Genomic DNA, 60,948 nt, shown 5'->3' with positions numbered 1-60,948 from the left:
TTTTAAACCGGTCCGCAGTGCAAAAAAGGTTGCCGACCCCTGATCAACAGGGACCCAAGGCGTGAACTTGATGTTCATCTTGGCGGTGGAATTCTGCACTTTTTTAACGAGCCAATATATCTATGGGTACCTTTGGACAGGACAAGACCCTTGACTAACCGTAGGCTACCAACGCGGCCCACAGTTAGGGTTTGCCCAATACTAAGAACACCGTACGACCAAACAATAAACTGGCTGGCCAACATCGGCACCAAAAGCTAGACCAAAATACTGTAAAATCTTGGCTGGTTTAACTTACTTTCCTTAATTTTAAAACTGTTTTAAAAACCTATGTTACGTTGGACCACAGGAAGTCTTGCAATCCATCATACACCATTGAAAAATTGCTGGCAGTTTTATGTCCATTCTCTTCCATTCGCAATGTATAAATTAAAAATCAAATTTCGCTGCCGTTCCAATAAAACTCGCTACAAAAATGATTTCTTTTAAAACACCTACACCTAAGAGAAACAAAACTTGTAGACCACCAAGAGGTTCCCAAAACAAATCACAATTTATTTCAAAGAATATTCGTTTTGTTCTGTTCTGCGAGAGACATGATCTCCCGCGATCTCACACCCACGCCTGCGGCGTCACTCCTAGTTTCTCCGTTGTAATAATAATAACCGATGTGGTGGTCAGCGCCATGCGTCCTTTTTAGGTCAGGTCTGCGACTTGTAGACGGTCGACTCCATTTTGCGCCAGCGACCGCCGCACAGGCAGAAACCGATGAAGCGCTGATCCCACACTTTGAGGGTAACGCGAGGCAAGTTGTTGTACATTGTCGTGATGCCGCAACTTAAAAAAATGGCGGTATGACTATCTTTTATCGAATTGAAAACACACGAAATTAGTACGCAGAAAACGGCATGCGATTTACTTTTAGACTCAACAAACTAGCTTGTCTGTATTCAGGAACGATTGTAAAACTTTGTCCTGTTTTCATTTTTTGAATAATTGTGATTCCTCTTTTATAAAATTGCAGCACTAGTGTTTTTTAGAACAATTTCACAACTTTTCTCTTGCTGAAACTTCGGCAGTTGATTTCGAAACGATTCGCAATTTTGAAAGGAATAATTGTGACAGAGTCTTTTTTGTTGGGTTGTACAAAAATAACCAGTGATGAAAACTATATTTATGGCTAGTGTTTATTTTTTGTACATAGTATGGCGTAACTGAAAAATGGAGAGCTTACGAGCTTTTTTGACGAAAATATTCGAAAATTACCAAATAAAATAACGACATAAGGCGATTGACAACGCTGGACGGTCACATTCACTTTATGCCAACTCTTGCTCTTGCTGAAGATTTGACAGTTTACTTCGAAACGGTTCGGTATATGTGAGTCATACGTGTGACAAGTTCTTTTCGGGGTGGGGGTTGTGCAAAAGCAACCAGTGACGACAAACTATAATTACGAAGCTCGACTTCAAATTTTCTTTTACCGTACAAAAAGACTCCCAACTGTAGTTGCGGTCCAAAGCAGCACTAGCACTAGCGCTAGCAGCAGCAGCAGCACTAGCACAAGGCAAAACTTACCGGGTGCACTCCTTCATGTCCTGGTTTGGGTTCCTTCCCATGTAGACGCGCCGGAGAGCGTCCATCTTGCCGAAACTCGCCGTGCTGGTGACGTAGTCGATCTTTTGCTGTCGGTCGCTGTTCAGAAAAACGTCGGGCTGCGATCGACCGAACGTGAACCTGCGGTCAAATAAGTGGACGTAAGTTGGTAACACTGGGAAACTGTCCTGTGGGTCGTTTTCACTTCTGCCTTGGCGGACCTAGTGGCAAGCCCCGTGTATATCAACCTCTCAAAATACGGCTAATAGATTAAATTTAGATATGCGGCCAACATTTTCTGACGTAGCAAAGCGCATATATGAAAACAAACAGAATACTGCAGTGGTAAATATTTAAATTTCTTGGAAACCGCACCCTTGTTGGCCAAGCAACCAATAAATTTTTTTACAAACTAGGCGCCATATCTTGGCAATCTATTTTTACGAGTTCAAATGGCATAGATCAATTTTTTTGCGTCACAGACATTCTTTTAATAAAAAAAGACTAAATCTAACCAAACCTTGAAAACTTCTCTTACATTTAAACATACCAGTAAAACTTTCAGTAAAGTCAAATCAAAACAAAAAAAACATAAAATAGTACATTCAAAAAGTGTTTCCTAACATAAAAACTGTTATATTTCCGTGCTTTCGCGGACCCACTGGAATGTTATTGAATTTTAGACCCCTTATGGAATATTACAGACATCTTGTGCGGGTCCGTAGCACTGGTTAAGAATATACAGTTTTTCCAAATCTAACGATTTTGTTACAGTTGTTTTCAAACTTGGTTGCCGATATGTAAGGTATTGGATTCTGGTGGTATTTAAGAGGTTAAATATTGACATTCCCAATCTGCGTGCTATTAGAGAAATATCTAAGCCAACAATAAGCGGTACATATGGGCATTAGGCAACAATAAAAATATATGTCGAGGGTCGGATTTCGGATTTTTTTGGGGGTGGGCATCAAAATATTATTTTTTTTGCCTGATTAAACTTGCGTAAATGGGCTTGAAACTAGTCTTAATATACCGAAAATTATGTGTCAAAGCGTACGTAAAAATAAATAATTGCGTTAATTTGGTTTACATAGGTTGGCAATTAACGTTTTGTAATTTATATGGGGACGTGACACCTTCAGAAACCAAAAAATTGCACATAGCTCGATTGAATAGCATTTATCAACATGACTCTACTAGAGCCTAAGGCAGTGGTCCTCAACCGGTTTCTCATTTTTAACGCTCAAAAGTGCCGAAAGATATGTTAAATTCTTTAGGATAACAATTTTTGCTCTTTTGGTAAGCTTCTTAATAGAATCTTTTGGGGACGATACAAGTGTCAATAATTAAAAAGGTTTTATCAACCTTGTTGCACATTTAATGTGCTGTTTCAATCTGGTTACAGTTAACCACTCAGCACAAATACAAGCAAGGGTGCCGCGAACTGTTTATAATTTCTTTAGGCTGCCACAAGCCAAAAAGGTTGCGAAACAATGACCTAAGGGCTGTACAGAATCACGTTAAAACTCGGGCGAAGCGCAAATATCTTACTGGGGGTTTAACCTGTTAAACTCCAAAAATTTTTGTGGGCGAAATATACTGTTATGCTTTAAACATTCCAAATGACCTAAAAAACAAACAAATTGGCGCGAATGGCGATTTTTGCATTTACACATTTAGTTAAAACATGCCAAAAACATAGTTTCGGGGAGGGGGTATGGCCACGTGCCTCTGGGTCAGCCACCCCTGTATGCCGACTCAGCGGAATACATCAGGAATCTTAGGCACTTTAGCTAACATATTGTTAACAACGGTTTATTCCTTTACTTTGTATCCTTGTTGTACAATGACATGTGATTGAGGATTCCGTTTGGTGACGACACGACCTGAAGTGGAGGAATGATGACCTGACCTGACAGCAAACTGCACTCGTTCATTACGCCGGCGTCCGGGTCAGATTTCTCGTTGCCTGTCAACAAGGAAAGTTGAAACATCGATAAAGATAATACATTTTTATGTGAACATGTTGCACGGACGAGGACACTAAACAGTAAACACTCCAGTCTAGAAGTCTAATAACTTTATAAAATCGGCACTTTTATCACGTTTAAATATTGTAATTCGTTTTTAGGCCAGCAAATGTAGGTTAAAAAGGCCTAAACTTAGACTAATTGCAACAGAAGGGCTTTTAAATGGTTTTATTGATTATTACGTGCAAGGTGCCAGGAAGGCGAAAAGAGGCCCCGAAAAATTATCGTGCCTGAACGTCATAATGACGTCACCCATATTCGTTATGGGTAACTAATTGTAAAATGTTTTTAAGCCATTATTTCGTTCGTTTTGATTTTATTTACCACATTTTAAAGAATGAAAATATCATATTTCCTAAATTTGTTTTCGTGTTTTCATAATAAACCAAGAAAATCGAGCAATTTCGTTTTTGCACAAATAAACTATCGGGGAAATAATAAACGTCCAATTGGAATTGTAAATACACGAGCGGTAGGGCAATCTCACTAAATACACACAGTAGGGCAAACTCACTGGCCTTCCAGAGCGCGGTGACCAACTTAAACGAGTGAGATAAGACGTCGTCCAGGCCGGAGTCAAGCAGGGTGAAGACAGGCGAGCAGGCCGACTTGAGCAATCCCCACACCCGTATTAGGACGAGCATTTCCCGCAGAATCGAGAGCCAGGCCCGATCCCGGTAAAGCGAGGCGCCTGGTCGATTGGGCTGCTTGTTATACAACTGCATTTAAAATATTGGGCATTTCAGCAATAATTTGACAAGTTGCTGTTAACTGTAATGATATCTTCTATAAAGCACAAAAAATCTAGAGTAACGTTTTTAAAGTTTTAAACCGCTGAACCAGCAGATACCAGCTCGAATATTTACACTTCAACATTCGGGTTTTTATAAAAAGGGTATATTTTGAATCTCCAGTATACACACACCAAAAAAAGGTTTATGTAAGGATTTAGATGTGTAAAAAATACACGCAAAAAAATGTTTTCTCATTCAAACTGATGAAAAATAAATATTTTTACGATAGAGCTGGAATATAACACACGGAGAAAATGGCAGAGGTTTAATAATACAGCGAAGAATTCGCATAACTCAAGAGCGTACTATATTTCTACCGAAAGACACAAAAACTGTTTTTGTTAAACACGCAACGACCGGGTTAAAGTTGCCTAAATAGTTGGGGGTTGCGCCAGCGGCTTTTAAACTGGGGCGCTGGCACCCTAAGGGGGCGGGCGTGAAGGGTTTGCGAGAGGGTGCGAAGGAGTGTACGTAAACTTTTCGTTTATTTAATATTAAATTAGGCCATCAAGCTACGCATTCAGAGAACTCACCGTTAAGGGCGCTGATGCGAGTATATAGAGTGTGACGTCAGCCACCCATTGGATGAGCTGCTGCATGGACTGGAGCGTCTGCGGGTCGGTGTCCACGTTTATTAGCAACTTGTCCACGTTCGCTTCCGTTGAAGAACTGCGTTCCGACGATTGCAAATATGTAAAGCAGACTTGGTTTTCTAATTTAAATTTAGAGGAAAATGCGAGTAATTCTAATTCTAGTCTAATTAGAATTTTACCAAAAATGCTACTTTGTCCAACGGCATTTTTAATCTCTCAGTCGAAACCAAAGAGTTTAAATTAAAACTTTTTACTTGTTTTGATGAGTATTACAACCTAAGCCAAAACCTCACCAGCTGACCGATTGAAGGCGAGTGGCAGGATCGGTATCTTCGGTTGTTACTTGTTGATGGGGTCGAAGAAGCGAACGGAACACCTGGCAAGTGAATGCACTGTGCTGTTCATTTTTGGTAGCTCGTAAACTATAAAGCGCCTGTATACCTCGTTTGGCCGCCTTATTTGTCTTATTTAACAGATACAATTCAGGGTGTGTAATATGCTATAAAGTGCGGTTGTGCGACTGAACAAAATTCGCCAGGAGTGCCAATTACAGCTAAAAAAGTATACTTGCCCAGGTTAGCTGTTTGGGGTTTGTAACATCAATCAATTAATGTTACTTTGTCAATTACAATTATTGAAGAAATATAGTGAAATAGAAATTCAATTACGATAAACTTGTACATTTAGAATGGTTAGGACAACATCGTCACGCGGTCAAACACTTCACTATACGTTGCGTGATCACTCATCAGTGTACGTTGTGTGATACAGGCTTGTGATAATGTTATCTATTTATTTGTAAAGTGGTCACAAATGTAGGATCTACGGTTGATTTAATATGTCGCTAATCCCGTTGTAACTTAATGATGATTTTAATTTGACGGTGTTTTAAGATATTTTAGAGACGAGTCAGTTGTTTACCTTTAAGAAAAAACAATGTGGCAAATATCGATTTTTAAAAACTCTCTCATGGAAACTCTATATAAATTATAAAATCGTTAAACTGACAAACAATTTTAACCTACCAATACCACGGCGTCGAAAAGCAATTTGAGGTGGCAGTCCATTGCAGCCGAGTTGTTGGAAATGTGGTATATGTTGATCTTCACCGATTGCAAGCGGGACTGCAGTATCTGTCCAAATAACAATCAGGCCGTGAAAAGACAGGGCAAATGTGAGTTTTTTTTTCTTGAAACGAAGAATATTTGAAGATAAAACATAGAATGTTAGACATATCAGACCAGAGCGACTGACTAAAATGTTTAGTACCACTACCACTAAAAATTAGGTGATAATAAATTCCTTTAGATAATCGGCTTGTTTTAGTATACAAGAGTAAAAGTATACTTTTGGGTGTCATAGTTGTGTCTATACTGATTTAAAAAAAAATTGTCTACATTTGTCCACTTATTTCATTACAAAAAGGTTCAAAAATTAGTGTAGTACAACCAACATGTGACACACGTAGCACTAACAGTACGCGAAGGTTTTACGGTAGTACGCCAGCAGTATTAGGTCTTAAACGAAGTTTGATGAAATCACCACAATTAAAATATGTAATTTTAAGCAAAATAATTTATTTTAAAATAATACCAAGGTGGTGTGAAAGTAAAAGGCACTAAATTTAGTACGTTACAAAAAAGTTGAAAACCAGTGGACTAAACTCAACTTCCGACTTTCAAACTTTTTATGGAAAATGTGTTTTCAACACAATATGCCGTGGTCGATACTCGGTGGTAAAGTAGGTACACAATTACACGACTGGTAAAGCACGCAGTTTTTTAAGTAAAAGAAAAAGACAAAACCCAATCGGACTGGACTCGTCGTTCGCCTATTGAGCACGACAAAAGTAACTGTACAGCTAATGGAATTCAAAAGCTAATTTTCGTTAATGTCTAAGCGAATAGTATGGGACTAAAAGAAAAGTTTAAGATAAACAAGGGTTGCTATCTTCACTAATTAAAACGTTTGTCTATGGACGAAAGTTTTTCGTAATATTTAGAGGATAACTACATTGAAAAGCATTTTAAACGGTTAAATAAACGGTTAATAGCAGAATAATATAAACTTAAGCTTACAATAAAGTTAGACGATTATAGATTTATAGATTTCGTTTATCTTAGGCTTTTTGTGGAGGGTGGTTAAACAGGCCTCATGCATATATTCAAAAGCATCACAAAGATCTTACGCAAATTAAACCACCTTCCTACCTGTTGCAAATGGCCGGGCTGTTGTTTTGCGTCGGTGGTGAGCTGCTCGATCAAAGCGTCGGCGGTGTTGGTTTGCACGTGAAGGAGAATGTCCCACCTGGCCAAAAAAGCGTCATTTTCCGAATTAGAAATAGGATGACCACACCAAGTGTTTAATTGCAATACCACTAACCTAATTTTCGATTAAAAGGAACTGTCTGACCTGACGGCATGCTTTCTGTACAACAATCACACCGCCAAAAAGGGTGAAATTATAGCTATGACAGAATTGTGAACATAGGATAAAATGATACTTGCTTTAGCGTTACGAAAAAAACAATTGTTGTAAACTTATTATCTCAACACTAAACATTCATACCAGACTGAAATCGCTGCCTAAAACGTTATGCATTTACCAAACACGATGACTATTTTGCTAGGGGTAGCAGATATTGGATCGAACATTTCTGATCATCTCTACTTGAATTTTTTGGTAATATTTTAGTCAAATGATTGCGATTGTTTTTGTGTAAAAACGACAATTACTTTTTCAATGAATTAAAGGATTTTCATAAAATTGCAATTGCTAACTATATACGCGCTTAATGCTGCTACACATCAAACAAAACGCCAGAAGCACGGTAAATATTGGCAAAAGGCAATTACCACTCCTGGCCGGTGATAAGGCAGTACATGAGCAGGTGGGCAAGCTGCTTGGTGGCCTGGGGCGAGTCGGCCTTTCGTCCTGTCAACCAGGGTGGCATTTTTCCGCTGCTATCTAGAAGCAAAACTTTTTGAAAATGACTAGAATTAGCCTGAATTTATGAAAAACATGCGTTTGTTTGAAGTAAATTCGACAGTGAAAAGGTGGAATAGAAATACGCGATAAATTTAATCGTTGATCTAGTATGTGATGTAATTTTAATAGGGCTGTTAAACTCTCGATACTATTTCTCAGTTACGTTGATTTATGAAATTCGCCGCCGATGACAACTACTAAACGCGCGATCATTTTTTTTCAGTATAGTCAGCACGTGCGTACATTGTACACGACTAAAACGTCGAAGCGCATCGTCGGCTCACAAATATAAGGGTAACTAATACGTTTATGCGGAACACGTCCTTATTGGCGACCAACTTGTAACGTAGTCAAGGATAAAGGCTTCATTATTTGAGTGGAATATAAAGATCACATAGATTCGGGACCTGTTAAACCGAAAAGTAGAAACTGAAATTATTTTATAAAAATGTGTATTATCGTTCGTTTGAAATATGTACGTTATGTAAAGCAAGGGGTCGTAAGATAATAGACATTTGATGCCAAGTGCTCTTAAGGCAGTGCTTCCCAATAGGTCGCGAAGCATTTCTAAATGTTACAGTTTTCTATTAGATCTGGAAATCTTGCATTATCATTATGTAACATTTATGCAACAATGTAACAAAAACGAAACAATTAGATGTGTCGTGTCGCATTAACTGTTTCAGTATGTACGCCAGTAGATGCGGGTTTTCTGTAAATGTTAATCATTGTGGGTCGCACAATAAAACTTGCATGAAAAGTGGGTCGCGAACTGAAATAGTTTGGGAAGCATTGTTCTAGGGTCAATGTTTTGCTAAACAACCAACTACCAAAGCGCTCGCTCTTGTCACCAGCAAACGACACGCGATTCCTACCATCGCGTACATATTAAATGCTTTCAATATATCTATCCCTCAACTACATATGGCAAATGCGGATAACCGAGCTACAGTTGGGCGACAATACATAACACATGGGGGCCTTCTCACCAAGGCGCACGACATTGTGGAGAACGTGGCGTTTCTCACACAGGAAGGCTCCACAACCTTCGAGCGCTTTCCGTTGCTTTTATCTTGGGCTGAGGTCGATTCCGGAAGTTGGCTGGTCGCAAGAGCCTTCAAAAATATTCTGGAACAAATAGTTTTGCTTAGAGGTGTAAATTACCTGGGCTGACGGGTTTGTACGAAGACATACGTTGACGTTGTAGGGGCAAAGATAAAATCAGTTGCATGACAAAGATTTTGTTTATTTCGTTATGATATTATGGAAAACAAAGGTTGGCAGACACATCATTACGTAAGTACACAACAATGGTTTGGTGAGCTAAGGCAATCCTTTAAACGTGGGATCAGAAGAAAATCGAACGTTTAATCGGTTTGGATGAAGTGACGAAATTTTAACGTCTAGTAAAGTTTGTTAGGAAAACTATAAAATTATACGTGAAAGACAACCGAGAGTGAACTATTGCGAAAATTGCTATACGATTGAAAATTATGTGGGTGACTTTTCTGATAAAAAAACAAGCCAAGTTACAGCTCAAACGTGTCGGAAATGTGACGCACCTGTGCAGAAGTTGTACACTGTTGTCAGCCAGGGCGACCGCGATGCACAAGCCGCAGTAGAACTTGTTGCCGAGCGCCAGCTGGTTCTCAGATGAGGACGTGTCAGTGGCGAGGGCGGGAATCGAAAAGTTCATGACCTGGGGATTTGAATAAAAACAAAAATGCGACGAAGAACGACCGTTGGGCGACTGATTCCGTTTGTTGTGTAAAACGGCAGCCTGGGGACAGGGTACTTCAACTGAATGGTAGTCATTCGCTTTGATTACTTTTTTTAATTGTATACAATACAAGCTATTTAAGAAACTCGCGCTATAATTTGTCAACGAATTGGTACGAAAAAAGTTGTTATGCCTGTTATCCTAGGCATTTTTAGTTTGCACGGCTTGGCTACAACAAAATAAACGTCCACAATACAAAGTGATGCACTCACTTTAATTTCGGCATTGCTAAGTTGAAAATCAGAAGCTTAACATGTGTTTTCTATTGTTCGTGTAATGGTATCGGTCAGTGTGTTGCGCAAATGAGCAATTAAAAAAAAAAGAAGTACGAAGGTAAAAAAATTGAAGTTTCGGACGTGAATTGTCTTCTGCAGCCCACACAACCACAACACTATTTTGAATATCAAAAATATACCTCCAGTACCCAATGGGCAATTTACCAAAGTTTAACATATGTGGTGAAATGGGGCATCCCGACCCTTTGGGCACTTTACGTTGGACAATTTAGGTACTTTGCGCACAGCTTTTCGTTCAAAGTGAAAGGGGACCACATATGTGTCGATACATGACCCAACAAGACTGCCTCAAAACCGACATCATAAATGACTTCACCAACCCGAGCTAGCATTTCGGAGTGAGTGACGAACTGCCAGGTGCGAATGGTTTCCGTGTTGCTGCTCGGTGGATCGGGCATTTGTGCGAAGATCCGGTGCACTTGGGTATCCTCTTTACGCATCAGCCAGCTCTCGAACATCGACCCCGTAGGTCCGGATATGCAGATCTAAGTAAAGTTAGGGAATTGTGACCTTTACAGCAAGAGAAATAGGGATATGGACACGGATTGATGTAAGTTAAGTAAACAAATTTGTTTGGAGTCACAAACTGATATTATAGCTATATTAAACATACAAGATGGAGCACAATGTTTTGGTGATACTTAAATGTCGTGTTGTCAAACATTTTGGTCATGGAAGCGGTGCCAAGCCATAACCTTAGCAGCACTTTAGGGTTCGTGTACAAAAGTAGTTTACGACATTCCTGGGTGTTATACAGTTTACACTGAGATCTAGCTAACACTTTTTGCAAGTCGAATATGCCGTTTTAGACAACATTGCAATCTGCGTCCTTTACTATTGTATAAATTCTACTAAAAATACAACCAAACAAAACTTCGATATTAACAAAGAAGTTCACGAAACAACGGAGCTCGTCGACCTACCAGCACTTGGTACTTGTCCTGGTGTTGGTTTTCGCGTGAGAAGAACTTGGCGTGCGAGATGTGAGTGAGAGTGGACGAATCGTCGCTGGCCGCCTTCGGAGGCAAGCTGGGTAAGGCACTGGACTACAGAGGCAAAGTAGACTGTCACAATTGGTTACTCAGCCACATAGGGATGTCCTCTACTTGGTATTTTAGGGCAATACCGACACCAGATCTTAATTGCAAAAAATACCGCAATCCGTTTCGATACAAAATTACGTCGGTACTATTGTCAAATATGCAAAATTTGTCAAATTGCAGTGGTACTAGTTTCAAGTGTTTTTGATCGAATTTTGTTTTTGCGTTAGGTTTCCTATGTATTTCCAATTGTAATGTTATATTTTGTATTCAATGTACCCTTCTTAGTGGGAAATTCGCTCCATCACAAAACATGGCTGTAATGAACAAATTTCGGCGTCGAATCAGTACGATACCACCACAGTATCGGACGAGCACCGGTACTAACACTTTTCATCGGATGTCGGTTTCTGTTCGCTGTTATCCGAAAATCCTCGCGCAACTAACAGACGTCGAGCACACGGTTAAACAATTTTAAGTCCTGTTGCTTTGGCGGTGGTAATTTTTGTAACATTACAAAAATAAATATATCACCCGGTGTCATTTATGATAAATATTTTTGGCCACAATAAATTTAATGAAAGACCGGTGTTTCATCCCAATTAAAAAAATATATATGAAAGTGCAATTTTCTTGGTTAAAATCAACCGTAATTTGCACAGTTGCTTAATAGAAACCATACTACATGGGCGATTAAGAGAATTCGGATGTGAATTGCTGAATCTACAATAAGACAATCCGAAATTAGAGCAACAATCGGGAGATAAATTGGCAATTAAAGAATGTCTCACCCGGCCAATATTAATATTTTCGGACAAACATCAGGTATTTATGTAACGTTTAAAATTAAAACATAAACAGCAAGCAAAGCAATTGAGGGGACATTAGCAAAAATCACGAAATGGTGTTTACCATTGTAAATGAGACAAATTGCGCAGAAAATGTAAAAATATAAAAAAAAATCATAACAAGTTCCCAATATTTGCCTCCATTTTAGCAAGTTTTTTTTTAAAGGAATTCGCACAAATCAAAAACTCGCACAAATTAATTAGTTCACGCCACCCACCTTAACTGCGAGCTTGTTTTCGTCTGGGGCGAAATTTAACTCGATTTCGTGAAACTGAATTAGGTGCTGGATATCTCCGTCAGAAGTCAATACGACGATTTTGCCTAAACCTAAAAAAACACAACAACGGATCAAACAACATTGTAATAAATGGCGTGATTTATGGCGTACAAGATTCGCCTGTTAAATGAAACCGCTTAACAGATTAAAATATGTTACAAAGAAATTCTTAATTTCGCTAAAAAAGTACTAAAATGCAATCATTTTGTTTGGCTGTTAAATGATAAATACAGTTCGCTGCTAAAAGCATCATCAGTATCTTAATTCGAATAAAAAAATATATAAAATATATTTATCATAACATCCGAACAAACTGATTTTCGGTTTACTAAGTTCCGTATTTAGTATATTCTTTATCATTGATGTGCAACAAGAATCGTATGTTTTCACCATTCGGATTCAGGCAGATTTTGTTATTCGAAAGAAAATTCTGATCAACTGCAATATACGACACGTGTAACGCCTGACGCCAACCTTCAATGGACATGTTTCTGTTAACAACAAACCATGACGAAAAATTGCAGCAAAACGACAATCTGTTGGCGCTGCTTGTTACTTGTAAAAGTGATGTCGGCCAACTGCTGGTGGCTGGGAACTCGAAGACGGGCGTGGGCGTCCAATGATTCGTCGCCAGACAGCAAAAGTCGAACCGCCACCAGACCGCTGCCAGTTACAAGAATGTATCTGCAAAATGCATAAGCGGAACTCATATTAAGGGTGTACGAGGCTTCCAAGTTAGACTAAGTCATGGGTTACTAAACTGGTGTGCGTGAGCTAGTTTTAGGGGGTCCATGAGGTCCTAATTGAAACATTAGTGTATTTTTAAGAAGTAAAAAATTCATCAAAAAAAAAGTTTATGCACCGACTATATTTAGACTCGATTGCACTTTAACATTTTTTGGACCGAAATCAGCAGACTTATAAAGTCTATTTGTATTGTGACGTTAATTTAGGCCGTCCTTTTTGAATTTTTTCCCACGTGAAGCAAAAAAAGATAATTTATAGGACCGCGGTGAAAAAAGTTTAAGAACCCCTGGATTAAGCACTTAATTTAGTTGTCTGAAAACGATTTTAGTTGTAAGCAAGGCGTGTTGGCTAATTGAAAAGGTAGGCTGAGGTGAGACTTGCACTCTCGACCTCGACCACTCCGGGGCCGTCGACCAAACGACTGAGATACGCATGATCAACGAAAAAAGAGGTTCGGAAACAACCATGGCAGCACTGCCCGCCCTATCACGTGGTCGTACTGCAACAATGTATTTAGGGGAACCTTTGTTTTTGGTAATAAACTGAAAACTCAGCTGTAGGGATAACAATGTTTTATAATCTTACTCGACCGCAGTTAAAAGGCCACTTAGTTGATGATAAATTTTAACAACACAAAAAATACATAATGGTTTATGGAACTTTTTCAGACAATCATAACATTACTTTACTTAGTTTCTCACCCATCAATCGGTTTTCCCCCGTAGCGGACAACCGACGGTCGGAATCCAACCCTTGCGAAGTTTTTCGTGGCGGAAGGCATCTCCAGATTTTCGACGTGGAATATTACCTATATTTGTAAATTAAATTTTTAGTTACTATGTTAGGATTAACAGTTTATTTCAAGTCTCTATTAAATTTCTTACATATTCACTCGGAAAACAAACCATACTGTCCGCAATTCCACCCAAATAAAATAAATTAAGACAACTTTTTTGAAGAAACCTAAGTTGACAGTAAAAAAAAACGCGTCTTTAGAGCATAATGGTTGGAGGTTGCAGTAAGACGTAATACATCAAAGATGTTGAAAACGAATAAAGAGTTATCCGAAACGTTCAAAATGTTACCCACTTCTCTATGGGGTTTGATATTCTTATTACATCTTTAGAAAGTTACGAAAACCGTTGTCAAGGTACTAAGAAAACAACAAGACAGCAGACACATACAAGATTCACCAAAATTGAGCTCACTTACCCTGACGCCCTGGTGTAGCCAGCCCACAGCCAGGATCTCTTCGCCGCCGAGGTCGATGGGTTTGCTTTTCGACGCCCACACGTTCACCACCGAGTTGGGCATGTGCCAAAGGCGGCAAACGCCGTGCGAGTCGCCTGTTAGGAAGCGGGCACCTGGAAACCGTACCAAGGCTTATTTTTAATACGGGAATGGGCAAGGTTTACAAAGTTAGGTCTTTTGAGCACACGTTTATGCAGAACTCAGTAATAGCAATAAAGTACAAGTTTCAAAGTCTTCATTGTTAAAAGATTAGAAATTGAAAATCGTTTGATTTATGGATTGCAATAGTCAACGTTTGTGAGTATTAAGCAACCCTTATTGCAAAAGTATTTATTTTTCCAAAGCAGCCCAATAACAATGGCGCTGTTCCGTTACTTCTCAGTCGATCCTTTATCCAGGACGAAAACCAATAAAAGGCGAAAACGCGAAATGAAGTTTGTGATTTATCGTTTTTGCCTATTGAGGTACCGAGCGGCGCGGAAAGCACTGGAAATATAAGTTCGAAGAGTAGGAACTTTGCAGGCTATTAGACAAGTAAAATGCATAAACTGAAAAAATGAAATTTTATTTCCGCACCTGTTAAATCAGTTGTTCCCAACTGGGGACCGGTTTTTGTGCTCTAGGGCTACGAAAATAACATATTTTGTAATATTAGGATATTATTTTCTCTATAGCTTAGCATTTAATAAAATTGTTTGAAAAAATGTTTATACCTGTGTGATCCCATTCGATGCAGCTTATTTCTCCACCCTTGTATTGCGTGCTGAAAACATCCCAGGGTTGGTTCGGATTGATAACGTTAAGAAACTGCTTCACAAAACCTGAAAAACAAGTTCGACGTCAACTTTATGGAGAACGGTTTGAATAATTAAGGCAAGAAAGTAAACAATGATCCTTAAGACAAGTATTTTAAACTCAAAGGTAATGTCGCGCAGAAACGATTATTTGAACAATAATTAAAAGGGTTACAATACTATATAGCAGGGGCATCAAGCGTTTTCCATTAATATTTGTGTGTGTTAGATTTTAGACCAAATATTTAACTTAGGGATCTTAACAATACTAATTTTTTAAGATAGATTGCTGTCTTGCGCAACTCTGCGACAGAAAAATTACTGGGAAGATGAAGAAAAAAGAAAATCTAAAGCTGTCTCACCGTTTATGTGTTTTTCGACTGTGAAAGCGAACAGGTTGCTGGATGACCAGGCACATACGACCACGCCGCGGTGGCCCAAGCGAACGGGATGCGAGTCGGCGGGCCAGTCCACCCGGCAAACTTGCTCCATCACCAAATTGCAGGTTATTTCCTATTATTTAATTACGCCCTAGATACGCGCCTAACCTACTAAGCGCAAAACACGTTTGTAATACAGGAGATTAAATGGCGCACAGTAACGACATTAGAGGCGACAAGTTATTTAATAAAACGAACAATTCGACAGGTAGCAACGAATTTGATGAGCTTCTCTTCTTACAAAACCAAAATCAGTAACGAAAGCTTTTGTCAGTTTTTCGAAGAGGTACCACAGCAAGAGTACTTTAAGGTATTTCAAGACAAATTGAAGCACAGGGCGTCTTTAAAAATGATTAACAAACTGCTGGGAAATTTCACTCCTGTGACACCCAATATAATTCACAATCCAAAAATAAAGCAACAAAAAAGAAAACAAACGCTTTTAACCACAAAATGTTGTTGAAAGAAGAGCACTATGTAAAATATATTAAACAACTAGTTGCATACTTTTTGCGAATGAATGTGAAAAATATCAGTGAGAAAGGTGCAAACAACATTCAAACTGTGTACATTTTTCAAGCCAAGCACACACAGTAACACTTCGAGATGCTTCGAAGGCCATTACACGATGCATAGGTGAAATATAGTTATGAAAGGAACTCTTCAGCACAAAAACTAAGCAGCACTCTTCAACTAACACATATTACAACGCTCTATACTCTTCACGATCGATTTAATTTTGAAGTGTCGCTTCAAGCAAATTACCATAAATATACGATTTGAAAAAGTGGTTCCCAACTGTTTCGGCCGCTACAACAAAAATAGATTGTGGCAGATTTACAAATATTATCGCAAAGTGATTTAATATAATGATGTGACAGTAAACAAATTAAAACAACACACAACAACTGTGCAAACTTGCACAGTGTTGAAAAGTATTTCTGATCTTACTACACTTTAATTTGATACTTTACAACTGTATCAAGAACCTTACTGAAAGATTAAAATTTAGAATTTTAAAAATCTAAAAGTTTCGGCGCACTTGAGCCAAACTACACTTCACGGTGCCGCGGCACCCAACTGGAAACCACTATAAAATCAGGTAAGAAAACATCCCTTAGGAACTTGATCATTTAAAATATACATTTAGGGTTTCTTAGCGACTAAACTAAACAGATGACCAAAGCACAAATAGACAGAAGTACATAGAGCAAAAATCCACTTATTACAAAAAAAGTACGTTAAAATGTGCAAATCAAACTGAAAAAAATCGTAGGTTTTGCAGTGGTCCACATGGAACGTTTTGTAACTCTTAAAGACTGGATGTCACATAATTTGCATATAAATCTTAAGTGCAAGAACTAGTCAGTAAGCGTTCATGTAGTTTTAGCAGTACACTCTACACAATTCAAATAACATTCTCACTACACTGTTTTTGACGCACTTTTTTGACGCACAAACAGGTTTAGTTGCATTTTTCGCTAAAAAAACATATGTTCATAATAAAATTGGGAGATGAAGTTACATTCCTGAAAAATGTTGTCTCAGGCAAGCTATTCAGTAACACGGCTAATTCTTTGCTATACTAGACGTAGGATTATCGAGAAACCATGGCATGAGAAAAAACGCAATACCAAGTAAATATGAAACCTTTTTAAATGGTGACTACAATTAAAGTCAATAGTAACGTAACCGTGGAGCTACACCAAAAAAGCACAACAGACTAACAGTTACAAGAAACCTTGCAACCACCATAAGCGAAACAAAAAAAACTCACAATCATAATAATAGTAATTATTTCTAACACGACTCGTTTTAGATTATCAGTATCACAAACAAATATACTCCAAAACTCAACATAACTGATTAACAATACGAAACATCCTAATGTACGCAACTAAATTAAAACAAGTAATTTCTGTATAGGGACACCCAGTGCATAGGCGAAACCCAGTCGTGAAGTTGACCTACTATTTCCCGCAACTCATCTGTCTCGGGAGTTAGGGGAACCACCGTCCCCTGCGGGGGGTATTGAGCGGTCACACCCACTTCGACAACCGGGGATTTTCTTTGTAGGGGCAGCTTTTCGGTGATGGTCAGCTGAAACCAGGGATCCCACACAGAGCGGATCTTCATACCGGAGCCGTAGTAGACGAAATACCAGCCGGAGTATTGTGTGTTGTCGATACCTGTTTTTTATTTCAAAAGGATTGTGTTGCACAGTGGTGAAAAACGGGGCCATTGCAGGGACTTGTTAAGATATGTGTGATTAACCAAGATCTAAAACGTACTTCCCAGACCTACGGATTTCACTATAGAATGGACATGAGATATCGAATGGTTTATTCGTATTTTACAACGTTTGCAATATCGACCTTGAGAGGTAAAACACTTCCAAACCTAGCACTTAATAGCAACGTTCATTTTGTCACTAAAAAATGGGACTTTTATGGGAGTCTTTCTTTTTACTTGAATCACATTTATTAAATGCAACCAAATTTCACAAAATAGGTACCTGAATCAAGTTGGAACGGACTTGCTCTGGCGTCACTCAGGTCGCCCTTTATTGACCAATCAGACAGCCGCACGTCACGATGTTCTGACGACAACGGGCCAATGGTGAGCGACATTTGAGAGGGTCCCGAGATGGCAAGTTTGTAGAGACGACGACTAACCCGGACTGTGGAGTTTTCTATGGATAAAAAATTGGTTGGGTTAGAAAGCTATCAGGTTTTCATATAATTTAGCCTGGATAACTTTTCAGTTCAAGGTAATACGAAACCTGTACTTTTCCACCAAAAAGTCGAAAACTACATTTACGAAAGTAAGCGTGATTTATCAGAAAAATCACAACTTCAGCATAAAAACTGCAGTATTTAATTGTTTGTTCAATATGTTACAATTAACAGCATTTCTCAAAAAAACAAAAGGATAATTGTTGAAACTTTTTTTAAAGGGGTAAAAGAAATTGAAGCGTTAAAACTAAAGATATCTATAGAGGCGTCGACTAATTTGGACCGTGGAGTTTTCCAGGAATACGAAATAGGTTGGGTTGAAAGCTATCAGGTTTTCATATAATTCAGCCTGGATAACTTTTAAATTGAAAATAATACGAAACATGTCCTTTTTACACCAAAAGGGTCCAAAACTACATTTACAAAAGAAAACAGCGAGATTGTCAGAAATAAAACAACTCTAGCATTAGAACTGTATTATTTTAATATTTGTTCAATATGTTGCACTATATACGACATGCCCAAAAAAAGAAGGATGATGGTTAAAATCTTTATTAAAGGGGTAAAGCTAAACATATTAAAAACGTTAAAAAAGTGTTACTTGAAACCAATTCTTCGGACTGTTCCAAAAGCTTGAAGGTCAGCGGTTCGTCTTTCATAGCAGGAGTACTGGGCACCTTAGCGGGGGCGTACTTGGGGTTTCGCACCAGTTTCTCGATCGGAACGCCAAACGGCCATCGGCAAAACAAGCCTACGTTTAAAACACAAAGTACAGTGCATTTTGAACAAAAAGTATAGGCAATAAAAGTATGGGGATTGATTTGGCAAAATCAGCAAACGCATTATTTTGTGTTTTTTTAATGAATTATCACAATAAATTAGATAAGCAAAGTTCAGATGAAAGTTATCGTAATTAGCAGGAACACTTTTGAACAACTCAAAACATTTACTTTCATATATTTCTTATTTTTATGTGTTAACAAAATTTTGATTCGACCACTTATTAAACTAACATGGTTCGCCCGGAAACCAAAATGTCTGCGATAAAGTAATTTTAATTTTTAAATATCTTATCAGCCATGTAATACCTAAATAACGTAATTCTCCAAATCTTCATAGGATTGAGTTAGGCTATGAGGATCTAAGGAATTTTTCACTAATTTGTTATTTTGTCTTTCTGTATTTTTGTTTCATATTGCAAAACATTTTGTATTAATTAGTTCGACAGGGGGTGTGGGCACGGATGTGCAGTCTGTATACAAGTACATCCTGGTATATTAAGAAATTTATGATTTCAATAATAATAAAAAATGTCGCGCTTATCACTTCAAAATTGCGGAATAAGCTGTAATAAATAAATTATTTTCTACTTCAGTTTTATACTAAACCACACGCAATTACAGGGTTTCTGCCGTAACATATGCCACACGAGGGAACAAAAAACGCATGTTTTTACAGTCCGAAATCAGCGCGAAGCTGTAGGCTTGCGGTTAACTTATACCTTCGCAACTCAACGCAGGACTATTGTCCAGCCTAGCCGCTCCCATCTTGGTGTGCATTCCCCCGTAGTCAAGGCTGTTGGACCATATTCCAGAATCCGATTTGGCCAACGTGCCATCCAGGCCGTAAAACTCGCGCGATGTGTGCTGCCAAAAAAGAACAATTGTGGTTTTCAAATCACATTCGTTTTTTCCTGTTAGTCTTCACAGTTTTGGGTCGCGATAGTTCTGTCGCAAAATATCTGGTATTGACATGCAGTAGCGCTTCTCAAGTGAGCTAGCACTTCAAGGAGAAATAAATTGCACAAATTTGAAAGCAATCATTGTCACATAAATGTACCTAAGTTAGTTTAAATCAGGAAATTGTGAAAAACATGGTAGTAATCGTTTACTACAGGCAGTTCAACAAAAAATGATGCGCAATATAATAGGAATATAAAAGGTCGTCAGAAAGTCGAACATGTTTATGTTGTACAAAAAAAATAAAACGTAATCTTTGGCACAAAAAATCATAAAGCTATGGTATAAACGTTTTTTTATGAGTGAAACACGCACTTGCAGAAATCACACTGGTATGTATGAAGTATACCTGCAAAAAAAGCCTCTTCGGAGTTGGATTGGAGGGATTTCCCGTATAGGGAAACCCGTGATCGGAGATTGCGTACAACACACTACAAACAAGGCACGCGAACAAACCAATCAGAATCCTGCGAAAACAACCAAGGTCAAACTTCAAGGCATGAAGAAGCCGCTCGCTTTGGTTTAAATATTTATAAACCACAAGTTAAAAATTAAAATCAAATTAAGACATCCAAAGAGAGAAAATACAACAGTTGTAGGCTACTTTGAAGTGGCGCTTATGATTGAAGGCGTTAGCCTAAGGTAAAACAATCTCCATGTAATGGAAATGCACCATGAACGTCGCATCGCAAGAGCTAAACAAAACCTTGAGCCACGGGTCTTGTTTTATCACCTTACGTGCCACGCCAAGATTTCCGTTAGCTCTGAACCACAATTTTAGAGAAAACAAGACCGACCGTCAACCCTAACCTTGGGTCCTTGACACATTGCAGTTTTTATAATTCGATCTTGAATCACCGAAAAAGACGCAGTAACCATCTATTGAAATATGTCGTTCATATGGTAGAATCAAATAAATGCTTGTGGGTTAACGCTGACTGAGTTATTAAATTCGTAACTCCAGGAGTGTGCTTGCAGCTTCTTAGTTTTAAACTACAAACAATGTACTCAAGCGCATGCTCTTAAGCTGTAAAATAATATGGTTATAGCAAGCGACTTTATTGGTATTTTAAATAAGGTAAAACTTTATAAAGCAAACGTTTCACATGCAGGCACGTCTGACAACTACAGTGACCAACATAAGGCTAATATCAAATTTACTCTGTAGAATAGGGAAAAATAAATGCGATGTATGCACAGTACAGTGCAATGTTGGCCATGGAGTTATTCTGCAGTATAATTTCTGTAAATAAATCTCGACAGAGTTGCACTACAAAAACAAAACAAAAAATGCCCAAAATATTTTTTCAAAAGGGGAACCATTTCAACAAACTTCGCTATATGGTTGTATTACAATACAATATGGGCCTGTAAATTACTAAAATTTCCATTTAATTTCTACGCTCAGAATCACAGACGCGTATTTGATAGTGAAATGGCCTAACGCCTGTCAGGTTTACAAAAAAACGCAAAACAAACGCGAAAGTAAATAATTTAGATTCCTAAATAAGCCGAACAGCCAGGTTGAACGGAAAGGAAAAAGCAAAAACAAGCAGGACGACTTACCATTTCAGTGACCTAGCAAGGTACACGAGGCTGTTGGAAGGGATGGCGACCAAAGTGACACACATAGACGTGAGCACGCCAATGGCCAGGTCGGGTGGGAGCATACTGCCGAGGCGGCCACACAGCGGAATAAAAAGCTCCATTAGCAGCCAGCAGTGCGAACTCACTATTACGGTGGGAAAGATGGCGATCGCCAGGATGGACATCATTCGGTTTATGCTTGACGAAGCTGCGGGAAAAGAGAACAGTCCCTAATAATCACTTATTGAATTAGCGTGTTTTGCTATGCACTTTTGCCAACTGTGTTGCCGAGGCACTTGATTGTAATTTCTAATGCTTTGCCGCGTGGAAACATATTGTGGATTCTAAATCTAATTTGGCTCTGTAAATATGCGTTAAGTGCTTATGGTTCAAGAAATATTTACTACATTGCGGACAGGAAATTTGTTCTGATTTAATTTAGTTTAAAACGATATTACAGTAAACCTGCAAAAAAGGCTCATAAGGATGCCGTTACGTCTTTTCCGGGGGCTCAAAAAATGTCGAAATAAAAATTGGGTGGTTTCGTTAAACGATGCCAAGAACTGTAACAGCAAGTCTTTCTAAACATAATCATTTTGATTTAATTTGTTTTTAACTTTGCGTAATTTCAAAAAACAAAAAAAAATAGTTTAATGATGCTGGGCAGATCTCGTACCTGAGTTGAGTGAAAAGTGCATTCGAAATACGTAGCATCGAAACAGCACAATTGGACCGATGACCAGCAGCAAAATAAAACTGGTCTGCACTTGAAGACGGTTGAGTTGGAACAGAATTAAAGACCAGAGAAAAAGCGAAGCGTCGAAGAAAACGCTCTCCGCCTCCCAAGGACTGCAGTTGTTCTGCAAAACGATTTTTTAAGGGTATAACATACATAAATGCCTGACTTTTTTGACAAAAATGACGTCCGTTTATCAAATCAGATACCAAATGACGTCGTCATAATGTTTAAATAAGTAAAACTGTTAAAATGAAAGCTACGGCTGACCAGGCTATAGAACTAGCTTCGGGTGATAATTAACTATTTTGTGAGACAATTACTGTAAATTGCAAACAATGCTTTGAGTTGTAAACCCTGGTTAACTTGAAAAGTTAGCTTAGTTTTAGAGCAGTGTTTCTTAACCTATTTAGCGCTCGTACCCTTTGAGCTTTCATGAAATTTTCGCGTACCCCTGCCTACAATGGCCGACGGAAGTAAAAATTGTAATAATAGGAATAGAAATTAAAATCAATGTATTTACAACATTTATGTGTTGAATGCATGCGTTAAATACAGTCTTTTCAACAAAATTTACAAAACACAAACAATCAGTCATTTTACTAGTGGCTTTTTGTGGTTGCTTGTCGTAAATTACGCATTCTCCACAAACATGCCTAAATAGCGCATAATTTCACACAGCATGTCGTACCCCCTGCTATGTTGCTTCGTACCACCAAGTGGTACACGTACCCCTGGTTAAGAACCCCTGTTTTAGAGCATCAACACGAACAAAATTACCAAAGTACCGAAAATAACACTTAATAAGGCTACAATGCGTTTTTTTTTATATATTTTCCTAATCACAGCTGCTGTAATTATCAGGCATTTTGGTTGGAGTTGTTATTAAACTTATCAAAGCACACTTTTCGTAAATAGCATTTAATAAGCTTATTTACGGAATATCGATTTTATTTTTTATTTTAATATATGTGTTCACATAAGTCGAATCAGCATAGCCACATCGTGACATTTTATAAAACAAAAAAGACCTCAATTGGTTACAACTATAAGGGTAACACATTTAAAGGTGACCATAAAAAGACAACATGGTGTATTACTCCATATACCGCAAAAAATCTCTCACTCTGCAACGAACGTTGGCCGTTCGCCAATGCGTAAGCCAATTTTTATTGCTCAAAGTGGCAAGATATATGTTGGATGCTTTACAATATAAAATTTTGCTCAATTGCTACTGACTTAAATACAACAGTTTGTGTACGATTAAAGTCTAATATCAAGAAAATATTTCCTAATTTGTGTTTGGTAAATAGATGTTTGTTGTTTCAATTTCGTTTATCATAAAACTACCGCAAACCACTTTATTTGAAATGCTATTAAAGGTACGGAAATCTATTTAACTTTACTGTAAGGTGTCGTGGGTATCCTCTACAGAAGACCACCTTTACACTCACCGCAAACATCCACCTTCGGGCGGCGGAATGCACCAGGAGACTGCCGATGGTCACTGCTGGAATATAAAGGAAGGCGACGAGCAGCGGTTGCGAGTAGAAGGACATTGGCCGGCCGAGGGCGGTCAGTAGTCCGGCCACACAGGCGCTGGACACTATACTGGACACCAGAGACAGAATCAGCACGCCAGCCGCCTGGATCAGCTGCTTTCCGTAAACGCCAGCGTCGCGCGATGTACCTTGGAAATGGACTGCGTTTACAACACGGTGCGCCACGCGCGATAAGTTAACGTAATTGGAATTTGTTATTCGGGTAGTTTAGATCGGTGCTTCCCAACCAGTGGGCCGCGAAGCATTTCTAAACGTTACATTAGATCGGGAAATATTTGCATTATCTTCACGCAACAGTTATGCAACAATGTAACAAATACGTCACAATACATTATGCAAGCTCAAATTTCGCATTAATAGTAAATTGCATGTGTGCGCAAACAACGCATTGTTTCTTTTCTCATTAAATTGTTTCTCATTCGTTTGGTCATATCTCATTGTGGGTCGCACAATAAAACTTGCATTGAAAGTGAGTTACGAACTAAAAAAGGTTGGGAAGCACTGGTTTAGATGACCTAAAGTGGATTGTTCAACATGGAAGTTCATTTGATTTGACTTGCTAACTTATCTCGACATCTCGTGCTATGTTTAAGTGTCTATCAAACAATAGTTCGCCGCTGGCAGGCCACTGTCGTTTCCACAGTGCATGTTCGACATTAAACAAATATATATTGTTTGAAATCAATATTGTAATTCACTTAATGTTTATCGACGTTTTCCAAACGTTGTTTTGTTTGACATTATGCATATCGAATGTGTGAATATAGATTTCTTGAATGGCCTGGTTCCACCAAGTTCAAACTGTTTTGCCCACGCGTGCAAATGAAACGAAATAAGTTGGTGCATGAAAAGACAAGATTTTTGAACTGTATTGCTGTACAGTTACAGCATTTACCACAAAGTAGTTGAACACAATAAACAGACCACACTTCATGGTGAAGATGACCATAATTATCTTCTACTGTTGTTGCAAAGTTTTAACTTTTTTAGTTTTGTTAGCCAATTACATAAGAAGAAAACTTAAGTTATACCCTTTGCATATATGCCTTTTATATCGGGAAGTGAGCACAATGTTTAACACTTAAAAACATCCTATTTAAACTACTCAATATTCTTCCTCAATCTTTTAATGCCAGTTTATCACAATCTTGTTAAATTATCAAAAATTCGTGATAAAAATCCTAATTTGGAGATATTTAAGTAGCGCTATTTCAACTAATTTTTAAAATTAATGTATTTCTTAGCGGGAAGAAATGTTGTTTAAACTTTTAGGAATATTTACCTGAAGTACCAGAAAACATAATCCGTTGAATAATGTATGCGAAAGCAGCGACACAACAGATAATATTCACAATGCTTAAAAGTCTGATAGGAACAAATATCATGTAAAGACCAAGAACATCAACAAAGGCTGCTTTTCCGTGCATGTATGTCTTTTGTTTGTCAAGTAATGACTCCGGAGACTTAACAAGGTGCTTAACTACAGCCAGAATATTGTCACCTTTGATAAAAAAGCCAAAACGTTGCATTTTCTGTTAAATAACTACAAACCACAGAAAAACATCGATATTTAAGTAATATCCGGTTATAGAAGTATATATGTTGTTCAAAAAAAGAGATAAAATTATGTTAAAAACATAGTATCAAATAAAACAGTAACATCATACCGGCACGCTGAATACAACCAGGGTGCATCATTTCCATGTTGTCGTAATAGGTATGGTACACATACCCATTCCTAAAGTAGGCAAGGTCAATTCCAGGAATTTTGCCATGATCTCGAAAAATTCTAAGAAATATTCTCTTATTAAGCCACTGAGCAATGGACAGTTACTTAACTGTTGAACATTGCAATACTAATTTCATTAAAACAGTGGTTGAAAATGGCAAAAAAAGATTTAGCTAAATGGAGCTTCTTCCGTCGTTTTTTTAAAATTAGGATATAGGTTGGTATCATTCGCTCCTGGCGTATGCTGATTATCGCCTAACTGGTATCGTCCTTGAGCAAAAATTTTTTTTTATAACTATTGAATTACTTTATTTAGTGATCTGTAACAAATCGTTAATATCTTTAACGACTAGAGGCCAGGCCAATTAGTTTGTTTAACAGCTAACGTTACACTCTTGCGCAACTACAAAATTACAAAGAAATTAACCAAACGTAAGAACGTGGTAAAAAGAGAAAAATTGCGAAATAAAATGGGAAAAAACCTACCAGCTGCATGTTAATATTACATTATTCGACGATACGACTTAAAATTAAAATCATAACCTGATTTGCTTGTTGTATGTGGTTATAGGGGATAATTCTTTTTTTAAACAATTTTGTTTAACAATTAGTGAAAAACAGTTGAAAACGCCCTTTTAGAGTTTTCATTGGCAACTTTATGACACAAACTGTCACATAAAAAATAACTTTTATTACTTAAAAAATCTAAGAGTCGGTTTCTAATTAATAGTTTAAATCATCCTTAATTTAGCCAACGTGTTTACTTTGTCTATAAACACAAAGAAACTGAGTATACCCGCCGAAATATTAAGGAAGGTTAAATTATTTAAAAACAATTTGGTAGGACGGATATTAGCAGCAACAGGCTGGCATTTTCGGCGAGTGTTATTTTGTCTGGGTGGGTGCTGATTTTGGAGAATTACCACACAGGCGAAGTAGTGCCTTAAAAATTTATTTAAAACGCAACTCTGCATCTGAATTCTGAAAAGTGATATATATACATACAGTACATAATAATAATAACTATAAAATTTATGCAGCAAATGCTCCCCTAACAGAACAATTTTCTCAACTAATATCACACAAAAATATATGGTGGATGTATGACTAGTAAAAAATAATAACAACATTCAAAGAAAACTCTTATATTTTCAATTATAAAGCCAGTACCACACTTGAAAACTTGAAATAGTTACCTGAAGTCTGTATCTGAAGGAATAATACCACTTTGAAACAGTTCTTGGCCTACGATGGATCCAAATGGATGAGGGGCGTGACTGGCCCAGGCTTGTAATAACCAGGGATTTTCTGGCCCTGTTTGAAAAACAATTTCCTTGCCACCAGCTCCTGCTGCCTCCAGGTTAATAAACGCCTTTATCTAAACACAGATTACTTGCATTTTTGCACAACTGGTACATTTTTTAAGCAAATACACAGAAAAGATAACAAAAATCTTTAATATTTAAGACTACCAATGATATATTCACATATGAAATGTGTATAATATTGTGCGATCACCCCTTCTGGAGTCGTACAGTACTAGCCAACGATAACGGCACAGATTATATATTACATATGATGTCTGCATAAAGGCTTACTAAAAATTAGCCAGCTCAGCCTAATCATGATTTTTGTACAAACAAGGACAGGCTAGAAAATCTAACAAGAGGTGAGGTTCAAACTAACAACCTCCAGCCAAACTGACACAGCGATTTACCAACTGAGCTACTCAGGATTAGCGAGAACTGGCAGAGAAACGACAACAGGCCTTTCATGCACAAAAATCCTAATTATACCAAGTACTAACCAATTTGGGCAAGGCTTTTGAAGGCATTATGTGTTATGAGAATACTTTGACAACCCCTAAAACGGCAGGGGATGGTAATACAAACTTCCTAAGTTTAAGGCACAGTGTTATTAATCAAACCTCTTTAGCCCATGGATGTTGTGTGATGAATCCATGGCTTGCTTGAAGGATGTTTTCCTCTGCTCCATTGAACAAGAAGATAACTGAGTGGAGCAAAGGCTTGCTTTGGTCAGCCACCAAAGCTCGCATTGTCTCTAACAAAACCGCACAAGCCACAGCATCATCACTTGCACCTAAATAATTATAAATAAACTGTTTCTAAGTAGCACAACACTTGGTTTTAAATAGATTGTTAACCATTATACTTGGTGATTCTTAGGCCTGTCTTTTGTATTTGACCTGTGCCTGTGCCTTTACATTCTCACCCAAATATTAAATAATATTGATACCAAAATAATTTTATGTCACAGTAACGTAACCTAACTAACCCTACATATTATCAGCATAATAGAAAGGAAATTGAGGTTAAAACATGAATACTGTTGACAGTTATGAAGCTTGTAAACCCTTAAGATGTACCACTGGTAGAGGCATGCTCTCTTACTTTTAAGAACCACTAATAACTTGTTATAAATGTATATTCAGAGCAGGTTATTCAGTTTACAAACTAAATTTGTTGTAGAAATAGATAAATGAATACACAGAGTTGCCACACAGCTTTATAAAAAAATCCAAAGTCATTTAAAGATTTTTAAGGAAATTTATAGCCCTTCAAATGACATACAATCTTAACATTTTTTTTCTTAACTTGTTTTGCAATATTTCAAAATAAAACATATAAAAAAGCGGTTAAAAAATTGTTTTTTAGCAGCACTTACTAAACACACAACTTAAAGCTGCACATAAAATATTTACAATATTTCGAAAAAAACATAGGGTTTTTCAAAGATATTTCAACACACAAATCATTTTAAAAACTTTTAAAGATTCAAATACTTTGTGGCAACCCTGAATTTAGAAAGTAACCAACCAAAAAAACATCATGGGATAATGATTTAAAAACAGTGATGTTGTTCTTAGGTTATATTTTCTGCAATTAGAGAAATTTGTAAAATTACCAAGGCCTCCAATCACAGAATCTGTGTGACAGTTTAGTAGCAAAGTCGCATGTGATTTTCCTCCCACAGGCGAAAGCTTCACTACAGTATTTGTGATGTTGGTGTAGTAACTTACAAAACCACTCAAGAAGGTTAGGCTGAATGAACCCTAAATTGAATGAAAAAAAAAGTTGGTTTTTGGATTCAATGTACCACTACTAAAATCTAGCTTTTTTAAAATCTAGAAACAAACCAACAACTGATGCATGTTTTGCTTACCGTTGGATGTTGAACATCTACACTGATTTCAGCATATTCTGGGTTTATGCTTTCTTTGAACTTTGAGACTTGTTCTAGAATATATTTCACAGAGTGGACCTCATTAGCCAGGCTTCCAGCATTGCGAGGACCAAAGCCAACAAATTTCGCCAAGTGTTTTCTTAAAAAATTCTTTATATTCTTCCTCCATTTTTTTAAGACGAAATTTTACAATGTTATTTATTTTTTAGTAATAAACCAGTTTTGTTAGACAAACGTTAACAAAAAACTGTGTGAAAAACATTAGCCAACCAAAAAACAAAAATAATAAATACAAATATTTTATTGTCAAAAAGGACTGTAGTCAGTTACACTTCCATCTTTGATAACAAACTGAGAGAATATTAAAAAAACATGATCCTAGTGATATATATATATATATATACATATATAGTACAAAAAAAACTAACAAAGTAAAAAAATTGTATATACCTAAATAAAAATATTCACTCATAAATATAAACCACAAAAAAATAAAATCTGGAACACAGCAAAACATACTTAGCCAATATTTCCTTAAACTCTGTGGGATTTGCATGCTTTAAATCTTTGAGCGTGGGTAAGTTGTTAAGTGAATAATATGCAACCTTAAATGTGGAAAAATAAAATGCTGCAATAATGAAACACCACATTGAAGCAGGTATGGATTTGCTGTTTTTCTCTTTGGTGAAGCTCTTCAAATCTATTAGACAAAAATAATGTTGTCCTATTTTAGATGTGAGCATAATTATAAAATCTATATTTCATATCAAAACACTACAAACATGAACATATATTTATATACAAAACATATTAAATAGATATAATTTTATGCAGGGTTAAGATTTTAGACTCGCCCGAACGCTAATAAGAGTGCAATTCGCTCCAGATGTTTGCTAAAGGGCTATTTAGCCAAAATTTGTTGCTTTTATTATAATTTCTGAGATGCAATTTATTAATCTGTTTTTTAAATGCCATAGGCTGGAAGCTAATTATAGCATAATTTGTATCAAATACGCATTGAGTAACTACACATTTGTAAAAGTATTGGGTAGACATTTGGCTAATGGAAAATTTATTTAAATATTCTGTATTAAAAACTTTTTATTACTCTGTTGCCTGCCATTAGGGTTGGATTGTGATCCTCTTCCAGGATGTGCATGCCTTTTACGAATTCCTTTATCCATTTTTTTATTTATAAAATCTCTTAGTTAAGTAACACAACTTGTACAAAAAACATATAGTGTAAATATTTTTGCCATTAAAAAATGCTTTGTTTAAACAACAAAATTATACTGGCCGTTCAGGAAGTCATAAATTTAAAAATAAAACGCAAAAATTCGAAGCACATATAAAAATGTTTCCTAATAGTAATCCCAAATGTGAGGGTGTACACTTGTACAATTAGGGTTTATTCCCATCTAAAGGTTGCACAACTTAACTTTTCGGGAATTTAGGTGTGCAAGTTGCTTATTCAAGCATGCCCACAAATTGCTTTCAAAAAATCTCTGGTTTGCACCTTCAACCAAGTTGGAAAGATAGGCAGCCCTACTTGGGGGTTTGGGATTAAGGGTCTTGGCACACATTTCGAGTAAAATCACCTTAAATGCGCTCAGCAGCAAAAAGACACTCAAACGTAAAAAACTTCTGTCGCGATAACATTTCTCAGTAGAGTACTCCATTTTCACCAGTGCAAATTTGAAAAATAATGAAAATTTTATCCCAACCGTGCATGTTTAAGCTGCATAAAGATATGACTCATACAATATACGGAATTTAGGATCTTTTTGAGAATTTTAAAAATCTGATTTTTGTTTAATTGGTTAGCATCTTGAAACAGCTATTTTTGTACAATTAGAGACCATTACATATATCATGACATTTTTCTTCATGTTTTAAGTTGATTGCAGTTCCATTTATAGTGACATTTCAGTACAAAACTCAAAGAAAATTTAAGTTGGGGTGTCAAAATCTATTTATAATTTTCGAGGGGTGACAAAATCAATACATTATGGTTTAAAGCCAGATTGCGAGATTTTGTCTTTCTTATACTTTAGATTGTCCTAAATTTAATTGGGCGCTAATACTTGATGCCAAGCAAGAGTGTCAGTACTTGTACCAAACTACAGTGGTAATGGGCTGATGGTGCTTGTAAAAAAATGTGAAGATAATTGGGTTGCAAGCATAATTCGCTAAAGGGGTAGTATCAATACAACGTTGAGAAAGACTGTTTTAAATATTTTAATTGTATCTATTTGGATTGCTCGAACATAGTAATGATGTCGATTTGCTATTGGATTGGATTAAGATACTTTTTGTCCAAAATATGGGCCGGTCTGGAAAGTGAGATCTTGCGACAGCATGTCTGCTAGTCTGCATTTTGTGTCATGGGCAAACCGAATATTTTTTCTAAAGCAATGTGTGTATTTCTGAATTGGTATATAGCACACTTAAACTTAGAAAAAACATAAATTGTGGTACAATTTCCAAACTAAGCAGTGGAAAAATCATCAATGCACACCTCAAAATTTGGGGCTGTACGTCAAAGATTTCGGCATAAAGTGCCATGAAATACAGACTGGAGCAGAAAAATATGGGAAAACCTGTGGCACCCAAAAAAACTTGCGGGTACACTTGCAATATTTTCTACAGTGGAATATGGGGTCTCGCTACCGCTATTATATCGTAATAAAATGTCATGTATTGGACATTCCCGTAATGAGCAATATATTTATCCCCGGGGCAGTTTCTCACTCGGCATAAAATGCGGTCAGCCGCAAAAATAGCTCAAAGTGCAAAACTTTTGTGGCGCTGTTTTCAGTATAGAACTCCATTTTCAGGCGGGCAAATTTTACAAATAACGTTGCAACAGCCGTCAAATTTGGGTTGAAATGTTAACCGCGTCATTTAAAGCGGCAAAATGGACTCCCCATGCAAAAGCCAAAGTTTTTATTCTGGGGCAGCTGTTTTAAAAAATAAATTAAACAAAAAAAGTAGCAAGGGGACTTTGACCAATTTTAGAAATTTTAGGAGGTCCGCAAAACCACAAAATCAGAAGACAAACGAAAGTAATATGCAAAAATTTATCATAAATCGCTTCTTTTTCTATTAGATGCCTAAAATATTTAGTGATGTTGTCTATTGTCGATTAACATTTATTTCGTAGGTGTGCCACCGGCGCTCTTTCACTATTGTACGTAAAAATTGATAAAAAAAAAAACTTTCTTCAAATGCCGCATACCACAACGCATATTGTTTGAGTTAGGGTGCGGGTTAGCGTTTGGTTGAGGGTGGGTCAAGTTATTATTAATAATAAACATAATATTACTTGACCCACCCTCACCCAATCGCTAACCCACACCCTAACCCAAACAATTTGCGTTGTGGTATGCGGTATTATTTTGTTTTGTTTTTTGCATAACTTTTCACGTATACATAAGTGAAAGAGCGCCGTGCCGCCTAATTGTTTTAGCTCTAATGGTGTGTCAGTTGTGTCACAAGTTGAAAAGGGTTGCAGAGCACTGTCCCAGACCAGCGCCAAAAAAACACAGGTGTGCAGTCACAGATTGTAGTCTCTGTTTCTTTAAACTTTTTTTTACAGTAAACAAAATACAACCTACTCTCGGTAAATCAAAGCAGCAATTAAAACAATTAAATGGAACGCTTGAGTGATTTTACGTATAATAGGGAAAGTCCCCCGAGTGTGGGCATTTTAGATTAATTTATATATTTTATGATTTGTTGGTGCAAAATAATCTCTTTGGTTGGTGCAGGAGGTTATAATATATTTGGTTGGTGTTTTGAAACTGTTTATGTATTCCCATTTATCTGGATTATTAATATAAAGTCGGGACACACTGTTCTTTTATCTTATACCAAAGTTTCTAAATCATTAAGCTTATTCTTTTCGCCAAGCAATTTGTGTTTTCTTTGGAAATAGTTTTAAAAACATTGAGGTAACGTTAGTTATTCAGTAAAAGTTGCTTAACCCGAATCTAAATTTTGCACACACGTAACTTTTAGGATTTACTGTTGTACAAATTACCAATGTATGTCTATAGATTTTAACGTAGGGGTCCGGCCCGCGACGGGATTTTGAACGGCCCGCAGACAGTTTTCGGCCTTAATTGATATTGTGGCCCGCGGCCTCATTTTGCCACATTTCGCTACTAAAATCATTTTACTTATGATGCTTTTAGTAGCGAAATATTGTTATCTTATAACATTAAATTCCAAACAAACTGATTTTCGGTTTACTAAGTTCTGCACATAGTTTATCTTCAAGTTGGGAAGTAATCAGTATGTTTAATGTGCAATGAAAGTGTGGCCGTGTTTAAAGAGTACAACATTAACCGCCACTATGCGACAAAACAGGCAAGATTTGGTAGTACTTAATCCGGCCCACCAAGTAGCCTACTTCATTTTCCCATATCTGGCCCGCCAACTGGAAAAGTTGCCCGCCCCTGTTTTAACGGGTTAATAGCAGGAATATAGTCAGGGTTGCCAAACCGTGCTTATTTCTAAGACTTCAGCTTATTTTGGGGTGCAGTGTCTTAGAAAACACAAATGTGCTTATTTCTAAGAAACGTGCTTATTTTAGAGTTGTGTGCTTAGTTTGTCTTATTTTAGTTTTTAAAGCGTCCTTAATCATTTATTTTAACATTGACAGAGGAGTGAGAGACTTCATTTATTTATATTTACTTTTTACCATGTTCTTCAACTTATAGAGCATTAGTGCTCTATGTTTTACCCATATAATAACAACAATGCATCAAATTACATAATAACAATGAGTTGTGATTGTTTATAAAAGAGCTACGATCATTGCTGTTATTGTGATTGTGAAACCAGCTCAGAGGCTATGGAAAACACAATGTTACTACAAAAAAAATTGCTAAAAACATTACAGTAAATCATTCAATAAATAATTTTATTACAAGCCAAACTCCGCCAGGTAACCTTAACTAGCAGACAGGATCAGCTTCAGGCGTTTCATGCTGCCATGTACCACGGTTTAAAAGAGGGGTCGGCAACCTATATGGCCCGCGGGCCGGATCTGGTCCGCCAGTAAATTTCATCCGGCCCGCGACCTGCACAAGCTGGACAGTGAACACGGCCAATTGGCCAGCGCATGCCTCATATTTTTCACTATGTTAAATAGAAATATGTTTGCGCTTCGCGCGAGTCCTATTTTCCTTGCCCTTTAGGTATATTTGCGTTTTTGAGAGGGCTTCTTAGACCAAAGGCGACGTGAGCATGGTAGCTATATCGAAATAGAAATTATTTGTAGCATGAAACTCTCTAAAATTAAAGTTTATTTAACTTAATCCATATTATTTTCGCTGATGCATTCCGTCTTTTATAATAAAGGAAATATATTAAGGCCCGTCAAGATCTTGCTGATATTGGTTTGGCCCGCGAATAGATAAAAGGTTGCCGGCCCCTGGTTTAAAAGGTGTACAGGTGCGCTCTGGCGCAAAAAAGTTGACAAAGCTTGCATTAAATAAGGGTGGTTAACTTGCCAATTTCAAATAAACGCATTTTTCGGGCTTCGCGCGATTAAGCTACGTTTTGCACATACAAAAATAGCTGTTTTTCAAGTTTTTATCTTATTTTATAACGTCATTGCTGAAAGCTTGGATTTCACCCCCAGAATCCTCGATCTGCCCCTGGTCTTCAGTAGCGTGCTTATTTTTGGGGGGTAGCGTGCTTATTTTTTGGGGGGGTAGCGTGCTTATTTTTTGGTCGGAGCAGATGGTAACCCTGAATATAGGCCTACGACAATTTTGGATCGGAGCACATGCCTGATTCCAAGTGGTATCGCTACTCGTCAGGTACTCGGTTTCTATTATGGCGCCGGTTAAAAACTAAATAATAGGCCTATAAAAATTCTAGCCACGAACTACGATCCAGCCAGCATGCAATATATAGCCGACCTTACGACAAGGTAAATTCACTTAAAAATATTCGGTTAATCACTTAAATAAAATACACTTTTGAACGTTTTAATATGCGATATATGATTTTCTTGTATGGAAATAGTTATGACGTCATTTGGGATCGGTACCAGACTTAAAATGTCGAGTAACTGATATTCTAGTGCCTAGCGTTAATTTTCTTTAAAAAGTGGCAATGTTGACCGTGTCCGGCAGTAGGCCTATAGTGCTTTACCAGGCAGCCCGTGAGCAGGGTGAAGCAAGCTTGATCGGCACCGCGTTCTCTGTCCGAAAATCAAGTTTAATCAAGCGAATCGGTTGGGTCTCAGACAATAAACTAAGATAATTTTTTTTCTTATTATTAAAACTGAAACCCATCTAAAACCCAAATAAAACCAAATAAAATGAGAAATAAGTGTTTACGATAATGGTATCCTAGACTTATATTAGATATAAATTAAGATAAATTAAATTATTGTTCAACTTGTATTTTTCCATTTTTAATGATGCTCGATTAACAACGGTTGACAACACTGTGACTTTAATTGTTGCGACATATAGGAATACAAGAATTCGTTGCGAAAATGTGTGTCTTTTTCATTAAAGTCTATAAAAAACCATCGGTATCTTTGTTTTAAACCAATGCACAACTTTTACTTTAAACCAATGCACAACTTTTACTTGCAATCTGTTAACGTGGAAGGGGGATTTATTCAAAGGTTGTCAAGCGTTTATTACGCACTTTGCCTATAAATAGTACAACTTAAATCTCAGGAACTATGATTATATAGGCGTAAATTAATCGGCGTGCAGGTGACAGATTTTGTGACTAACATCCTGTCGGAAAGTCCTCGAAAGCTACCGACCTTCCGTATAACGAAAGAAAAATTCCCAGGTGAATCATTAAAAAAATGCTTGGTTTTTACCAGTTGAGTAACAGGTTAAATCTCTGCTGAGTTAACCTCACGAGTTTCCTGCTCGATATGAAGTCAAGCAACCAAAATCAAACAAGTTCCCATAGTTAACAAAAATCCAAATTTAGGCTAGTGCAATATATAGGTAATTTGATCTTGAATGCAAAGTTATAGCCTGGCTTGGTTTGATTATTTTGTCACTTAATAAACCTTTACAATTATGTAATACAGTGGTTTACAAGGTTTTGACATTTTTTGTTTTTTTTTTGGTTGGGAGGATCAGGGCATGAAAGCTATAGGCTAAGTTTCCAACAGTTTTATATTCGAGGGTGCGACGAAACGTACGAGATGCCTTTTGTCAAAAGGGTTTTTCCAAAAAGATCTAATGGAAACATTATTTAGATTCAGTGGTAACACGAAAAAATTGCATTACGTAGTTGACGTACAGATAAACAATAAGGGCGCATGGACAAGGCCATTCTCCTGGATGCAACTTTAGTCTCTTGGTGACCTGGAAATGTTAGTAGCCTATATAAAACTTGTACATTTGTTGGAAAATAAATATTTTAGCATAATCATAGCAAATAGGCTAATTGTTTTTAGCATAAATCCTGTTTTAATCCTACTTCTTAACACCTCGAGCCTATAACTTTAACAAAAAAAACGAAATGTGTAGTAGCTTGGTGCAGCGCTTTTCAACCGGGTGTATTGTACACGTCAGGGTGTGCCAGAATTGTTAAAGGGGGCACCATATTGATGGGGTTTACTCGGGTGTACAACATAGCCTACCACATTACAATAAGCTTATGAGCAGGCATCATAACAAATAAACAGAATTATTACCTGACGGACTGGAGTGTGTCAAAGTCTTTTTATCCCTGTAAAGTCAAGTCTTTTTATCCTTTCTTATCCAAACTAAAACCCTGGATCCGCGCTTTTGCCCTTTTGTGTTAAACGGACTTTCCCAAAGCGGAGTTAACATGTTAAAATAACAAATGAAATCGGCGCAAAGAAGAATTTTTTTACATTTGCTCAGTAAAAGTTGGCAAAAAAGTAACGGCAAAATTTATCGCGGAACCGCTGTGAAAGAAGCACTGACCTAATAGATGTATATGTTGAAGTCTCACATGCTTCCCTACATTCCTATTTTTTATTTCAAATAGGATATTTTTTCTAAACACGAAAATTTCAGCAGGGTAACTATGGATAACTCGGGGCACACAGTTAATATTGGTTTAGATTTAGACTTGTGGTTTCGAACCAGTGTGGCTCGGCACTGTGGGGTACTATTTCAAACGCTTAAGGGTGCCGCGATTTGTTACAAATTCGTTTAGATGTTTTAGCTCCATTGCCGAGCAATGTTTCTCAGATTTTTGTTTTTTTACTTTGTTCACCTTACCTTCTGTTTTAATTTCGTTTAGTGTGACATCATTGCAAACCACTTAGAAAAATGGTAGTAAAGGTGACGCCAACTATTATTTCATGTTGAGTGCTGTAACCACGAAAAGACACTGTTCGACGCTTTTCGTATGCAATAAAACCAACGCCAAAGTAGAAGTTTATAGCTGACTCTTGTGGCAATAAATCGCTTGTGTTGCACTATAGGCTACTACACTATAGGCTGCATATTTTAGCAGTTCCATTTAGGATACATTAAAGCTAAAACTACATAAACGTAAATCAGCAGAACGTAAATTGCGATATAAACCTTGTATAACATTAAAACTTCTTTATTGTAAAACCATTTTACCATTCATGTATATATACACTCGTTGGGCGGATAAATTTTGTTTCACAAACTTGCGTCATAAAAAGAAACATATAATTGCACATAGCTCTTTTACTTTGTACTTTTAATACAAAACCATAAATTTTTAGGTTTTTTAAATAAATTCTAAACAATTTTATCAAATGGGCTTAGATATAGAAACAGAAGTCTGATTCTTGGGAATGATGAAAAAACATTTATGTACAGAAACAAATACAGTTTGGGTTGAATCTACCCTATCATTTTGATTGTTATGGGAAATTAAAGCTAAGAAGTGTATATACATTGTTTTTCACATAAAAACATTAAAAAAATTCAAGTATGTGTTAAAGTTTGAAATCAACACAATTTTCCGAATTTAAAAACAAATCAGAACAAATTAAATTTATCTTTACAAATTTATCAAAATTGACAGGCATATTTAACGACTTCTATTTCGAGTATTTTTATGACTTGTTTTCTGATTGCAATATCAAGATATTCAAATTTAAATAGGCACTAATTGACTAATTCATCAGCTATATATTCACAACCCGGAACACTCAACGGAAAATCACAAATATTTAATTCTTTATTGAAGGCTGTCCCAAGTGCACATTGAAAGTGATACGCTTTACCCAGGTCACAAATATAATATTCCTTGCAGGATAAGAAAGTATATTTGCCGGTTTCCTCCATCGAACAATCTAAAGTAAATTAAGTATTGTCAATACTACAAAGACTCTGGAAATGGTCTATTATCACCAACATCAGCGAATTCAGGAATTAATGTGTTTAAAGGTTTAATTAATGTAAAACAGCAGATGTTCTGATTTACCCATAGTTAGCCTACAGATGGAAAAATGCTAGTTCTACCGGTTTGTGTTTTAGTGGTGGTTGTTGTAGCCCTGGGAGTTGTACTGGGCCTGCTGGTTGTAATGGCCGTGGCTGGCATGCTACTTGCAGAAGGAGGACCCTGTGGCGAACTGCCGCTTAAGATGCGAACATCGGAACAACCGTAGAACTCCTCCTGTGGCCCTAAGCCAATACCACACCCTTCCGCAGAACAGCCCCAGCTGTTACCTGAATGTAAGTATTGGTTTATGTGGCGACGTAAGCTGGGTATGGTAATGTCTGGAACTTTTCATAGGGGTAAGCGTCGCTCATTACAATACTTGTTGACCACAAAAAATATAGGAAAGACCCTAAAACAATCCTTCATGCTTAATATTTTGTTGTTTAAAAGTTTGTCAAAAACGAAACAGTCTTTAAACGTATTGTTGAAAATACACGTTGTTACTTAAAAATTAAAGGCTACCAAAATGATTTTTAGGGTGTTTTCTCTTGATATAACCCCAAAATATTATTCATAGGTTTTATTAAAATGCTATATTTCTAGGATATAACCGATGGGTAAAACGTATATTTGTCAGCACATTTTAAAGTAAATAAGTGAAAAATCACCTGTATGATACCTCCATTGGAGTACACACTGATTACATGTAAGGTAGTTTGGAAGCTGCAAGGTCATAGTAATGTTCCCAGTTGTAGTAATTGGGTTCTTGGTGTTACCGTCTTTGAAAGTGAGCAGATGCCTTTTGCAAAACGAAGGTTAGTTTCTTTATCGTTATCGTTTAACGTTTTAATGTTTCTGTAAATTTGTACCTGTTTAAACATTCTTGTGTTACTTCCACTCCCGTGTTAGAGTCGTATGGACATATTCGGAATTCGAAGAAGCCTTTGTGGGCCGCAGTAAGCTGTACCATGACATCTATCATTTGACCTTGAGTGTAATACCTAAACCGCAATCAATGCAACAAATCAACTTAAGCTGATTAAGTTTAACTTTGCTACGGTAAACTAAAGAATGCTACATAGAATTGAAATCTTCGGCGTTTTATTCCCCATGCCTTTATTCAATTTGGTGTAAAATGAAGCATTCTTGGAAAAGGCGTACCATTTTATTAAGGCAGTGTCATGCGCTTAACAGCATTTTTACCTGGTTATAATGTTCTTCGCATATTTCCCGCCTGCTTCGTTTTCTTTTACCTTGTCCGCGTAGTTGTCGCCACAAATTCCACACTTTCCTTTGTTCTTTTGTTGAGTCTATAATGGGGAAAATATCTCAAACTTATGCTTGTTTAGAAAATCAGTCATTAAAACTTGTTGAATGCACCCGATCTCGTCCGATCTCGGAAGTTAAGCAACGTCGGGATTGATTAGTACTTGGATGGGTGACCGCCTAGGAATACCAATTGTCGTAGGCAAAATATGATTTAAAAAAAAAAAAAAAAAAAAAAAAAAGATTAAGAAGGAAATATATTCTCGAGATTCAGATAATTTCCGAAGCGAATAAAAACATTAAATTGTGACAAAAAGCGCATTGATACACTACAAAAAAAACCCACAAAACTATAAAAATACTTTTATTAAGAAAGAGCGATGAAACTTTTCGAGAATTGCAGGAGTTTCTATATTGGTGGTACATACTTCTTATGAGTATATTTATATATTGGTGGGATGAGTTTGAAGATTGACAACAGGGCGTTTTATGCAAACTGAATTTGTAAAAAAGAAGATATCTCCTCGCCCTAATGCACGTTAATGACGACAATGACTTCGAATGGTAGCAATGTAGCAATGTAGTATAGACTTTCTTGTCTCAAGAAAACAAGAAAGTCTATACTACATTGCAGGGCGTTTTACTGTTTTTTTATTCAACCAAATAACCAGTGTCGATTTCAGAAAAAACATGTTTTGTGAATAATACTTTTACGACAATTAAACAGAAGCACAAAAACGTAAAAAATACGTTTTCGAATTCTATTCAGGTAGCGGTGCATGGTATAGGCCAGTGTGGTCCAAGGTTGACAGCATCGTGGGCCACAATATTTCTTTGATATACTTGGCGGGCCACATAAAGTAGGCTATATATGCGACATGCGTGCCAGGAGCGATCAACGATTTTCGTAAGGTCGGGGCATGAAATGTTTAAAGATGACGACAAAAAGCATCGTCAAAACGTAATGTGATAATGAGACTGCTGGCAAAATGGTGCGCGCGAAGAGCGAAAAAATTGCGTATTTGACAAAACAGAATACTGCATTGATAAGCGTATGTTTTTTAACTAGATATATTTGGTTAGAATTGCACGATGGAAAGGTCCAGGGCGTTAACCTTTAGTCACAGTGATCCTGTAAAACAATACTTTCCCGAAGTGCTATATATTTCATCGTTCATTTACCTTAAAGTTGCAAAAATAGTAATTTATAAAGGGTCGTACTTTTTATGTTATGTTTACTGGTCCATAAAAAAGACGAAAACAAAACGCTAATCTAACCTACAAGTTCGCAAAACAGCCATTTTGAAAAGTTCCATATAGGACGTACTGCGACTTTTAAACCGGTCTAACACCTACCAAAATTAGGCGCTCTTGCCACCCCTCGATTAAAACTTGATGGGCGATAGTAAACCGGTTAATTTATTTAATAATGTAACTAGGCTTATAACCAAACAATTGCAATATGCTTGCCGATGATCGTTGGTCAGTTAAATGTCTTTGATTAAACTCTCAACTTTACGTATTGCAATAATTCAACAGTGCTTCGCGGGCCACAAAAATAATGTGGCCTGGGTTTGGACCACCCTGGTATAGGCTTTATATGCTTTACAGTTTGCTATTTACCGCAAAACCTCCGCAGAAAAGCTGGTTGTCGTTGTAATTTTTTTCTATAACATTTTTGAATAGATTCAAATTTTTATCACTGTCCGCCAAACGCCACATGCTGGAACGACCTGGTGGTTCAAGGAGGCGTCCATGGCCGTCAACGCAAACCATATGTTCTGAAACTGCAAAAATATCTGATGGGGGCTTTTTACAGCACAAGAGTATCATTCATTCTCTATCACTTATTGTTTTGCAAATACCGTTAAAGTTTTTAATATGTACCGATATTGTTTTTTATTCAAATTTAACTGCAATTATCGCTTCAGCGCCGTAAATGCAAAAATGCAGCAAAATATCATTAGAATATACCGAAATACAAAAAATATATAAAAACGAAATACGCATTGCAGAGCAAGCATATGGAACCATTTGTTTAAATATAATTCACGATTTTAAATAATAATATATACCTACCAACGACAAACAGAATGCCAGCAAGACAACGTAAAAGCTTCATTGTAATTTCTCTCATTAGTTGTTGGAAGTCCAAGTTGTGACGCTAGCATGAAGTCAACGACCCATTATATGGTCCTGCTGAACGCATCGGAATTTTTTCAACCATTAGTCATTGCAAAATAGGTGCTCACCTGCAAGCGATTTCCGCAAATACGGAAAGAACCTGCAGTCCTGCGTCTTAGACATCGTTGACTCAACCGCATAACTCGTAAATCTATATGCACGATATGGCAGTAACGTGATCCAGTGAACTATATATGTCTGCTGATTTATAAGCCTGCTTAGCTCATCATTTAAGATTAAACCTACAACAAATTTATAACAAAGACAACTTAAATTTTTTTTATAAGTAGGCTATAGCAGTGGTTCTCAACCGCCGGTTCGCGGACCGGTGCCGGTGCGCGTCAACTTTCCTGCCGGTCCACCAAATATATTACATTTTTATATCTCAATTGCAAAATGTTGAAGATCAAATTTAGAAACTTTAAGACCAGTTGTATGTGAAAACTTCAATAGAATCACGTATAACACGTATGATATCAAAAACACAGCATCAAATTGTTCATTAAATTGAAGTTTCCGTTCTTTGCTTTTAAGTTGCATACTTGTGTCGTAATAAATTAAATTTTGGGTCGATTTAATTTATGAAGGTCAACCGGTCCGCAAAATTTGTTTTGAAATTTTACCGGTCCGCAAGCTAAAAAGGTTGAGAACCACTGGGCAATAGCATTGTCAAGATAAATTCCTTAAAACGCAATAAAAAAATACACGTTCACATGCTCGATGCCAGGGCTGCAAATACTACAAGTGAAACCTCTGTGATTTTAGGATAAGACTACAGGACGGTACAACTATTTATAATAAACTTGTTAGCTTATTGTTTTATTCGGAATCTATCATCACATTTTTTTTATTCTGTCTTAACCGACTAAGAGCCTCGTTATAAAATATTCTACAAATAACTAAAGGTTATATGAAATTAGGAACCATTTTTGTTCTCAGTAATTTTTTATATTTTTTTTCAAATTTCGTTAATATTAGAAACATTGTTTTTGGGCTCAGAAAGTGTCCTTATTTAACGATATACTAACAAACGCGCTGTAGTGAGGTTTCTGCTTTTACCGCTATAAATATTATTCCAAACAAAATACATGTCTCTGTGTAACATATTGCAATGTTTTTACAAACAAACAGTACTGAAACACCGAACAGCACAAATAATTACCAGTGGTTTTGTAGAAGTTAGATTATCTTTCCGACAGGCAAAAACTTCCTACGGGACGACGCTGGTGCGATATCCGTCATTGTCAGAGGTTCTCAAGCGGAGGGGATTTCCAAATAGAGGGGAATTTGGTATTTGTTTAAGAAATCCTATGGTGTGAATTGTGTAACTCCAGTGTTTGTGTAGTGCAAAAACTTTTCTCTCAATTATGTTTTAAAACGAAAAGCGTCCTTCCTCTGAGTTTTCGTACAAATGTCATTTCGGTTGGCCTATGTATTACAGAAGACTGCATTCGAAACAGACGTGAGTAATGAAAAACGTTTTGGGGTGGTCCAAATAAGGAGTGTTCCGGGGTGGTCCAAAGTATTTGACTTGAGTTTGACACTCCCGTTCATACCAGGATAAGGGCTGTGATAAACTGAGGCTAAGTTGTAGTGTATAGCCTTTTATTTACTATTTAAAAAAGCCTAGTAAAACATTCGATTTATTTTAGTGTATTTAAGCATTGTTTTTTTTATTGTAAATTTAAGCAAAATGAATCGGCATACACATGTATTTGACGTAAAAGACTATAATGTGTTGGTCGGAAATAAACATAATGGAATTTAATTTGTTAAGACACCAATATAATCTTGCACTGGTGGTCCTAAAGTCTTAAATTTTTCTTTTTCACAAAGATTGCAATGGGCAATTTTTTGGAGTTAGCCTTGGCTGCAGACTAATCATCGGATATAGTTAAAAAGGGTCAAGGATTTTCATTGAAAAAATTTCCACATAATCGTTGACATGCAATGTCAAGCTTGTATCGTTTTAATCACTGATTTCGAGTTATAACTCTATCAGTGATGGTAAAACATTGCATAAATATAATTCGGTCATACTTTTACGCATAAGAAATTGAGTTAGCTTACATTTACCCTATTAAAATTTGATTGGTGTGTTACTCGGCAATCCGCAACGGATGTGGACTCGTTCCACAGGTAACGTTTAACTGTTTCTTAACAAAAGAAACACCGAAGCAAGTAATTTGACCGAACATTTAACGTATGAACAAATAAAGCATATGCTAGAACAGCTAGGGCTCGGCAACCTACGGCCCGTGGGCGGGCTTTGGCCTTCCAATGTTATCCATCCAGACAGCGATCTATTTTGAAAATTTCACATGAGGCCAATACTTATATATATTTTGGCCATTTTAAGTATAGGTAAACGCAAAATATTATTGTGTAGCGACCGAATCTTGATTTGCTTTAAGGTTTTTTTGTTTTGAATCAATTTTCTCAGTTCCAAGATGCCGTGAGCATGGAATCTTTTGAAGTGGAAATTACTCGAGGCAGAGTACTCTCTAAAACAGTGGTTCTCAAAGTTTTTTTCGTATTCCTTCCTGAAAAACTCAAACAATGTTAATTCCTCCCCAAAAAATTCCAAAAAGAAATATTGCCAAAACTTTACAGTATATGGATATGATGTGCAACGAACGTTTTTATGATTTATCTTAGAGATTACAGTGAACATTACAAAGTTAGGGTATAATTGAAAAAACACAACAAAATGCAAAAAACAATTTTACCGAACGAAATAAACATAACGTATTTACAAAGCGCTATTTATTGTTAGTGTGAACCATGGGCTTTATGTTTTAAAAAACAATGAAAATTGAGGAAAAAGGCATGTCAGTTTTGCCCGAAGATCACCGCGTTTGCAGTTGTCAAGTGTTGTTTTTTTTTTTGGTCAAAATATCTGTAATGGCACTAATACCACATTCAACTAAATATGTAGTCGGAAATGGAAGAAGTGTTTGCTCTGCAAACCTTAATTTGGCATACTTAGCACAAACTTGTGGATCCAACCACATTAGCTGCTGGTAAAAGTCGCCCTCGAGCATTTGCTTTGGCATTTTGCAGAATTTAATATATATACTGGACCTGGGCAACCTTATGTTTCACTCTTCTTTACTTTACCTTTACGTATTTCAACCGTGCTAAAACAGACACCTTCTGGTGCTAGTAAACTTTACTTACTGTGACGAAACAATAGATATTGTAAACCAAACAAAGTCTATTATGACGTTGCAGTTAAAGCAGCATATTGTCTTTACATGTAGGCTACTTTAAGTATTATAGTAAGTAACGTTCCCATTTAAACTTTGTGCAGTTAGTTATGAGTGTTAACTATCAAATCATAAAAAGTGAGCACTTTTCCTCCCCAATTCCACCCTGGAACAAATTTCCTCCCTAAAATTTAAAATTCCACCCAAAGTGAGCCAAGTGGCTCCCTTTGAGAACCACTCCTCTAAAATGAAACCTTCGCTGACCTTTTTTGTGAGTGCATTCGTTTTTGAAATACACATAACAAGAGTATAAGTAATAAGTGATTCTTCACGTCCCTTTCTATATCTTTTTTTTCTTAAAAAGCCACACGTTTTCATAACAAAACTGTTGACAGGAAGTTATTACGACCCGCCAGATTTTGGTGAGTTTGATTTAGGTCCGCGACTGGGAAAAGGTTGCCGACCACTAAGCTAGGACAACAGGCAATGACATTAAAAAACTATTCCAACTGTGGGCAAAGTGTTAAATTCTCAAGCAAAAACATACCTCGGTTTATTTACGAATTGCGATCGTAATGATGCCTATAAACTGGTTAGACAACATGCGTTAACGGAATACTCCAGTGGTTCCCAAATTGTGTGCCTCGAGAGATTGTCAAGTGTGCCGCGAAACTTTTTGTATTTTTGGAAAATAAGTCATTTGTATTACCAAATGCATACACGCAGATATGTTAGACTTAGGCTACCCATTACAAATCAATAATATTAAGACATTTACATAGTTTGTCGTTTGTTAAGAGCGATTACAAAATGACTCTATTGTTGTTCTGTTGAAAGTGTGCCGCGAAATATTTAAGATATTTTTAGTGTGCCGCGAGCCAAAAAAGTGTAGGAACCACTGGAATACTCTGTTGTAAGAGACATAGAAAAAATGTCTCTCGCGCTCAAAACGACCGCTATTTTAAATAACACAGCTAGCAATTTTTTTTGCAAATTTCCTTTCAGTTGTATTTTGCGATTATGATATAAAATACTGCATGGCTTTTACTCTACACTTGATACTCGTATAACTTACTGACATAACCTTTCTCGCGATAAAGTAAATAAGAATGGGGCAATTGTTTTTTGAATATTGAATGGCTTCTATTTTGTTATAGTAAGTTTAAATTCACAATATCATTATGATTATAGTCTGGTAGGTATTTAACATCTAAGAGACGCCTTTGGAAGAATGAAACGGCGCACGTAGCTTGACGAGCTCTGGTTATTCTCTAATTATCTAATAGCAGGCCTCCACTAACTTATTCGTTTACGCTACTGTTGAGCATGTCATTATTTCTTTTTTACCTTATACACTTCGTTGTTTGCTATTTGCACAACGATAAAATATAAGTTATCTTGTCTGTTAAGTGTTTTACCAAAAGCAGGTCAATTTAAACTTTATTTGAAAATTTATTTCAGAACGCATTTAACTCACGACAACAACAAAGCGATTAAAAATGAACATAAATTGTGATGGTTTTTGTGGTGTAAAATAACTTTAAACATCTGGCACTGAAGAGCATTTTTTCGATCCAAGTTTGTTTCGAATTCTGTCCCATTTGCCAATGGAACGTTTCCACCGTCTACGAAAACAAAACAATATTGAAATAACATAACACTTAACTAGGAATGTCCGATAATATCAGATTGGAGGTGCTACCCGAAGCCAAGTGATGTATCGGAACTTTTCTGATATTAAGGTGCGAACTGCGAACCAATACCAAATCAATATAAGAAGTTCAACCATGGTTTGCGATAAAATATACAGGTTAGTAATTACTTAAGGTGGTCAAACATATTAACAATAAAGCAAATTTTGACATAATCTAGGCTGAAAACTTACTTTTGAACGGTTTAATTAACTATTTTTCGCATGCTTGATCGGTATCAGATCGATCGCTATATACTCTTACTTTTTTGTTTACTTTTCCTATTCAATTTTTATAAGATTGCCAAACTTGTTTCCAACATTCGCTAAAACTTTTATAGTCTACTTACTTGTAGTAAGCCATTTGCTTCTTAAAGTCGACTGAGCAATGTAGAGGGATTATTAAATCCGTTGTTTCTGTAGGTTGTTTTGTTGTCGCTTTTATCCTTGCAGGATATGTATTGACTTCAGCTTTTGGTTTAGGTCCAAGTGTTGAAGTTTGTGTCTTTGTAGTTGTTGTTGTGACTGGAGTTTTTGCTTTTGTTGGCAAAGTAGCTGCCTCCAGTTCTGTTGTATTTACTTTGGCTGTTGTTGTTGTTGTTGATTTTATTATTGTTGTTGTTGTTGTTGTTGTTGTTGTTAGTTTCGTCTTGTTAGTTTTCGTTGTAAATTGATGCGTAGTTGTTTCTTTCGTTTCTTTTGTTGTTGTGATTGTTGGCGTTGCTGTTAACATTTGTTTTGAAGTTGTGGCGTTCTTTTCTGTGGCTGCTGCAGCTGTTGAACCTGCTGTTGTGTCCGTTGTGTCCGTTGTGTCCGTTATTACGACTGTTTCTGCAGTTGTTTGTGTTACTGCTGATCGTCTGGAGTTTGTTGCAGGTTCGATAGTTTCTTCAGTGGACATCTGGTTTGGATTTTTAGATTGTGTTGTTAACATATTTGCAGTTGTTTTTGTTGCTTGTAATTTTGTGTTTGATATTCTCCTTTTTGCTGAGGTAGATTCGGTCGCGACCGATGTTGTTATGCGAGCCGATGATGTAGTTTTATAATTTGAGGATGTTAATTCTTCAGCCTGATTTTCTACATGGGTTGTAGCTGCTGGTATCGTTGATGGTGTTGCAGTATTTGCCTTGGTAGCTTCTGTTAGAAGTGGATTTGATGCAGCAGAAGATGTTAGTTGAGTTTGTGTATTTGAATCTATAATGACATTGAAAACAACGAATCTAAGTTAATTGGCCACCGATGTTAGATTTGTGTTTGTGGGAAACGTACAAAAAAACATTTATGAAGTAAGCAGAAATTCCAAATACTGCATTTCATTCTCGGAAGGCACTAATAAAGCGTTAACACCAAGAAATAAATTAGAATAATTTCTTGACGGGACGCATAAAAATATTTAGTGATAAAATCAAAAAATTACGTCATAACGGGATGTGTAAAGCAAGTAATCTTATAACAAACCTATGAGGCTATCGTTCGATGTAGATCCCGAATATGCAATCTAAATATTAGTTGAAGGACGAAAAAGGATACTGCGGGATAACTTGGTGAAAAATGGACATGGACTGGTTAATAAGAACATGTTCTTACCGGTACGACGCGCCAAAAAAAAATATTTCACCGCAAAGCCGTTCCGAGCATTTAGGTTTACGTTTGCCACTGGTTAATACGCTCCGATAAGACTCTGTCGTCTGTTATTTGTCTTGCGCTATCTTACTTTCAAGTGTTAAAGTGGGTTCACAGATAGGCAAATATCTTACAAAACAACTTGACAGACATACAACATGTCGCTGATATAAGCTTCGATAACTTTTCTCATAACAAAGGTACAATTTCTTTGAGTCCTGCTTTTGATTTGCTAATAGCGTCTTAACAGCACACTTTCCGAAATGTTTTAATGCTGGCCTTTACAAACGACAAAGTAGACCGAACTAGCCGAAAAAGGCAGTTCACCTACCGACTTACCGTCTGGCGTTTCCAAGAGTTCACTGGCCGACTTGGACGCGCATAGCTTGCCGCCCACACATTTCATTTCGCCGCACTTTGAACAGGATATCCCTTGGGTGTAAGGCGCAAGAGGGGTGGAAACATTGTCATTGATTTTGCTGTTATCAACAAGGTTTATTAGATTTGGATGGTTGTCGCCTGCATGCATTTAAACCGACAAAATTTCACGTTTCACGCTATTCCAAGTATAATAAAAACAGTTTTCCGTAAAAGGATGTTTTGTGAAACAGCTAAAACTCGTTGTAAAAATTAAATTATAATATAGTTAAACACATCGGAAACCTGTAATGTAAAGTATGCGAAAAATTTACTTTAAATTTCCCATCGGACCGTAGTAGCAGCTTAGCAGCAATGCTCGAAATCCTAGATGTTGCACCATTCTACAAAACAGTTAAGACGCTAAAGTTTGTCAATGATTACCGTTAAATAAATAATTTAGTAACTAACTCGTACTAAAAAATGTCCCACCATACTTATGCTATACTAATTCACATACCGGCAAAATGACATGGCGCAGCCGAACTTATATGTTGTGGCCCAAACAACTTGCGTATAGTGGCCGCATTTGCCAATGCCAAGAGAGCAAGTCCTGGATGGGTAATCGTAGAAGCCAACCTGTTTCAATGAAATTCAAATAAGGTTTAATTCGAAAAACGAAGGCAAACGAGACTGGAAAAACACTTCACCTTACTTCCGGTAGGGCTTATTTTAGGTACAAAATACCTGACTCTTTTAGAAGTTATGTTTTCGAAAGTTTTAAACAACATTTTTATCAAATGTTACAGTTATGACTTGACCCAATCATTATTTATTTTTCGTTTTGGAAGGAAGAATTAACGCAATATTTGGTAATAGGGTGCGATTTTCTAAATTTAAGTAAATTGATAGAAGATTGGGCAAAAATATCTCCGGTCATCTACATTTGATCGTTCAATTAAACTCCAAGTTGCCGTTGATTTTTCGCCAATTGAAGTACCACACCTATTGTAAAGAGGTCTACACTTTTTAGGTAAAGCAATGATATGTTCCAGCATCACCTCGTCATTGTACCAGGCTCTGACTGAATCGGTTACAGTGTCATCTACGTTCTTTCGAACACCGGCGTAAAGGTTTTCCCCAACTGTATCGAACAAAGACGTCGTGTATGAGAGGTTGTGCTTAAACTCACACTCCCTGAAAATCAATTCTATTTTAGGCAAGGAATTGGAATAGTGATGTTACACTTTTTCACTCTGTCTGCTAGTTTTCACAAATACAACTTAATTGAGTTCACTTGGAAGCTTGTTTGGAAATGTGTTCAGGTTTCTGATATAACTCGCCATTTAACCTGAATTTATTTACAGAGGTGCACCACACTATAGCCATAAAGTATTTTGTCGGGTAAATATAACACACGGTAAATAGTGGAAAGTTTTGTCGATCGCTTGCTTATGTTATACCCTGGTTCTGAATGTGGTTGTATAAGCTAAAACTGATTTTACTTTCAACTTACTGAGGGTCGTGACGTTGTTCTATTCACCTGTCTAATTGGCTGTAACAATAATTTTACTTATTTATCATAAAACATAAAAGGAAAAAAGTAGTGAAATAATTTGTTATGTACTCTGCATGTATCGCGGCGATTTTAGCCAACTCCGGGTCCCAAGACATCTGTCGCATGTCGGCGGCGCTTGGATTCACGGCGCTGCGATATTTGTTGTGTTCGTCCACAAGAAATTGGATTTGGTGGTCGATGGAGAAACGAGCTAGAAGTGCACACAGTGTGCGAAAGATATAATTATAGATATTAGGTATATGCAAAAATAACGTAACATAAAAGAAAACCTTAGGAAGTTATTGGTTGACATGTATCGAGTCTCTCCAGGTAGGGTTATCGAGTCCAGAATGTCGTACATCCAAATATCATTTTTGGTTTGTTTAATATAAGTTACAAAATGAGGGTGACTGTAAAATAACTTTACAGATCAGTTGAACTTTTACAAATTGTACTTTAAATCTTAAAAAATAAAACATGTCAAATATATTCAAAATGGCTTCGGACTCAGTGTTTAATTGGCGGAAGAAATATGTAACCATTCTACGTCGGCCAAGTTGTTTATTACACGCTATAACTGCTCGCCCGATATTTTGTTTGAAAACACTTCTCCGTTTTTGACGCAGCTATGGGAGTTTTCCTGGGACTTACATAACTTATTTACAAATCCAGAATAACAACTTTACCATAAAGCGTTTAAGTTAACCATAACAAGTTAAACCTTAAATATAAGTAAATATAAGGTAAAATACTCTATAAACCAAAGTAAGCTGCATGTCCCAATTCTAAAGTTAAAAGCAGGTTCATCTGTAAATAAGCTAGCCTGGCCAAACAACGTTTATAAACATCATTGCGCTGTTATAGATTCCTACCACTTTTTTATGCTTAACCGAATTCGGGCTTGTTCATGGCAGCGTTTAAATAATTAATTGTTACATCAAATAAACTATTTGGGTTCGTGGTCGGATAAGCGTATGCCCTGTCGGGTTGATCAATTATTACTATTTTTAATCTCGAGAAATTTTTTCCAGTATGAATTTCGATGACTTGTTTCGCTAATGCTTCTAAAATAAAATCTAGACCAGCGGCAACTTTACTGGCATATATATATATATTTAACTTACCTGTTAAAATCTCCAAACCAATAAAAAATAGACAAGCTTGAAACCAACAACGAACATTATTTTTTAGCATGGTTTATCTATTTTAACACGATTTAAATTTCAAAATATAGTACTTCTAAACTATAGCATTGCAAATCAGCCACTCAAGTTTTGACTCACTTGGAAGCAAGCCAATTATAAGCTTTCTTTTTTCAGATATTCAAACTTCGTAACACGTCCTACTGTCTGGCATTCGTCGAGCCACTTGTGCATTATCTATTGAAATGTAGAACAGCTACAGGTATCATACATACATTATTTATCTTAGCCTAACATGACGAAGCGGATAAACTGTAACTTTTTATTTTGTTTTATTTCTAGTTTAAAATGGCACCAAGTGAATTCTTTTTCGCGGGTTTAATCGTAAGACGGGCAGTCCTTCTGTTTAATGCAGGGGTCGGTAACCTACGGAAATTCATCCGGCCCGCCGCCTCTTTGACAAACTAGGCACGATTCCATTTCAAATACTTTTTAACTATTTGAACTACGTAAGTGCGAAAAATTTTCGCGCTTCGCGTGAATGATCCATTTCCATTCGGTTTGTTTACGTTTTGACGCTGTCTTTTCAAATATAGATCACCGCTTCTTTACCGTTGTGCCGTGGAAGGCTGCCAAGTGCGCCGCGGATAAACGGAAAACGTATTCACAAATATTGGACATATATTTTTTTATTATTTTTTATTGTCGGCAATGTAGGCTAATGCAAACTTGCAAGAAATGGCGTTATGCCAAAATAAAATCGCGCTCGCTTCGCTCGCCAGGTGTCCCCCAACTTTAAAAGGTTGACAAACACTCAACTAGATTAACTAATTTTATTGCGTTTCCTCAAAGTAGTTTTATTACACTTTTCATTAGTAGTATGGATGACGATGTGTGGACTCGGATTTTAAACCAAACAAACGCATTTTATTCGCGCTTTGCGCCAATACTTTATTACTGCCCCCTTAAATGTAATTAAACACGTTTTAGGCGCAAAAAATATCCGAGGTCCGCCACGGTAGTTTTAACATTTTAACAACATAATTCTTATAGTTAACATTTTGTGCAGCCCGCAGACACCTTTCTGAGGTTGGTTTTGGCCCGCGACTACAAAAAGGTTGCCGACCCCTGGTTTAATGGCTCCTTTTATTATTGAATATGATTTTTAAGGTATGGGTGCCCATTGTTCTACCCTATATTTTCCGGTGCGGCACCTAATCTTTGCCAATTTTAATTCATCTATCCGTTTTTGGCTAAACTATATAAATATTATTTAGTGAAAGAACAATTTTGAGAGATTATTAAAAAAAAAATAACTAAATGAATATTTTTAAAAAGCCGAGACTCCTTTTTAGATAGACTTTGGTTAAACTCTGTTTTTTTATATTATTGGTATATCACAACATGGATATAAAATTATCTGGCAGAGTTTGGATTTGGTTTAAAACAACCAGATTCCGGCTGAAAATATATAGCATAAATCAATTCATTACAATATTAAACTGTTTTATAAATTGCGTGGTTCGCGAACCACATTTCATAAACTGTATCTTTTTCTTTATTTCTACTAATTTGAAATGCATTCGAAAAACATCCAAAAGCCAGTGAAAAGCATTACAAAACAAACGATACATTTGCCTATTCATATATAGGGGTCTATCTAGACCAGCGCTTCCCAAATTGGGGATCGAACAACAGCACATTTTTTAGGCTGGCGATTAAAAAGTGTTATATCAATGTATATGGAATTTTATCAGCTTTTTTAGGCAGTTCAAAACTTATTAAATGTTCAAAACTTATTAAATGTAAACAAATACCGAGACATTTTCTGATTTTTACTGTCAAGTTTTTAATTATAAATTGTTAACAGATAAAGAGGTTTGGGAAGTTCTGTTCTAGAGGTCAAATTAATCGAATTAAAATGTCTAATAAGTTACAAATTAACAATGGAGGTGGTATTAATTTGGTCACTAATTGATTAACTTATGGAATGGTGTTATAGCGCACAAAAAAAAACGATTAAAAAATAAATCACATAACTATAATTGTAAGTTGAATTGAAACGTTTTTGCCCCGTCATTTATCTCGCTTCTAGCTTAACTACGCATTCTCGGGGAGAAATGATAGACGTACAGATTTCGTTGTCTAGCGGCGGTATATAGTTGCGGGCGCTGCACATTTTGAACTTTTGCAAAATTTTTACGAAAAACATGAAAACTTCAACACGCGCCAAACTCTCGCCGAGACAAAATCTTGAACCGATTCCAAAAGGAATAATCTTAATGGAGTTCACAAATTGACCATTTTCGTCGATGTGCCGATAAGGATCGAATTGTTCCGCATTAGGCCAATCTTTTTGGTCCAAATGAGCACCTTGCAAGTTAGCTATTATCTATAAGTAAAAGCACATATTAAAGTGGATTGTGTATCTTCCGGAAAGTTAGGAAACTATGTTTAGTGCTTCGTTTGTATGTTTAATCTATCATAGTGGTTAAAACATAGTTCCGTTCTGTAGCCAATGCAATATACTTGGGTACACTATGCACGGATTTGTAAGGTAGTTTGATACTAAATTGCAAAGCCAATAAGGTCGAGTGGGTCGACAGCATCTTGATTAAGACGTTTCGATACGTTAATGTCACATTAACTCAGTGGTTTTCAACCAGGGTTCCGCGGAACCTTAGGGTTCCGCTAGTACAGTTAGCTAATTGAGGTGTGTTTATTACACTGGGGTTCCTTGAGCCAGTGGAATTATTTCACTGGGGTTCCTCGTGCCAGTGGAACGTTTCCATAGGGTCCCACTCCAGCAAAAAGGTTGAAAAGCACTGCATTAACTGAATATGATACAAGTTCGTATCGCAACGTCGTAATCAAGATGCTGTCGATCAACTCGAACTTTTTGACTTTGCAATTCATTAACAAACTAATGTAATACAGTTTTAAAAAGTGAATTGGAATTTTATCATGGCAATTACCTGGGGTTTTTACGTATAGTTATTTCTGACCAATATACTTAATATAGATTTAGATTGGATTGATCGAATAATAAATGCAGATTTGATTTTATTGTAGTTGGGCTGCGTTTAAGAAACTTTACTATATTCGATTTGCAAACATACGGAAGTTCCTTTTGGAATGACAAATCCATCGACTTCAACTTGCGCCGTTGTAAGATGTTTCAGGGCTAACGGGGCAATTGTTCTGTGTCGCATGCCTTCTTGGATAAAAGCGCAGGTAAATGGCATCTTTAATCGTTTCTCCATTGTGGGTATTCCAGACGAGCCTGCACAGTGCACATATGCATGAACATATCATCACGCATTTTAGTAACTTTGTAAAACATGAGATGTATCTGTATAAACAGAATGGCTTTAAAAGTAAGTATAGGACGGCTAAAATACAGTACGTGAATCAACACCGAACTACATATCTGTGGTCATAGAGAAAAAAATGTGAAAAAATGCTGTCTTCAAAGGATTTGTATCGTTTAACAAGTTCAAATCGGCAAAATTGTAATTTTTAATACGACAGTTAGACTTTCGATGTTAAGTTCATGTTTCAAGTTGGGAAAACAGGCTATGGCATGTAAGTCGCTGTTTGCTAAAAATATACGCAAAACGGTCTCAAATATGCAGAAAACTTTTTTTGAGGGCCGAGAATGGCGAGGTTGAATGAGAAAATTGCATAGCATTTCAATTTTAGCACAAATCAAACTACCTAATGATGTTTTGCAGGAGTGTATATTGCAGGGCAATCTGTTAAACATTGTTCGGTTGTTGGTGATTTATTACTAAATACTTAGCTATACGCTTCTTAGTTTTACGGGATTTTATCATGGTTGTCCTCACCCAAAACTTCATTAATTTCCCCATGAATCTTTTTTTGAAAATAAGGAAAATTCATATACTGAACAAACAGCCAGGCAACCGTAGTGCTGGAAGTTTCTGATCCAGCCATGAAGAAATCGCGGCAATTTGTGGCCAGTTGAATGTCCTGTATAAAAATGTGGTATTTTTGTGCACAAGCCAGAAAATGGAGGCAACACAAATCGGTTGACAAATTTCTGAGAATCGACGCTGTAACAGCACTTTAACTTACTGAAAACTCTTCCTTTTTGTACGATTTAGCTGTTTCCTTTTCGAACAGAAAAGCATCAATGTAGTCATCAATATTTTCAGAATTGAATTTCTTCTTATGCTCAGTTACGCTTTCCTGCATCTTTTCTGAAAAAGCAAACATAACGTTTACAGGTTCAGTTTTTTGCCACTTTTTATTAAAAACTCTATAAATCTTCCTCATTTTTTAAATGCGCTTATTAAATCCATAACTATGTATTTTTATACTAATGATAAAACAATACTCATGATATATTCCATCCTTTCGTTAAAGACCCTCATTGTTGTACTAAAATATGGAAATTTAGCCAAAATATCCCAAACAAAAATAAGAGTTTGCCTCACAGCATGCTTCGGGTCTGATTGCCTGTAAAAATTATAAATATAATTATTACAATCCATTATCATATGTACAGCTTAACCTAACACTTATCAATAGACTATACATCAAGTTTTATCACATTATAAATCCATTATTTTTGCTTTTTATTACTACACCAAAATTGTAAAAATAAAAGTCAGCGCTCTCTTACAATAGACTTAGCACATTCAGTAGCTTGTTGAAAGAAGGATCTCCATAATCAGAACGCGTTCCAAATACAACGCGTGAAATAACGTTTGAAGTGGCTTGGTATAACTGCAACTTTTATAACAAAATAACAGGTAAGAACCTTAAATGCTTTCAATTAGGAACATATTTTAGTCGCTACTGCTACCATGATTTAAGAAATTACGTCACCAAACATGTTACCGTAGCTAAAGAATGTTTTTTTTTGCCAAGTAGGGGACGCGTGTCAAATTTGACACGAAAGTGCCCACTTTAATTTATAAAACGCATTTTTTCACGCTTTGAGCGTATAATATCCATTTTGTAGTAAGTTTTACATATGACATGGCAGTGTTTCGCCATCAAGGTGCCGTGTAGTATTTCACCTTATCATGGTGTCAAAGCAGCCTAACGCTGTGTGAACTTAGACTCCCTGCAAGAAGCAATTTTTACCAAAATATATCTAGTAAAGTAATTTTATATTCAACTTTGTAACATGGCTACTGTATATTAAGTAACATTTATCCGAATTTTACAACAAGATTAACGTAATGCATTCATTTTTATGTGTTTCGTGCAAACCTTTTACGTGATAGCGGACGCCCCCATATAGCTATGGCGATGATAAAGTGTTAATCTTATATGCATTACGGGAAACGTCTAAGTCTAAGGTAAGGGATATAACCAGATAGACGAGCGATAAAACCAGATAGAACTAAAACCAGATAGACGCAATTTTGTGACGTCATTCTGATGCCTTTAACTCACAACAAATATACTTATTTCGCCATTGTTTTCGTAGAGGTTTTACGTACATAGTAGGCCTTCAGTAGCTCTGAAAAGAGTAGTTTGGGCCGGGACAAAAAAGTTTGCCACTGGTAAAAACAATATCTACAGCGCAATCATCTACCATTTGACATGTAGAACAACACTATTTTGAATTCCTCTTGTCGAAACACAACACCTCCTACATAGCACACCAATGCCAAACTATACAGTTAATGTACAAGAAATTAACCCAACCACTGGACCAATAATTGAACTCCAGCTATAAGACAAAAATGAAAGCAACATGAACTTCGGAAAAAACACGGTTCGGAATAAGACCAAAATAGAACTAATATTCATTAGTCGTAATACAGTCTAAATAAGGATAAGACTTAAACCCGCCGGAACAAGACCTATAAATGGATAGAATAAAGTTTATATACAAACGTTTACCGAACCCCAAACCCAAACCCTAACTAAATCACTAAACTCCTCTAATAATATCAACCCTAACCAAATTTCTAACCGCACCCAAACCCAAACCCCAAACAGGAGCAAACAATCAGCTGCCAAATCGTCCCATAATCTCCCCTAAGGCTTTAAGGTATTTTATTTTGTCTATTTAAGCCTTATTCCGATGAATTTTGGACTTAACCTGACAGGTTTAGATCTTATTAAGACGAAGAACATCTCGAGTATATTCTGTGATAAAAATACCTGCATATTGACTTTTTTCTCCTTATTTTGAATGTCTTCAATATAGCTCACAAATATATCAAGTTCTTCGTTAATTAAATTTTCCATTTTTTTCTTTCCAAGTCCATTTCTTAAAAAAAAACTTTTGGTAGAAACAGGACCGGAACGTTCTCACCATTCGAGCTCTGGTTTGTCATCTAAATTAGATATACCCTCTCTATCGGTTTTCGACGCAATGTTATACAATTACCTTTGTAAACAATTGTTGACCACAAAAACCAATTACTTAGAACTATAATGTTAATTACCACATATTTGAATGACCTTTAAATGAGATCTATTATTTTAGCTTTAAATTTATTACAGCAACAAGTCACAAGCGTGAAGCGTTCACGTTTTGCAAAATACAAGTTTAAAGCAGATCGCCATGCAAGAATTAAAAAATGATAGGTTATGCTTTTATAGCGCAATACAAATCAAGAAATTCGCACACTGTATAACGACGTGAATAGATTTTCCCAAAATCATTTTAATTAAAGTATCTAGCTTCGGCGGTTTCTATATAAATATTGAATATTTGACTGTATAAATAAAGCTTTTACGTAGACCACTACAAACAGTAAACAGTTTAATCGCCTATGAATCTCCAACAAACGATAAGCTTGCTTTCAACTGATCTAAAATGAGTAAAGTCGGAAACTTCACCTTCACGCATACCTCAAATAAGACAATCAATTTTTATAATTATTTTTATATATGAAAAACATTTAAAAACTTACTCTCGGAGATACTTTAGGGCGAAGTGTTTTTGTGACTTAAAATCATCTCCGTATTTTTTAAAAATTATTCCGTGATGCTTCGTAAAGCCGCAGAATAATTGGATCCATGGCCGGTCGGAGAAAATGTTACCTTGCTTGACGAGTGCCTGTATTATACAATACCTTTGCTTTGTCTTTATTCTATGCAATGCTTAACATAAAACTAATAGGAAACATGAATATTATAGCTAGTTTAAGTTTTCACCTGTTTTTAACTTTCCTTAAATTAAAATACTCGAGTGAAAATAACTTTCACATTCAAGCTAAATCAATTTTCCAAGAATTTTATTACCGGTACCAACCTGATTTATTGAGTCGAAATTATTAAGGACAACAACACTTTCCATGCCCAAACGAACTGAGAATATCGGCCCGTATTTCAGGCTCCATTTCTTTAAGTCCTTTCCTGGTTGATCAGACAAAAAAGGAACTACTCCCAATAAAGGAACACCTTTAGGACCAGGTGGAAATTTTGGATGCGGCGTCCTTCGCCAATTAAGGTAAAACAACACTCCAGAAATAAGTAATAAGTTCCAAACAGAGAAATTCGACAGTAAACCAGCTACACTGTCAAAAACTGCGTGCAGCAACATATTGTATTTTGCAATGATTCAGCTGGAAATTGTTGACTAAATATAACTCAACGTGACACTGTGTCTAATGATTAACTCATATGTCCACTTTATTTACTCTTTTGTGTTAAACAACTTTTAGGCTAGGTTTTGCTGAGTTGCTTGTTTTTTAATATGTTACCTGTCGTGCTTTTATATTTTAGTTGACCTTCAAACTAACACAAAATCCATTTTTTAAAGACAGTATTTTACCTAAGTCACTACAATCAATTGATTGATCCAAACATGATCATCGCAGAACAGGAACATTAAAGAAGGCATACAATGTTGAGCAAGCAGTGAATTTACGGCGCTGTATATTGTGGTCAAAATGTACCTGAGTCACCTAATCGCAATATATCACCCCTCCTATAATCTAGGGCTATGTTCATATATCATTTTGAATCCGTTTCAAAATAGCTTTACATTGACTCGATTAGCGTCTTTTAGCGACTATATGTAACTGGTATCAATAGATTTAACAAACGTCTGACTTATGAAAAATGTTCGACACATTACACATTGGACTTCAAATAATAAAACATTTAGTTATTGAATAAAACATTTAGTTATTGAACCTACCGTGCTTAGCACATTCCCTATTTTTATTCCTATAAACGCTCAAGGCGCCAACACTATAAAAAAAACTTTTATACTATACGACTCAGGTTGTTGCAAGTTTTCGTTAATGTGGCTACTTTTAACAACGCCATCAAAGAATGCAATATTTTTACCGAATTGTTAAAAGATAAAAATATATAATAATATGTCCATCGCGTTTTTTATTTTGTTAAAACATTCAACACAAATACTTTAAATAGTCAAATTTTTTATTTGTTTCATATCGGAATTGCAAAACTATTCAGCCATTAAAATAACACATGCAAAACTTAACAAACCTGCCTTTAATATCTGTAGAAACCAATTGGAGCAATTACTGGGATTATTCTATTGACAATTTTATGCCTTTTACTTAAAATGCTTACGTTTATAGTTTTCAATTAACAATAAGCATGGGACAGATTTGTCAAAAAGATGACACGAATTATATTAAAATACTTTAAAAGAAATAATAGTCTGTACCAATTACGTGTTGAACTACAAAGTTACTGGTCTAACCGTGGTTTATCCTTTATCTTTCCTTCAATTGGACTACGCATTCGCGGGGAGAAATAATAGATGTACAGATTTCGTTGTCAAGCGGGGGTAAGTAATTTCGAGCGCTGTGCATTTCAAACTTCTGCAAAATTTTCACGAAAATAATGAAAATCTCAACGCGTGCCAGACTCTCGCCGAGACAAAATCGTGAACCGATTGAAAATGGGATGATCTTAATGGAGTTGACGAATTGTCCGTTTTTGTCGATGTGCCGATAAGGGTCGAACTTTTCAGGATTTGGCCAATCGTCTGGATCCAAATGTGTACCTTGCAGATTTGGTATTACCTATAAGTATAAGAAATGCCGTTTTAATAAACTATATTTTTGCATTGGAAACAATTTTATGACTTAATATTATTATTTGTAGATGTTGGTGAAACGAGTTGGATCAAGAAACGAAATAAATATAGGAAGAGAATTAATAGCTAAAATAGTTGTGTTCATTAGTGGTGGTCATTTAGTGTGTAAAATACTCTTTACCGGTATTAAGGACAATTGTTTTCAACACATTACTTTAAAGTAAATTTATTCTATATTTATTCACGACATACACTAGTTCCTTTTGGAATAACGAAGCCATTCAGTTCAACTTGCGCTGTTGTCGAATGTTTTAGCGACAAAGGGGCAATCGTTCGGTGTCGCATGCCCTCTTGAATAAAAGCGCAAGTAAATGGCATCTTTGTCCGTTTTTCCATGGTCGGAATGCCAGAAGAACCTGCAAACGAACAAACACCTCCTCACATATTGCAGCAACATCTCAACAGGCGAAGATACAGTAGTGTGATACTGGTATATTTGCTAGCTGATGTAATCCTGAATGGTATTGCATATGGTGAACTGTTTTATATAAAACAAAAGACCCTTGAAACTGAAATTGTTTATTAAACTGTGTCAACACCATTACCCTACTCCCCCGAGAAGAATAACTTTACTACATTGGTGGAAAGCAGTGTTGTAATGACTTAAGTCAATGACTTGACTTAATTGCACTTAAGTCACTGCTTTTAAATGACTTGACTTGACTTAAGTCATTTGGACAAAATGACTT

General features: G+C 36.5%; 3 protein-coding genes and 1 pseudogene across 3 annotated transcripts; 1 reads left to right on the top strand and 3 right to left on the bottom strand.

Annotated features, from left to right (window-relative positions):
• Positions 1 to 530: 530 nt before the first annotated feature.
• On the bottom strand, positions 531 to 15,543 carry LOC146164511 (mediator of RNA polymerase II transcription subunit 16-like). The gene is made up of 19 exons (XM_083382275.1): positions 15,398 to 15,543; positions 14,955 to 15,062; positions 14,203 to 14,354; positions 13,692 to 13,798; positions 12,800 to 12,927; positions 12,184 to 12,293; positions 11,001 to 11,123; positions 10,398 to 10,562; positions 9,564 to 9,700; positions 8,991 to 9,129; positions 7,869 to 8,017; positions 7,224 to 7,320; positions 6,039 to 6,146; positions 5,307 to 5,389; positions 4,954 to 5,089; positions 4,141 to 4,345; positions 3,424 to 3,565; positions 1,579 to 1,737; positions 531 to 837 (listed from the first exon to the last, which is right to left on the bottom strand). The coding sequence occupies exons 1-19, from the start codon at positions 15,525 to 15,527 to the stop codon at positions 702 to 704; spliced, it is 2,514 nt and encodes an 837-aa protein (XP_083238401.1). The 5' UTR covers positions 15,528 to 15,543; the 3' UTR covers positions 531 to 701.
• A 74-nt stretch (positions 15,544 to 15,617) lies between these two features.
• Positions 15,618 to 29,991, bottom strand: LOC146164510 (endoplasmic reticulum metallopeptidase 1-like). Its single transcript, XM_083381626.1, has 16 exons — positions 29,876 to 29,991; positions 29,287 to 29,467; positions 28,747 to 28,906; positions 28,489 to 28,636; positions 27,491 to 27,663; positions 26,760 to 26,941; positions 25,502 to 25,623; positions 25,117 to 25,335; positions 23,727 to 23,962; positions 22,213 to 22,396; positions 21,516 to 21,744; positions 20,299 to 20,416; positions 19,712 to 19,856; positions 18,812 to 18,961; positions 17,991 to 18,167; positions 15,618 to 17,664 (listed from the first exon to the last, which is right to left on the bottom strand). The coding sequence occupies exons 1-16, from the start codon at positions 29,949 to 29,951 to the stop codon at positions 17,378 to 17,380; spliced, it is 2,787 nt and encodes a 928-aa protein (XP_083237752.1). The 5' UTR covers positions 29,952 to 29,991; the 3' UTR covers positions 15,618 to 17,377.
• Positions 29,992 to 37,334: 7,343 nt separating this feature from the next.
• On the bottom strand, positions 37,335 to 41,567 carry LOC146164508 (uncharacterized). Its single transcript, XM_083382497.1, has 7 exons — positions 41,503 to 41,567; positions 41,047 to 41,210; positions 39,361 to 39,467; positions 39,027 to 39,158; positions 38,826 to 38,956; positions 38,238 to 38,444; positions 37,335 to 38,068 (listed from the first exon to the last, which is right to left on the bottom strand). The coding sequence occupies exons 1-7, from the start codon at positions 41,558 to 41,560 to the stop codon at positions 37,881 to 37,883; spliced, it is 987 nt and encodes a 328-aa protein (XP_083238623.1). The 5' UTR covers positions 41,561 to 41,567; the 3' UTR covers positions 37,335 to 37,880.
• LOC146164509 (5S ribosomal RNA) lies at positions 39,510 to 39,628 on the top strand (annotated as a pseudogene).
• Positions 41,568 to 60,948: the final 19,381 nt, after the last annotated feature.

Source organism: Ascidiella aspersa, chromosome 2, assembly GCF_963924565.1.
Source record: "Ascidiella aspersa chromosome 2, kaAscAspe10.2, whole genome shotgun sequence".
NCBI lineage: Eukaryota > Metazoa > Chordata > Ascidiacea > Phlebobranchia > Ascidiidae > Ascidiella > Ascidiella aspersa.
This window is presented reverse-complemented; position numbering and strand designations above follow the sequence as displayed.

What these genes read in the sequence shown, in the direction of transcription:
- LOC146164511 (XM_083382275.1), bottom strand. Translation starts at nt 15,527, where the DNA reads ATGGAGCAAGTTTGCCGGGTGGACTGGCCCGCCGACTCGCATCCCGTT. An exon ending in CCACAATGTCGTGCGCCTTG is followed by an intron (nt 8,018 to 8,990) that starts GTGAGAAGGCCC and finishes TCATAAATTCAG; the next exon opens with GCTAATTCTAGTCATTTTCA. An exon ending in GACATGAAGGAGTGCACCCG is followed by an intron (nt 838 to 1,578) that starts GTAAGTTTTGCC and finishes CATTTTTTTAAG; the next exon opens with TTGCGGCATCACGACAATGT.
- LOC146164510 (XM_083381626.1), bottom strand. Translation starts at nt 29,951, where the DNA reads ATGGATAAAGGAATTCGTAAAAGGCATGCACATCCTGGAAGAGGATCA. An exon ending in CCCTAATGGCAGGCAACAGA is followed by an intron (nt 29,468 to 29,875) that starts GTAATAAAAAGT and finishes TTTGTCTAATAG; the next exon opens with ATTTGAAGAGCTTCACCAAA. An exon ending in CGAAGAGGCTTTTTTTGCAG is followed by an intron (nt 19,857 to 20,298) that starts GTATACTTCATA and finishes CTTTTTTGGCAG; the next exon opens with CACACATCGCGCGAGTTTTA.
- LOC146164508 (XM_083382497.1), bottom strand. Translation starts at nt 41,560, where the DNA reads ATGAGAGAAATTACAATGAAGCTTTTACGTTGTCTTGCTGGCATTCTG. An exon ending in ACACAAGAATGTTTAAACAG is followed by an intron (nt 38,957 to 39,026) that starts GTACAAATTTAC and finishes GTTTTGCAAAAG; the next exon opens with GCATCTGCTCACTTTCAAAG. An exon ending in CACCACTAAAACACAAACCG is followed by an intron (nt 38,069 to 38,237) that starts GTAGAACTAGCA and finishes AATTTACTTTAG; the next exon opens with ATTGTTCGATGGAGGAAACC.